Source organism: Hakea prostrata, chromosome 8 (assembly GCF_041222555.1).
Source record: "Hakea prostrata isolate BN-2017 chromosome 8, UWA_Hpros_2, whole genome shotgun sequence".
Taxonomy (NCBI): Eukaryota; Viridiplantae; Streptophyta; class Magnoliopsida; order Proteales; family Proteaceae; genus Hakea; species Hakea prostrata.
This window is the reverse complement of record NC_142607.1, coordinates 39,084,327-39,152,629: the sequence shown is the minus strand read 5'-3', so window position 1 is coordinate 39,152,629 and position 68,303 is coordinate 39,084,327. Positions and strand designations below refer to the sequence as shown.

At 38.6% G+C, this 68,303-nt stretch overlaps 1 protein-coding gene and 5 pseudogenes across 2 annotated transcripts; 2 read left to right on the top strand and 4 right to left on the bottom strand.

Annotated features, from left to right (window-relative positions):
• The window catches only part of LOC149007821 (aldehyde oxidase GLOX pseudogene), a 1,656-nt pseudogene extending 1,147 nt beyond the window's left edge, over positions 1–509 (top strand).
• A 16,336-nt stretch (positions 510–16,845) lies between these two features.
• On the top strand, positions 16,846–24,822 carry LOC149007820 (NAD(P)-binding Rossmann-fold superfamily protein). Of its 2 annotated transcripts, none has more exons than XM_089165916.1 (7): positions 16,846–17,149; positions 17,298–17,461; positions 17,559–17,731; positions 17,809–17,994; positions 19,028–19,190; positions 20,119–20,305; positions 24,348–24,822. In XM_089165916.1, exons 2-7 carry the CDS (start codon positions 17,341–17,343, stop codon positions 24,490–24,492), a joined length of 975 nt encoding a protein of 324 aa, XP_089022042.1. In that variant the 5' UTR covers positions 16,846–17,149; positions 17,298–17,340; the 3' UTR covers positions 24,493–24,822. The 2 variants fall into 2 exon arrangements, with proteins under 2 accessions (XP_089022042.1, XP_089022041.1); XM_089165915.1 differs by having other exon boundaries at positions 16,846–17,228.
• A 5,203-nt stretch (positions 24,823–30,025) lies between these two features.
• On the bottom strand, positions 30,026–31,871 carry LOC149007819 (aldehyde oxidase GLOX pseudogene; annotated as a pseudogene).
• A 7,540-nt stretch (positions 31,872–39,411) lies between these two features.
• On the bottom strand, positions 39,412–41,934 carry LOC149007818 (aldehyde oxidase GLOX1 pseudogene; annotated as a pseudogene).
• Positions 41,935–49,247: 7,313 nt separating this feature from the next.
• On the bottom strand, positions 49,248–51,148 carry LOC149007817 (aldehyde oxidase GLOX pseudogene; annotated as a pseudogene).
• A 9,581-nt stretch (positions 51,149–60,729) lies between these two features.
• LOC149007816 (aldehyde oxidase GLOX pseudogene) lies at positions 60,730–62,614 on the bottom strand (annotated as a pseudogene).
• Positions 62,615–68,303: the final 5,689 nt, after the last annotated feature.

Here is a 68,303-nt window from a genome sequence, read left to right as displayed (position 1 = left end):
ACCCAACTACCATTCCACGTATGTACCATTCCACTGCATTATTACTACGTGATGGTAGAGTTCTAGTAGGAGGAAGCAATCCTCACCAGTACGACCAGTTCACCCGCATTCTTTATCCGACGGAATTGAGCTTGGAGGCATTCTCACCTCCTTATTTGGATTTGGAATATGCCAAAATTAGGCCGACAATCACTGCACCGGTATCATATACCAATCTAAGGTATGGGCAACATTTGGTGATACGGTTCTCGGTATCAAGTGAAGGCAAGGTGGATTGGAAGAGGGTACAGGTGACGATGGTGTCTCCATCTTTCACAACACACTCCTTCTCCATGAACCAGAGGGTGTTGATCTTGAATATTGGGCATGTGTTGCCCGTGTCGAAAACCTCATACGCCATGGCCGTTTGGGCTCCAAATTCAGCTTTCTTGGCTCCTCCTGGTTATTATCTTCTCTACGTGGTCCATCAAGACATACCCAGTGAAGGGGTATGGGTTCACATCCAGTGATTTACCCACCATGTATCAGGTTCAATTTGACAGCTACTAGGAGAATGTACTTTAAGTTTGTGAATTGTTTTCGCTTCTCTGCTTCCTAGTTAGTAATGTCAACTCAGATATTTTTCCTTCCTTTATACATAGTTTCAGTTGCTGATGAACCCAGATGTCCTTAAGAGTGTAACCACTCTTTCTCATGCTTACCAATTCAATATACTTCCAGCCTCTTAGTATACGTTTGGTAACGGTCTTTCCTAAGAACATTCTTTCCCAGAACTGTATGTATCCTACGTTTTCTTCAAAGTATGGTGCTCTTGAGTACTGTTTTGGCTGTTTGATAAAATCTCTGCCCAGAATGTTTGAAAGCAACTATAGAACAAGTTGGCGTTTGATAATTTATATATGTTCTTAACAACTATTTTTTATGACAAAAGATGCCATTAATACATATATGAAATAAGGAAAAAATATATATTTAAAGTCGATACACTAAATCATACTTTAATATTTAAAATACAAAAAACTGAAAAAAAGATAATTATTATTGCCCCTTATACTGTAGCTTAATTACTGATAGAATTAGAACCTTACTTTTTATGACATTCTTATTGCCCCCTCACTTCTAATGGTGTTAAGAGGGTGTTTAGGTTGGATATGTAATGCCTATTTTGCCTTCATTAGAACTAAAAGCCAAAAGATGAAATTAACTTCATTTAGAAAAATGGTATGAAACATCATTTCTTTGCCATCATATTCTTGTCATTTTGAATTTCAAAGAAACAAATCTGATGAGATGAATAAATAGTAATAGACCTTAAGGGTTATTTTGGGATTTTCGAAAATGCAAAGACGCCATGTCATTGGTTAACTGACGGAAATTAATAGTAAGGGCATCATAATTCCATACAAAGTTATAAGAGACATGATTTTGCTTCCTAATGGCAAGGTCTTAATGATCAATGGTGTTGCAAGGGAGGTTGCTAGTTGGGAAGCGGGTCAAGATCCAGTTTTGTACCTAACACATTACCAACTTGACAACTAGAATGATTCCACGCAATTCCAAGTACTAAATCCAACTTCCATTCGGTGTATGTACCATGCCACTACAATATTACCATGTGATGGTAGAGTTCTAGGTAGGAAGAACCTGTAAAATCTTGATCCGATAACCCATCATTGCAGGTACAAGGACCTAGAGTGCTAGTAGAAGACAACTTCGGATCAATTGAATAGAGACCGAGAGTTCAAAAATTGAACCTATGAACATTGATGAGGTAGGAGATGACCTAAACACTATAATTGATTTTGGGAGGAGACAGAAAGCCAACCCAAAAAAGCTTAAAAATACAATTTTGGCATGCACGGAAATTGATGCAAGAACACCCTAATGCCAAGGTAAAGTATGCCATTAAATCAAGCATGTTTAGAGGAGTCTACCCTCCAAAGCCCAATAGAAACTGCCATGGGATGAAGAAGTTCTAGGGGTAGTCATCAATGATTTGGTTCGCTTCTCTTACCTAAAAAAAAAAATTAGTTTACATTTCCTACCAAAGAAAATTTTTGTTTGCGTCAAACTTTTTTGGGTTAAAGTCATGTGTATATTTTTTTTTTTGTATTGTTTATTTAATTTACCTATATTTTGTCTTTAATTTACCTAAATTTTGTTGGGAAAAAAAATCATTATCAATAATTTACATTTTTTTCAAATATTGGGTCCCACAAAATATATGTGGGATTTATTTCTTAATATAATAAAATAATTTAGAGGTGGGACCAATGGGTCTTACCATGTGATGGTAGAGTTTTAGGTTGGATATGTAATTCTTTTATTTTTTCTATTTCTTCAAACCCATAAACCCAAAGCAGATTACCTTTTTTCTCCAAAACCCTTCGCAAGTTTTTCTTGTTCTTCTATAACCTAATTCTGCAACCATCGTTTGGCAGAATTTTTTTCCTTTTCAAACCCATCGCACCGCTGCACTATTGTTTCAATTCCACCTCGAAGATCGCAACGAAGAAAAAAAAGGGAAAGAAGAAGAGAAGAAGAACTACAACCCAACCTAGGGTTTGCTTCTTACGATTTAGAATCATGAAAAAAAGGGAAAGAAGAAGAGAAGAACCGAACCACAACTCCAACTTGCTGGTCACAATGTAAACCAATAATTCGAGTTCCAGAATCACATGGGCTAGATTCTTCATCACAAACATCTGCGAAAATAATAGACAATCACTGTGATCGGGTTACCTCAACTTGTGTAAGTGCATGTAACATCTTCTTCTCCAACTCTTTTTCTCTTCAATCTTTCTCTCTTACCTCAATCATGTCTCTCGCTTATCCCGGTCACCAAGGTGTTTTAACGTACAAATCGGACCCGCTAGAGTTTGCATCGATCGCAAACCCTCACAAATCCATCGCAACCAATTTCTTTCTCTGCACTACAATGGGCTCGACCAAGAAGAAAAGGAAAGAAGAAGAGAAGAAAGAGAAGCCAACATTGCCTTCACCTTTGCTTCCGATTCTGATCACAACCTCTACCATCGAACCAGGTAACCCTTTCTATATCCCGTCTCCCTTGTTAAGCTGGCCCTTCAAAAAACCCATTGAGCCATAATTTGTTCCCTAATTCTCTTTGGCCAAACCAGATTTGGTTTTTTTCCAAATTCCCAAACCAAATTTACCAAACCAAACCAAACCATTACATATTTGGCTGAACCATATTATTATTATTATTTCTTCTAATCTACTATTTTGATAGAGAGAGAGAGAGAGAGAGAGAGAGAGAGAGAGAGAGGGGGAGGGGGAAAGAGGGAAAAAAAGGGAAAAAGGAGATTTGATCATATCATTGTTTGGCTATTGCATTCTGTGACGTTTTAGTTTTTTTTCAAAAGGTGAAGACTAAAGAATTGCAGACAATTTTTTCAACATGGCCACTATCGATGGTACTATTGCTCCCACTGGATCAGAATATTTTCCCACTCTTCATTCTCTTTCGGTAAAATTTGACGGCACAAATTACTTGATCTGGTCTCGATCTGCTTACCTGACTATTGCTGGAAAAGGACTAGTTGGATACATTACGGGCACCACTATCAAACCCACTACCGCAGGTGTTTTACATGATAAATGGATATCAAATGACTCTCTTATTATGTCATTCCTTTTGAATTCCATGCATCCAAATATTGCCCGGAGTTACCTATTACTTAATGCTGCAGCCCAAATCTGGAAGGCTACTACTGAAACATATGGACAGTTGGGGAATGATGCACAGGTTTATGAGCTACGAAAGAAGCTTCATGAGACTACCCAAAAGGAACTAACAATGGCCCACTATTATGCTGAGTTGCGATCTCTTTGGCAAGAGTTGGATCATTATGGGGATTATCACCACACTAATCCAGATGATATGGCGACATATAAGAAATACATTGATAAGATTCAAGTATATGACTTCTTGGCAGGTTTGAACATGGAGTACGATCAGATCAGAGTGCAAGTCTTAAGTTGTTCTCCCTTTCCTACACTAGAACAATCTTATGCTCTTGTTCAGTGTGAGGAAAGTCGTCGATTAGTCATGCTTCATACTTCTATTATGGAGAAATTAGCTTTACAGTCTGTTCGCACTAAATCTAATCCGGCTAAGGAGATTGTCAAGTGTGAGCACTGTCACAAACCATATCATACCAAGGAAAATTGTTGGAAACTGCATGGGAAGCCTGCTGATTTTGAGCAAAAACGAGCACAAAGACAGGGAAAACCAAAGGCTAATCTTTCTGAGACAGTTTCCACCACACCCTTTGCAGAAGTTGGTTTTTCACAGGAGGAGTTCGCTACTCTGCGACGTATTTTGCAGTCTTCTACTACCGGTACAGCCTCGACCACTGCTTCCTCTACTACCCCTACCAACTCCTACCTTGCTACTTCCGGATCTGGTCACGGGGAAGGAGATTGATCGTGGTAAATGGATTTTATTTGCTTGAGCCGATTGGAGGATCTACTTTTGCTTTGACTACATCTTCTAATCCGGTCCATTCGATAGTATCAAACATTCATCAATGGCACCATAGGCTCGGTCATCCACCTTTCAAATTTTGTCATTTTCTCTAGATTTGTTTTTCATGATACTTTCATCTTCCCATTACAATTTCTTCCTTTCCAAGTTTCCCCATTGGCTTGAATTTTGTCTTAAGCCATTATCTTACCTTGGTGGACCATGGACCATATCATTTAGGGATTTCCTTTATTCTTGTTTTCCCACGTGTAAAGCTACACGTGAGGGGGAGATTGAATCTCTATTACAATTCAATGCCTTTCATGTAGACTTCCTTATGTAGAATTTGATCTTTGTTACCTTTGAAAGTTTGCCCCTTACTTTAGCAATGTTAGACCAATCTTCTACTTTGGAGATCTAACATTGCTATAGAGCTATCTTTTTGACTGTGTAGAACTTGATCTCTGTTAACCCTGGAGATTTGCCCCTTAACTTGACATTTTCCCTTCGGAGATCTAACCTTGCAAAAGATTTGTCGTTTGACCTTTGCAGAACTTGATCTCTATTACCTTTGGAGATTGTCACTTATTTTGACAAATTTTCCCCTACCTTTGGAGATTGTCCCCTTGGCAAACTTTCCCTTTAAAGATCTAACATTGCTACAAATCAAAAGTTTCACTTTGGCTATTTTACCCTAGCAATTGTTACCCCAAAAATATATTTTCCCTCAGATTTGCGCAGAAATTTAGTCTTCTCAACATTTGAAGATTCTACCTTTTTTCTTGGGCGTTCTTCCTTGGAGACATAAAGTTGCAGTAAAGATGAGGACAAAGCAAATGGAAGTCTATAAGGCAGACGTAATCTATAAGTTTGAAGATCAAATTGCAAATGTTTACTTGGACAGATGTTTTATACTTTTTTGGTCAAGTTGGGCATGTGTGATATACATGCCTCAACTTGAGGGGGAGTGTTGGATTCTATTAGGAGTCTAATAAGAGTTTGTATAGGAATTAAATTAGAGTTTGCATTCATGTAAACTTCTATTCCTTGTAATAGTCTACTTTCCACTTAATTATAAATAGAGGGGTTGAGATCATGGATCTATAAGCCATTCGGCCAAACATTGTATTTCTACAACTATAATTGTCGTCTTCCACCACCCTTATGAAGAGACATTAACACAACAACAATCATCTATTCAGTCTCTCAAGCACCAGAAGAGAATTTGAATACTTCTTCTTGACCATTAGGAGAGTGTGATTTACGATCAGCCAAGGTGAAAGGATTTATTTGAAAAGCCTCACATTGGCAAAGGGAGGGAGGGAGATAAATACAATGAGAACAAAGGGATATTAAGGGATTTGAAATGAAATACAAGATAATAATGGAAAATTTTAATCTATTGGAGGTCTTATAACATGTCAACTAATACCAAAGGCCAAAGACAATATTCTGAGAGAAGATGCCCAACTTTGGGTGAAATTATTTATTTCACAAGATATAATGAGATGACAACAGAACACTTCAAGTCAAGATCTTGGAGTATAGTAGTTCAGAGGGGTTCTATTGTAATGCCAAAAACAACTAAAATGTTTAGTATGCATTTGATAATGTTTCTATTCTAGGAGATTAGTTCTCTTGCAAAATTGTTTTCACATGTTTCAGTGCAGAGAAACCATTCATTGTTCAAAAATGGGCATTTAATATCATTCTTAAAATTATTTTCTTGGTTGGACCAATAATTCGAAGAATCTTGTATTTGTGTAATGGCACTGTGAAAGACAACAAATTGATGGGGGGTTTAAGAGTAAGGTTGGGGTGGTGGGGGAGGGGTATGGAGAGACTTTTGCTATCTGGAGGATTTTATCGAGTTTGGTTATGTTTCCTAATAGAACATTCTTACATATTCTACACAATCTTTTCTTGAAACAATTATTCTCACTTATTCATCCTTCAAGGAAAAATAAATAAAACTATTTTAGCAAATAAATATCGCCTATTCTATTGTTCTCTCAATTTAAATTCACTAGTGTAAAGTACAAATCAAACTAGGTCCATGTGTATCTGGGGATTTTGCTTCAGTGGTGTGTCTTCCATGGTGCCTATGGTGCCCACCATTAGATCCACTCCACGTGTATTAATTTTATTAAATCTCAATTACTCAAAACATAGTTTGGTTCATTTTAAAGAATAATGGGCTTTGGATAATTTAAGTTGGTTAAATGTGCACATCGTGTTTTAAGCAATTGAGATTTAACAAATACACATAGTACGCATTTGACCGATGGGCACCACAAACATCGCCATGTCAGACGCACCACTTAAACATAAGGGTGTCAATCCGTACGATTTTGGTAATTCAGTACGGTACCAACTTTGAATACCGAAAACCAGAATTGTACCATATCGAATTTACACAATATGGTACAGTTTTGGTATTTGCAAAAATGGTTCGGTATTAAATCAGTGCAGAAAAATGGTTTAAACACAATTTTGGTATTAATGAACCTTGTGTCTAGGGTTCCCTTTCGATAGGGTTTTACCTCCAGAGTGAGGGTTTTTTCCAACGGAGCTGGACAGACGTTCTTCCCATCAGTTGATCGGAGGTCACTGGATTGCTCGCAGTTATGTGCGGCTATGGTTCCTTCCCCCGTAATGGCTCTGTCCTCCCATCTATTTCGGGGTATACCCTCCCGTGAGGGGTTTTTTTTCTCTCTTGTTTTCTCTCTCCCATCCCCATGGTTTCCGCCTCGGTACATTATCTACAATCTCTTCACCTTTTAGTCTTCTCCGGTGTTTTTCTTATCTGACGGCATATGATTTCATCTCTTCATTGCTTTGATTTTCTCTAATCTTCTATTTCTCCCTCCCCCATAATCTCACCTCTATCTAATATGCTTTCTTTTTGTTAAAATCCCATCCTCTGTTGCTGGCGGTTACACCGTTGCAAGCTTCTCTTTTTTTTTTTCTTTTTCTTCTCTCCCCACCCCCAAATCATGAATCTGTATGTGAATCATGAATCTCCTGCTTATTTTATTCTACAAGTCGTTGAAATGTTATCTGATTTCAGTTTCAAAAAATAAAAAATCAAATTAAAAATTAAAATTAAAAAAAAAAACAAAAAAAACATTTGCCTTTATCAATTGCGGGGCTTAACCGAAAGGCTCTTTTAATTTCTTATTTCATATTAGAATTCTATATGCAAATCACGATCGTTGCATTGATTGCACTTGTATATTCTTTTGACCATTGTTCTTCCTTCTTATTCTATTTGTGCTTGAACCATCATCTATTGATGTTTCTCCCTCCCCGCCCTGCAGAGCCACACATAGTTTCAATATGGTTTGTAGATTTTTCTATGCATAGTTCGCCAGTTTCCCTTGGTTTGTCAATATTTGCCACATCACCGATAGATAGTTTAATTTTGTCTTTGGATGGTGAACCTCTTGTACAATATATATATATATATATATATATATATATATATATATATATATATATATATATATATATATATATATATATATATATATATATATATATATATATATATATATATATATATAAGTTTAATCTCTCATTACCAACGATGTCGTTTTCCGTAAACCTATTTCTCTTCTCCCCCCCATCTTCCCCTCCGGTTAAAAACAAAACCCCTAGCCGGCTCCGGTTTCTCCCCTTGGGTAGTAGGACTACATTGTAGAAACGCAATTGTTTGATCCGTTGTTGCCCCAGTGTTTCTTCAAACCTCTATGCAAGCTAGTTCAATCGGAGAAGCCTTCATTCCTTAGTGAAGGCTTGTTGTCTCCCGGCGGCACTAAGACTCCAGCCTCGACCGCTTGGCACTCGACCAACCAGCAAAGTGCGGGCAATCCCGAGTAAAACCCGGAGTCTGGTAGTGAGTCGGTGAATAAAGCGTTTAGTTACTGCTCATCCAAATCCTATCTCCACGTTACTATTGAATCTTCGGATATTCCGATTGATTCGCTCTTTCCTGTCCGATGGTAAACAAGGTCCGCTCTTGATTTGGATTCCACTATGGAATTGCCCTATGAATGCGTGCCAACTCACGAAGACGATCCTTCCAGATGGGATGTTCGAAACCACTTGTGCCGCCCGGTAAAGATGAACCAAAACCCCCGAGAATCAAGAAACCCGCAACGCCATGGTTTGTTGATAATAGCCGAATGGGCCGAGGATCTCCGGAGCCACGAATGTAGAAAGGAGGCAAACGGAAGTGTGGGGAAACGAATCCCGCAAGGCCGGAAAGGGGCTCCGAAAACCGAATAAATACCCGATACCTCCCAGCCAACGCCCTAGTTTATTGATGTTGGCCAACCCGAACAATATGAGTGAGTGATCCCGCAAGGACACGACCGAACAACACGACTTCACGAGCTACCGACATCACGAACGGCCCGCGCACGAACATCGCCAAGCCGACACACGAACGGTTCGCAACAACGGAGGAGTCCCACGGAACCAACCGTATTTGAATTGGCGACTCCGTGGCCGCGAACCAATGTCCCGCCAGGTTGACGCAACTCCAGGCCCTGGCGCCCACGGAAGTTCCGACCGAAACGACTCGCAACTGATCACGTGGCAAACACGCCCCAAACGCGATGACGGGTCTGTGGAAACCACCATCAGTTAGCACACGAGGCGACCACCTCCAAGAGTTGAACTTACTGATCAGTGATCTTGGAATGTCCGGAGGACAGCCCCGACCACAACACCCAAGAGGGGAGACCCGGGGAAATCCGGGTTACTCCCGGGAATTTGAACACCGGACAGCGGCGGCGCGCCGACTAGCACCATGGCTTACAAGTCGTTCCGACGGCGCCAAATGATGCGCCAAAACGCCAGCCAGATCTCCTTGGATGACCGCAAACGAAGCGCGGATGGGCCCGACCGGGGCGGGAGCCACCCCGAAGGCAAGCGGTGATGAACTAACACAAACGGCCGAGCACGAGCAAGGAAAAATGGGGAAAGTGACTAGACGAAGCCTCGATAGTACGCACCGGGAGTGGATCCGAGTCCTCCTACCTCGAGGCAAGAGGAATAGAGTGACCCGAACTCCCGTGGATGCACCGGCCCCGGAGCATTGGATCTACGTAGATCCATGAGCGATAGACTCACAGTTGAACAGTAGAGAACTCCGAGAAACCTCAGGATCGATGATTATCCCTAATGATGATAAGTGACAGCCGCCAAGTAGCGCCGTCATAGGGTAAAACCAACCAAAGTAGGATTAGGGCGGGAGCGACGCCCCAAAAGCTATCTCCGGACCGGCCACGGAGCGAGCTACCCCGCTCAACCGGGCGAGGATCAAACGAGATGAACCAGGTCGATCAACCCGACGGAGGTAAACCTAAACCCTGGCTCAAATGGATAGATTTAGAAATGCTATTGAGTCTGTAACCTTGAGGTTAAATGCAAGACGCCAAAGTCCTTAGTCCAATAAAAGACAAGGGACGATGACAAAGAAGCCTAGATAGGGCCATGATATGGACCTGATTTATTTGGAAGACCCAAGGTCAAGACAGATATGGTGGGACGGATCAACCCCAGGGGTCCCCACACCCAGCAAGAAACGCCATGAGATTTCATTATGAAACCAAAGGGAAAACACCGACCACTCTCAAATCTCTATGGTGGAACCACCCAACTTAGGGTTTACCTCCGGAGTGAGGGTTTCCAGCGGAGCTAGACAGACGTCCCCACAATGATCGGAGGTCACCGGATTGGCGCAGGTATGTGCGGCATGGTCCTTCCCCGAATGGCTCGTCCTCCCATCTATTTCGGGGATACCCCCCGTGAGGGTTTTTCCCCTCTTGTTTTCTCTCTCCCATCCCCATGGTTTCGCCTTGGTACATTATCTCGATCTCTTCACCTTTTGTCTTCTCCGGTGTTTTTCTTATCTGACGGCATATGATTCATCTCTTCATTGCTTTGATTTTCTTTAATCTTCTATTTCTCCCTCCCCCATAATCTCACCTCTATTTTATATGCTTTCTTTTTGTTAAAATCCCATCCTCTATTGCTGGCGGTTACTCCTTTGCAAGCTTCTCTTATTTTTTATTTTTTTATTTTTTCTTCTCTCCCCACCCCCAAATCATGAATCTCTAGGTGAATCATGAATCTTCCTGCTTATTTTATTCTGCAAGTCATTGAAAAGTTATTTGATATCAGTTTCAAAAAGAAAAAAAAAAAAAAAAAATCAAATTAAAAATTAAAAAAAATCAAAATAAAAATTTAAAAAAAAAAAAAAAAAACATTCGCCTTTATCAGTTGTAGGTGACTTAACCGGAGAAGGCTTCTTTTAATTTCTTATTTCATATTAGAATTCTATATGCGAATCATCTGTATCGTTTGCATTGATTGCACTTGTATATTCTTTTGATCATTGTTCTTCCTTTCTTATTCTATTTGTGCTTGAACTCATCATCGATTGATGTTTCTCCCTCCCCTGCTTTCCTTTGCATGAGCCATCATCATAGTTTCATATATGGTTTGTAGATTTTTCTGTGCATAGTTCAGTTCTAGTTTTCCCTTTGGTTTGTCAATATTTGCCATCATCACCGTATAGATAGTTTAATTTTTGTCTTTGGATGGTGAACCTTCTTGTACATATATATGTTTAATTCTCTTTCATTACCAATTCGGATGCTGTTTTTCCATAAACCTGTTTCTCTTTCTCCCCTCCCCATCTTCCCCTCTTTGGTTTAAAAAAAAAAAACTCCATAGCTTCTGTGCTTTTCTGGTTTCTCCCCTTTGTGGCAGTAGGTACTTTTTACATCGTAGAAATCTGCAATTGTTTGATTTGTTTGCTATCTGCAGTTGTTTCTTTCAAACCTTTCTTTATTGCAAGCTAGTTCAATCGTCGTAGTAATTTTCTACTTTTTCTTCCCTTCCCCAAACCTATGGCTAATTTTGTTAATCCATTGATTTGTGTTTGGGGTTTCTTATGATCCTATAACTTTTATGTTTTTTTTTTTTTTGCTGTTTTTCCCTCCCCAAATCTCTCAGTGTTAGTTGTCACCATCGTTTCAGGTAGTTTATATTTTTCTCTCCGGTTGGGAATTATCATGTGTATATAGATGGTCTACAGGTGTGTTCCAAATTCTCTTCCTAAATGAGGATATTAGCTTGGAACTGTCAAGGACTTGACCCTCCCTTGACTCAACAATACTTATAGAAGCTATGTAGGAAGATTGGGCCTAGCATGGTTTTTCTACTTGAAACCAAACATCAACATGTTGGAATTTTTAAAGTATCAAGGAAACTTTGGTTTGATAACTATTTTTGTGTGGATGCAATTGGCAATTCAAGTGGAATTGGTATAATGTGGAATGGTAATATTTTTGTCATAGTTCTTTCATCTTCTTCTAATATTGTTGATTTGCTAGTTGTGGTGGTTTCTTCTGGTGTAGAGTTTTGCCTGAGACTTGTTTATGGACACCCCTTGGTGGAGCAGCGAGCAAGAATTTGGGAGGAATTTACACAATTGGGTCGATTTGTAAGTTCTCCTTGGTTAGTTCTAGGTGATTTTAATAAGATTTTTGATAATGATGAGAAGTTAGGAGGGAAACCTAAACCCTTGGCTCAAATGGATAGATTTAGAAATGTTATTGAGTCTTGTAATCTTCTTGAGGTTAAATGCACGGGGCCAAAGTTCTCCTGGTCCAATAAAAGACAAGGGACTGATTTGATTAAAGAATGCCTAGATAGGGCTTTCATCAATATGGATTTTCTTGATTTATTTGGAAGTACCTAAGGTCATAGACATGATATGGTGGGATCGGATCATATTCCTTTAGAGGTCTCCCTACACCCAGCAAGTAAATGTCCTATGAGATTTTATTATGAGACCAAATGGAAAGATCACCTTGACCTTACATCTCAAATCTCCATTGGTTGGAACTCACCCAACTTTGGCTTCCTTGCATATAGATTGCATCAAAAGATCAAGAATTGCACAAATTCCTTAAGGTTATGGAGTAAAGATACTTTCCATAATGCCTCAAAGGAAATTTTTAGGTTATCCCAATTGTTGGAAGAGTATCAGACCAAATTTGTTTCTAAGAATTCTGCTAAGGAAGAAATTGAGCTGAAAAGATAAATTGAGAAACACCTACTAGCAAAAGAAAAATTTTGGTGCTAGAGATCTAGAGTCCAATGGTTACAAGAAGGCGATAGAAATACAAAGTGTTTCTATGCTCCACTGCACAAAGGAGGTAGGAAAATTCTATCACAAAAATCAAAGACAATCTAGGTAACTGGTTGTCTGAAGACTCTCAAATCAATTCTGCAATAATGTCTCATTTCAATTCACTTTTCACCACTTCTCACCTTATCCCTCCCCAGGAGTTTCTCACTAGCACTCCTGCATGCATTACAGCTTCAGATAACTCTCTTCTTTGCTCACATTTTTCTTCCGATGAGATTAAAAGAATTTTGTTTCAAATGAAGGGCACCAAGGCTCCTGGATATGATGGGCTCCTTGCTAGATTCTTTCAGAGACACTAGGATATCATTGGCAATGATCTCACCCTCGCTGTGCAACATTTCTTTAATGGGGGATATATGCTGCACAGTCTTAATAAAACCATTATTTTCCTAATTCCCAAAAGAACTCACCCTCAGGATGTCTCTCACTTTAGACCCATCAGTCTATGCACGACTCCATATAAAGTCATAGCAAAATGTTTGGTTAATCGATTAAAACCCATTTTGAGGTCCATTATTAGTCAAACTCAAAGTGCCTTTGTCTCAGGTCATGCCATTTCAGATAATATATATCTTGCTAATGAGTATTTACACTTTATGCACAAATCCAAATCCAAATATGGATATATGGCTCTAAAGCTTGATCTTTGCAAGGCATATGACAAATTAGAGTGGTCATACATTGAACATACTTTGAGACATCTAGGGTTTGATTCTAAATGGGTTCAATGGGTTATGCAGTGCATCACCACTGTTGAATATCAAATCAAAATCAATGGTGCCATGTCCAAACCTATTGTGCCACAAAAAGGGATTAGACAAGGATGTCCATTAAGCCCTTACATTTTTATCCTCTGCCAGGAGACTTTTTCACAAAGGCTTAGTTCCAATTTAGGTATCCCTCGACTACCGGGTTTTAGACTCTCCCAGTTTGCTCCAGAAATTAACGATCTCTTTTTTGCTGATGATAGCATGATCTTTTCCCCTGCATCTATTTCTAATGCATCACAGATAAATGTTTTATTGCAAGATTATGAATAAGTTTCTAGTCTTCACATCAATCCTAAAAAGTTTGTTGTTCTATTTAGTACCATAACCCCTCATGACCTCCGGACTAATATAGTCTCTGCTATTGATATTAAAGAGGTCAATTCTCATGGAACCTATCTGGGTCTCCCTTCCTCTATTGGAAAATCTAAAGTGCAGACTTTCTCTTTTATTTTGAAGCGTCTAGATTCTAAATTATCTGGATGGAGGGGGAAATTGCTTTCTCCTACAGGGAAGGAGATATTAATCAAAGCATTTGCATTTGTTCTCCCGGTCTATGCTATGTCATGTTTTCTCATACCCAATGAAATTTGCAGACAAATGAATCAAAGAATCCGACAATTTTGGTGGAAAAATGATCAAGGAAGGGGCATTCATTGGGTAAAATGGGAAACCCTTTGCAAGGGCAAAAGAGATGGAGGCTTGGGGTTTAGGGATGTACACTATTTCAACAAAGCTCTCTTTGCCAAACAAAGTTGGAAACTCTTAACCAACCCAAACTCATTATGGGCCTAGGTGATGTATGCAAAACACATTAAGGACACTCCATTTTTTGAATGTCGTGTCCCAAATAATTGTTCATGGGGTTGGAGAAGTATACTGTCTGGGAGGGATATTCTCAGATATGGCATTATTAGACAAGTGGGAAATGGTGCTAATGTGCATATTTTTAAGGACCCATGGCTTCCTCTCTTTGCCTATCCATGGTGTTAGTAGTGCTCCTTTGGGACATAGTCCAACTTGGGTGCAAGAGCTTATTGATTGGGACACTTGCCATTAGAACTTACCGTTACTTCAGTCTTTATTTTCTCCAAGTGAGGTTCAAGCTATTTTAACAATTCCTATATTGTCTCCTGATACTCTAGACTCTTGGATATGGGATAAAACAAAGGATGGTAAGTTCACTATGAAGTCGGCTTATTATCAATGTTTAGCTATGTTGATGACCAAGGTAATGTTGCTTCTTCTTCTTCCTCTTCTTCAATGTATTGGAAAATCATTTGGCAGATTCATACTCTTCCAAAGATTAAACAATTTTTGTGGTGATCCTCATATGAGGCTATTGCAATTGGAAGCTCTCTCTTCTTGAGGAATGTTTCATTCACCCCACTTTGTCTAATTTGTGGTCATGGTTCGGAGAATATATGTCATGCCTTTTTTTTTGTCATCATGTAAAGGAGTGTTGGAGACTATCTCCCCTCCGTATTAATACATCTGATTTCTTAGGGACAACTTTATTTGATTGGATGGATTTTATCAAAATAAAGTTCAATAGTTATGACAATTTAACCCTAGTGAATCAGATGTGGAGTGCTTTAGCGTGGTGTATATGGAATACTAGGAATGCAACACTTTTTCGAGGGATTGATGCCTCCATTATGCTTATAATGACTACTTTCTCTTTTCTATTTGCAGATATACAATCTCATATTATGGAATTCCAAAGGGCTCATGGGGAAGCTTATCCAAGGCCTAGTCATATCATTTCTGAAGAACTTGCTCTCTTTCAAATTTTTGTTGATAGATCTTGGGATAATACTTCAAACAAATGAGGTAGAGGGTGCATCATGTGGGAATATAATGGTGGTTTTTATTGGATTTCGCGAAACGTAAAAATGATTATGCCCAAAGAGGACAAGAATAGAACGAACAAGAGGATCTGGGTAGACCCAAACAAATGAGGTAGATGGTGCATCTTGTGGGACTATAATGGTGGTTTTGTAGCAGCTCAAAGCAGATGTGGACATAGTGCTTCAGCAACCTTAGTTGAACTTGAAGCCATTAGAGATGGCATCATTATGGGCTCCTCTTTAGGAGCGGTTGATTTGCATATTCATTTGGACTGTTTACCTGTTGTTAGTGCTCTCCAAGGTCTCCAATCATCTTTAGATTGGATGTGTCTTAGTTTAGTTGTAGATATTTTGAAGCTCTGTTCTTTCTTTCCTAGGGTTTCTTTTAGTTATATTTCTAGAAGTGGCAATGGCTTTGTTGATTTTCTTGCCAAGGGTGTTTGCAGATTATTTCTAGATAGATCTTGGTGGGGTATACCACCTTTGTTTATGGTGGATTCTTCACGTTTGTATCGGTCCCATGACCTAATTTCTTTTGCTTAATATTATCACTACTATTTTGTTTTGGCAAAAAAAAAAAAAAAGGTATGAATGAACACATGCTACTTTTGTTATTAGCTCATTAAAATCCTAAGGAAATTGTGATCAAACAATTGATAGAATCTGATATTAACAGAGACAAAACAAGTAAATCTAATTAATAGATACAAAGCAAGTAAATTTAAGATGAGGTGTGAAGGATGAAACGGAAAATTAAAACATGGAATTATGGATATGAGGGTAAAGGTAAAGGTAAAGTATTTTAATTGTAAAATTACATTTATATCCCTTAATTTGGTATGGTTCCAATTTATTATTTCAATACATATAAACGGCATGACTATTTGAGTACTAGAAATCGGAATCGTTTATTGAAGAAATTCGATTTTGGTATGTATCGTACTGAATTTTGAACAATACGATACAATACAATTTTAGATGATGTGATTTAATACGGTTAAATAATTTTGATACGCAATTGATACATTAAAGAAGATCCTAAGGTATAACACCACTAGCACATACTTATCATGCCATATGGAAAAAGGCAAAATCCTCTGACCACCTGGTTTTAAGCGAAGGCTCCCATGACTTTGATTTTACAGTAGCTAGAGTCGAAAAAGCTTGAGTCATGCATATTTACCATCAAGCCGGAATTTTGACCGTAAGATTTAAAATTTCGGTCGATATTTTGATCTCAACTGTTGAATTTCGATGGTCGAGACCAAAATTTCAATCAATTGTCGAATTTGTATGGCTTGATGGTTCTGTAGGTTAAATGCGTAAGACCCAAGCACCCGTCAAGAGGACAATGTCTCCAAAGATTTTTAACCACAAGAATAGGAGCGGTTCCACGCTGAAATTATTATTATTATTTTTTTAATTTAATATTCACAGGTAAATCCCATTCCATTTATATGGTTAAAATCTGTGACGAGTACACTGTTCGTACACTGTTCTCCCCTCACGGGGAAGAGATTCGAACTCGTCGCAGAGCATCTCACAGAGTAATGTTGAAATTGACGAACCAGGTGTCCTGGTTTTGGTTTGAAGGGTTATTAAAAAAATTCTGTCTTGATTACGAGAAGCAATACCCTATAAAAAAATGGTGACAGATGAGACAGGTATCGATTTATAAAAGGAAGAGAACAAAAATAATCACTTTGTGCGGCGTAAAGAACGATCAGGGTATCGAGATTTGAGAATGGAAAGACCGAGAAGAAAGGGCGATTCAATTGTGACTTCGATGCGTTCACGTGTCTCCCATTTAATGGTGAACGAGAGTAAATATCTTGGTTAACGAATAGATTCTCTAGTAACAAGGAGATGATCTGGCTTATATGACAGTGATGGTAAGATTTGATTTTGATTTTGTTATGATTTGCGGTAATAAAATCTGGATTTTGGGCTGGTTGTCTCAGTGAGAGTGAGAACCGAGAAGTAGTGAAAAGCAAGAGTGAAGTAATGGCGACCAGCAAAGACGAGGTGGTCTGTGTTACAGGGGGAAGCGGTTTCATTGGGTCTTGGCTGGTTAGTCTTCTCCTCGAACGTGGCTACACCGTCCACGCCACCGTCAAAGATCTAAGTACTTTCTTTTCTCTTCTGAAATTTCTTCTCTCTAATTAATTTCGCTTCTACGTTCTATTTCTATTTCAACTGATTCACTTTGATCAATCTGTCAGATGACGATAAAGAAACCAAGCATTTAAAAGCCCTGGAAGGAGCGGAAACGCGTCTTCGTCTTTTCCAGATTGATCTCCTCAACTATGATTCTCTCGTCGCCGCTATCAATGGCACTGTTGGTCTGTTCCACCTTGCTTCACCCTGTATCGTGGATGAAGTTCGTGATCCTCAGGTATGTCTTCTCGATCCAACTGCTGTCAAATTTATTGTTTTTTCATTTTTAAAATTTTAATTTCTAAAAAGTAACAGAAAGAGCTTTTGGAGCCGGCCGTGGAAGGGACGATAAATGCACTCAAAGCGGCCAAGGCATGTGGGGTGAAACGAGTGGTTGTTACTTCGTCGATTTCTGCCATCATACCCAGCCCCAAATGGCCGGCTGATGTCATCAAGAATGAGGAATGCTGGGCGGATCTCGATTACTGCAAGCAGAATGGGGTGAGGGTTGTTCTTAGATAGATATCCTTATTTAATACCTATTTGTCTGCAAGTTACATGTTTGAAGTTTTTACCCTGAAAAGAGAGATGCTCGGAACCCATCCATTCTAGTTATGAACTGGGTTGAGCTTGAGCTGGTTGGGCCTATACTCATCCATTCTAGTTCAGACCACAATCTCTCAATCAAGCCAAATGTATGTATACAACCTGGACTGTAGGATACCCTTGATCCGTCTAGCCAACATTCAAAATAGGAAAATCAGAAGATCGCACTCTTGTGGTGAGTGCTAACCTCAATGAAACGGTAGGGTGGGAAATAATACTTGGTGGGTCATACTTTGCAGTGCATCAGAGTGCATCCACTGGTTGGTGCACCTAGCAGAGTTACGTCCAGCCATCGGATGCACACGAGAGAGGTTCTAGTTCCTGTAATTTGATATGTGAGAATCCGAAGGATCAGTTACCCATAAGATAGTTGGTGTTGCAAAATCAACACTCTGTCCTGACCTCCCCTTTGTGTTTCTACATCCTTCTCGTATCTAAAAGGCTGGAACTGTAAGTCAAAACCTTAATAATTACCATATATTTGCCATCTTATTCTATATCATTTGTAATTTCTACTCTTCAGAGGAGCCCTGGTTGAAAATGCAGCAATAATTACCATTTGGACCCTCAGAAGTTGAAAATGTCTTCCATGTAACCCAAAATAGGAATCCAACATTGCGTCAAATTGGTATGAGAATCAAAGAGATGGCTCCATTTGCAAACCTTTCTACTGTATTGACGGAATTATTTTCTTACTCATAGACAAAAGGGTGAATGGGAGGGCCTATTGAACATTTGGCTAAATTGAAGCTCTTGCAGTTCGCATTTTAATTGAACGTCCTGTTAAATGCCAATGTGCTAGTTGTTCTGCTACTGCTCCTATGAGAATTGGTGAATTTACATGCATGGGTTATGTTTTTTTTCCCCTTCTGATTTTCTGTTGATTTCTACTCTTACGTCTTTTTTTAATTATCTAATGGTGGCATAGATCTGGTATCCTGCTTCTAAAACAATGGCAGAAAAAGCTGCTTGGGATTTTGCTGAGAAAGAAGGCTTGGATGTTGTTGCTGTCAATCCTGGCACTGTGATGGGCCCTGTTCTTCCTCCAACTCTTAATGCAAGCATGTTGATGTTTCTTCGCCTTCTTCAAGGTATCATATCAATCTCCGCAGTACTTCAGGTGCTTATCAAATTTTCTAATGCAGTGGAAACTTATATGCGGTCAATGGAGGAGTTTTGGTTATTGAAACACTTCAGTAATTTGTGGAGAAACATAAGTTGAAGTTTTGAAGAACTACAGTATTCATTACAGAAATATGAAAGCTTAAGTATGCAATTATATTTCATCTCTTGGTGATCACTGTGTACTTGCCGTTCTTAAATTACATTCATGAGTATCCATATGAATTTTCAAAGAACTTGTATCTTAATCTGTTTTTGAATAGTGCATTTCACATGAGTTTACAAAGCAATCTGAAAGGTGATAGTTTGCATTTTGATTGCTCCATTGTAAAAAATTTAATGTCTTCAGCGAGTATTTCCCTGGTATCTTTCTTTCAGGTCAATCATCACTCTTTCATTCCTGTCTTCCTTATGTTATGCCATGTGTTGAAGTTGACTATGATGAGAGTTAAGTTGTGAAGGTTTGGGTACTTTGTGCTGGTAATAATTTTTTTTAATAAGACAACTGTTCATATTACTTGTAAAAGTTGGGTCCTCACCAGTTGCATTGGGAAATCAAATCACTTGCACTTCATCCTACTGAAGTTGATTTAGACATGATGGGCTTTTTTTTTATTGAATTGGGACATTGGCGCTTTGTTAGGTCGTGTAACTTAATACATTCAATTTTCATACTTCCTCAGATAACTTCATTGCAATATACTGGCTACACCTTTGACTTTCTGTTTCTTCTTGTTGGATGTGTAACATGAATTTGCATTTTCTCCCCCTCCCTCAAATGGAGGTACCCTTGAATTTGTTTCTCCAGTTTTCTGTCAATACTTTGGTGAATCTATTGATTTGTGATCCAGTGAATTTTTTCAATAGTCTAATTTTTGGCATGGTATTATGGTGCAGGCTCTACTGAAGTGTATGAAAATTATTTTATGGGACCTGTTCATGTGAGAGATGTAGGCCTAGCTCACATCTTAGTGTATGAGAATAAATCAACTAAAGGAAGACACCTGTGTGTTGAGTCCATATCTCATTTTAGTGACTTTGCAGCTAAAGTTTCTGAACTTTACCCCGAATACAAGTTGCCCAGGTATGAGTTACTCATAATTTTAACCTAGAACATTTCAATGATGAACACCGAATATTTTCACAGTTGGGAGAAAATGAATTTGATGATTTGTAACCCTTTTCTGTTTGGGGAACCATGGAAGTTCGTCACTTGGAACCATTGCGTAGATAATGTTTTTTACTTGGATAACCTAATTGGCAATACGAAACTGCTGTCTAGTTACTCATGATTCTCCAAATCAAAGAAATCCTCTTTCCAACATTATAATGAACTGAAGGCAACGCTAAACATTCTGGGTACCATTTTGCTCAGCTGAGAACTTCCAAGGGGTTTAGGAAAGGAACAAGCTTTTTATGTTCTGCCATTATCTTGTCTGGAGTTACTGAGTAGCATGAATTCTGTATTCACATTGATATCTCTTCCCCTGTGCTTGATTTATGCATATATCTTTTCTAGATAATTAATAGTTTGGCTTTTAGAGTGGTGAAATTTTGAATCTGTAGTTTGATTTATATTTGGTGTGATAGACTTCTATTCTTTTTATTCATATACACAGGAAAATCGTGAAAGCAAAAGGGGGGGGGTTGTTTATGTGGTAGCAGGTGCTAGATTTAATTGACCATTTTAGACCACTATAGCAACAATGCATGACACTTGTACTCAGGCAATGAAGCAATAGAAACTTGGCTGTGACCTCTGTTAAAGTATGTATGCTTAGTACAGTGGGGTTAAACCAATTATTATAGACATTTGAGAAGTACCATGTTCATCACGAGAAATACTAGGTCAACTAGAATTCCCACCTGAACTGGATGGGAAATTAGTTGTAGTATTGGATGTATAGTCACCTGGAGTCCTGGTAATACTGGTATTGGCCAAATCAAGTCCCAAATTGGGTTTGCCAGGTTTCGCCCCACATATGTCCACTGTATGATTAGGTTTTCCACAAAAGGTATACTGACAGAAGGCTTCATCCAGCTGATTTCCACCTGAACCTCAACCCAGTAGAGCAGCCACAGCCACAGCCACAACCTCTATAACAAGTAATGAGAGATGGCACTATCTCTCCAGTAAGCAATTGTCCTTTAACTGCCTGATAATCAGGGTGGAGACCAGCTAAAAATTTAGCTACATGGAATTCAGCCCCTTGTTGTTTTTTGCTCAAGGTCAGCAGTAATGGGCTGATACACCTTTAGCTCCTCCAGATACCCCTTATAAATGCTGACGTAGTCATACGGGGTCTTATCTCCTAGGGAAAGTTGGAGTAGTCTCTCATATTACTCATAAGTACGTGTATTATTTTTAACTTAAGAGTAACATTTAGCAATACCATCCCATACTCCTTTGGCCTATGTATGAAACATCACATTTGCAGCAATTTGCGGTTTAACGCCATTTTGCTTAAACCATATTTTCACAACAGAGTTCTCTTGCATCCACTCATCATGGGCCGAGGCAAAAGTAGAATTCTTCAAACCAACTTTTAGTTTTTTTTTTTTTTGGGAGGGGTGGGGTGGGGTGGGGGGTTTGGTGTTCCTTAACGTATTTAATTTTTACTTTACCAGGAATGTGAGCCTCCACTGCCTGAGCCCATAACAAGTAGTTTGATACACCACTTTATTTGATTGTGGTGATCTATACTTCAAAAGTATCAGTGTTGGATTTGGAGTCAGACATTTGAGACTCCCGAAACTGGGGGGGACTGAAATAGTCTTAATCACAGATCAGTTTCAGAAGCAGGCATGCAAAATAATAGCAAATAACCTTGTAGAAGATGGAATAGAAGAACCTGGAAAGTGGCAAACAAATCAACAAAGACAATCTGAAATAAAGGGAATCCACCATCTTTGGAGAGAGAACTTATGAAAATTAATCAGAATACTGAGTTGACATCAACCGTGGATCGAAATCTTCCTTTAGGGTGACTAATAGGTACATCATCAGGTGGCAGCAACAGCAGGTCTTAGAAGCATGAAATTCTGAGAGCACTCTTTCCTCTAACCATCATGGGAGCAACAAGTATGTACTTAGACTTGAAGATCTACTTCTTTATCTAAAACTCTGATTTGTTGTAACTAGGAAGCAGCAACTGCTGCGATAGCTAGAAGATGAGCAACATAACTTAGAAGATTCTCAAAACAGAAAAGTTTCAACTACGAACCAGGATCTAGGTTCACAGCTCTGGTACCATATTTCAGTAATCAAATCTGTGAACCCAAAACAGAGAAACATAGAAGGCAAAGAAGATTGGAGAAGAGGAGAGGAGAATTGGGAAGATGGAGAGTTGCGCAAGACGCTGCAGCTCTCCCTAATTCACTTTATTTATAAACCTGGAAAAATCTTCCAGAAATATTACAATATAAGGCACGATATATTCTAATATAATCTCAGATATTACATAATCTGGAAATAAGGAAGGAAGGATATCCTGAGAATATATTCCACAAACTTACTTCTTCATCTAACTTTACTTGCAGCCTAAGTAAAAGATAAAAGATAAAAGTAAAAAAACCTAGTAAAGTCATAGAAAGACTGGTTTACTCCCATGGTACCAAGCATACATACTTTAACAACCTCCATTCTGGGTCTGTCCTATATTTAGTAATTTACAATTGAAGGATGTTTGATCATGGCAGCAACCCAAGGGAAAGAGAAAAAGAGGAGGAGGAGGGGTTGGAGGGAGGGGTTGAATTGGACAATTGGTTATTGTTACCCAATGGAAATATGTATACCTGAAAACTACTTTGAAGGAAAGAAGTGTAAAGCAAAGAGACGCCGATAAGGTGCTGTTGCACCCCAAAAATATTATGAGTGGTCTTTTGTGAACTGCATCCTTGCATGGGTGAGACAGTAGAGACAAGGAGTGTTGATATGGACCCAGCAGAGGAATATTGGATGCCTAACTAAGGTTTCTCTATGTCAACTAGATGATTGTGCAAAGAGTATTGCTAATAGAGATGATTTTTCATGTACTGTCTTCAGAATTCATGGAGAGTTTTTATGTAAAACCTTTTCTGCTGAGTGAGGCAATCTGGGGAATCCTGCGCCCCAAGCTAGATAGGATGCTGATGAAGAGGCCAACATTAACGATGATGAGCCTTGCTGTTAGGGGGTAAGCATTTACGGATGCATGGTTTGGATCTTAATGGCGATGGATTCAATCATAGGAATCTGTAGCTGGAGTTCTCATGGGAGGTTGGAGGCTTTGTTTTGCTATTAGGTGCCTATATATTGAGCTCTTTGTTGCCACTTGCGCTACCACCTAACAGGTTCATGTGAGCCTCTTGGGGTAAATTAGCTGGTTTCCAATTGGTGTGCCACTTGCTAATCAGGTTGCATTCTAGTATGATTCATTAAAAATGGAAAAGAGAATGCAACCTGGGCACATGCAGTGCATTCCTTGCATCATGATATAGGGCATGTGGAATGACATGCTGCACCCTTGATATTTGCTGTCTCTCCATGAGGGCGTGGTGTGCATCTTGGTGCATGAGGGCAATACATCATATGTAGAGGTGCTCGACACCCTTAACTGAAGAAATCATGAGTGTAAGTTGCTTTTCACAGATTAGGATTATTAGCATGGATTTTAGGGGCTTGGGTCTTCAAGCATGGTTGTATTGGTGGCGACGAAGCAGCCACCTATTGGGGGCCAGTAGCACCTGGGCACACATCCTCCACACGGGGTGTCCTGGTTGTTCAATGAGTTGCCGCTCTGCTGCTGCACCACTGAGGAGCCCAATGCAGCTTTTAATTTATATGAGTGCATAAAAATACAAACAATACAAGTGGTCTTGATCATTAAGTTTTTCTCACCTCAAAAGATCCATAGAGCTCCAACCCCCATTCCAGTTTTGTTCTTGTACCTTTGATGGTAACATTGGGGTAAATCAGATGGGTATCATTATCGAAGTTACCATTGTCTAAATAGTAGGTGGCATTGATAGAACCAGATGATATAATTACCAATCCAACCATGGGTACATTCTAGTGTATGAATACCATATATTTTTATTACTCATATGATTTTTAGTGCTGAACAGGTAATGTTTGTGTTGCTCAGGTTCCCAAAGGATACCCAGCCTGGGTTATTGAGGTCGAAGGATGGATCTAAGAAGCTAATGGATCTAGGTCTCAAGTTTGCTCCGGTGGAGGAAATCATCAAGGATTCTGTAGAGAGTTTAAAGAGCAAAGGGTTCATCTCTTGAACGACTTCCTGCTTTTCAGTGAATATGCTCTCCCAACCTATATTACAGGTGTTTATTATTACTCAGTAACTTGTTTTTGGGGGCTTTCTTATTCCTTTCTTTAGTTTCTTTTGGTTGAAAGGGGGACAAGAAGGGGGAAAGGGGCCTCTATCCTCGAGGGTAGAGGACCTGGACTTGAGGGCATGTGTCTATGTTCAATATATAGGCTTTGGCATAGTTTGTACTTACAAAAGTTATGACCTATTTATGAGTATCAATTATGATGATAGATTATGAGATGTAAAGAATGATCTTTTTGTTACTAATAGATGTGTTAGATTATAGAACAAAGCACATATGCATATCATTAAGTATGTGGAATGCCTGTTTTAGCCCTCCCTTATGGTGTTACCTTTCCAAAGGATATTCTAGAAGCCCGAAAGTACCTCTGTTAGGAAAGCTGTTAAGCTGCAAGTGCTGTACTTTGTCTTCTTCTCCTCCACTAGCCTACCACTTGTGATCATAGAACTTAGAATCCCAGATCCATTGATAGTGGGAATCCGCCCGGCGACACCACCGCCCCGGCACCGGATTAATAACACGGAATCTGACTAACGCACAAAAATAACCCCCCAAAACCACTACCCCACAAACCAGCGCCGGCCCGCAACACCCGAACCCAGAGCAGAGACACGGAGGAGCTGTGCGATACGCGAACCCACGCAGAGCGGACGGGAGCGGAGAAAGTTGGCTAGCCGAAGAAAGCAAAGGGCACAGCAGCAAGGACGGGTTGGTGTTGAGATAGCGAGCGACCACGAAGGCGAAGACAGATCCAAGCACAACAGTGAACAGTAACACAACGGGGGAGCTGCACGCTGAGCATTGAAACACAGAAAACCCAACCCTCGTTTGAACACCGACACAGCCGAACTCGCAAAGACCCACCGATGTGGGCCCCTCTTGAATTCGAGCACTCAAACCGAGAAGGGAACCCCAAACCGAAGCCGAGAAGAAGCCGGAGGAGCGAGCCCGCGAGAAGAAGCCGAGGAGCGGGGCGGAGAAGAAATAGAGACCAGCGCTCCCCACCCGCCGCATCCGGAACCCCGAACCAGATTCCCAACCGGAACCAGTGAATCGACACCCGATAACCCACGGAAAAAGAAACCACCCGACGGGAACAAGGGCAAGAGTCAAGACGACGGGTTGATCAGGGAGAGGGACAAAGCCACGGACCACGGAACGCCGTAGGGGCGGGCCATTTCTCTTGGGATTCGGCGGCGAAGAGGCGAAACTAGGTTTTAGAGAAGGAGATGGTTAAACGAGAGACAAAAAGATTTAAGGGATTAAAATTATTGGCGTTGGATCGTATCACGTGTTATTATCCAAGGGTGACCGGAGGAAACAGGGGGTGTCGCCGGGCGGTAAAATCCATTGATAGTGGCATCAGCAAAGCATACATTTCAAGATTAAAGACATTGAAATTTCTCTATTATGTTTTTGTTGAAATTATTTTAGTTTGTTGGTTCTGTGTTTGCGGTTTAGGAACTATGAACAGATTGATTTAGGTTGTTTTTGGTATCAATGCTCATTCTCATTTTCTGGTACTTTTCCGCTTTTGTTTGTGTTGGGTATCTATTATGTTACTTAATTTTACTTAAAAAGAATAAAAATAAGTCCAATAGACTTTTAGTTTATAGAAGATTATGGGTAGAGGTGTAAATGGATAACCGAAATTTGTTTTTGAATTCGCATCTACATCCATTCTGGGATGTCCGAATTTGTCCGATTCCTAATAGGATGCGGATATGGTATACCCCTTTTTTACCGATTATTACCGTTCGATAAAATTATCCGATTAAGTTAATTATTAGATTTATTTTTCTTATTTTTATAAAATATTTACTTATGATATGTGACTATTTTTTAGATTTTCTATTAAAATAGCTTACAAACTTGCTAAATTCTTAAATTTCAAACCTAGTCCTCACAAATAAAACGGAAGATGTAAACAGGTATTCGAAAATTTGTATTCATGTCCATTTAGAAGAATCTACTTAATATAAAATAATTATCTGATTATCATTTGAATACGACTAAATCATGTTCGAAAACTGATAGGATATTATCTGAATCCGTCCGAATATAATAGGATGTGGATATAGTATTACTAATATCCAATCCGAATTTGGTCCGTTTACACCCTAAACTATGGGTCATTAATTCATTCTAATTGTTTTTGTAGGAAAACTTTAAATTCAAGTGATTCAAATGAAGGAATAGTAATAAAATCACGTGTTTTATTAGAAAAACAAAAAAAAACAATGCTCGTTCCTCTCTATCTCACTCCCAAACTCTCCGAATATTTCTCACGACTGTGTTAGCTGCTCTCTTGTTGGGGCTTCTTCTGTGCTCGATCCCTTGAAATACACCGTGGCAGTTGGGGATGGAGTAGGGGTGTAAAAGGACTGGATTCAGATCGGATAATGGTAATATCATATCCGCATCCTATTATATTCGGACGGATTTAGATAATATCCTATCGGTTTTCGGACGGATTCAATCGAATTCAGATGATAATCAAATAGTTATTTTCTTGAGTAGATTCTTCTAAATGGGCATGAATACATATATTTGAACGGATTCAGATAATATTCTATCAGTTTTCGGACGGATTCAATCGAATTTAGATGATAATCAAATAGTTATTTTCTTGAATAGATTTTTCTAAATGGGCATGAATACAGATCAAATGCAAATTTTTGACTACCTGTTTACATCTTTACCATTTGATTTGAGAGGGCTTAACAATTTTGGTAGTTATTTTAATAGAAAATTCAGAAAAATAGTCACATATTACATGTAAAAAGTTTATAAAAATAAGAAAAATAAATCTAGATCATAAGTAAGTTAATCGGATAATTTTATGGGACGGATAATAATCAGTAAGAAAGGGTAATACCATATCCCACATCCTATTTGTAATCGGATGGATTCGGATACCCCTAAACGGAAGGGGATTACACCCCTAGGACGGAGGTTCTATTCTCCATTTCTTTCTCATTTATTGCGGCAGCGCCTAGCGATTGTCCTCTGTATGTGTGTCCCTCTCTCAGAAAATTACCCGAGTTATAGTAACCTTCCAGAGCAGCAACTCTCCCTGGATTTCTTGAAGCTGTCCATGTAAGATGCTTTTCCCGATAATGCTGAGCAACTTAAAGGCCAAGCAGTGCAAATGCACAAGTTTCAGAATAGGGTAGCCTGGCTATGATCAGCTTGTTTGGTATGCTCTTGAAATGCTTCTGTGCCTTATAATTTTTCAGGCTGATCATAGCCTGTTAGGGATGCCCGTGGATGCTCCCAGAATTGCTTAGAAACAGAGGAAAATTATAATGCCCAGAAACATTTCTGTGCAATTTCTTGGTATTTTGTTTTTTTAGAATCTGGAACAGAAAAATTAACTAACTAGGAGATGTAGGATTCAACCCTTCTGAGTTATCCTTTTTGGTGTTCTGTAGTTGTTTTGGTCCAAGTTCTTTGGTGGCGTTCTTCTCTGATATGCTTTATCTTATTTCTGCCAAATTTCATGTAAATTTTATCATTTTTTTTTCAGTTTCTTCTACTAGTTTTCTGTTTTGGGTTTTGGGTAGTTTTGCTTCATTTTAGTTAGAGGTTGTGTTTCACTTTCCATTTCATGGATGTTACTATCTGTTGTAACTATATATAGCAACCTACACTAGTTTAGAAGCACTTATATTTATTCGCTGAAAATTATATATAAAATATAATAAATCACTATGACGAAGTCAAATGTTTAGTTACCATTAGGTATTGTTTGTTTGTTGAATTTGAAGTGGTTTGGGAGAAAAGCAATGGAAAAAATTTTGGGAAAGTAAATTTTCTCATAAAATTCTATAGTATGGCTTATTTGGTTCAATGGGATAGAGAAGTAAGCAGCTTGTTTGCTGATGTGGCATGTTACTTTTTAAAATTATTTATTTATTTTTGTAAGAAGTTAGAAATCCTCATTCAAGAACTCCAAAGGAAATACAGATACATCCAAGAAAAACAAGAAATATAAAAGATAGATGTATGAAAACACACGGTTCGATCCAAACCATATAGTGGAAAGTGACCAAATGTCATACATGCAATAGACAAGGTCATCCAGATTAAGGAATGGGTCAAGCCCAATAAATCGTTAGAATTAAAACAGCAACAACCACAATTACGCACAAGGGATATGACAATCGTATCCACCATCACAAATCCCACTTTGGGCGACACGCCACAATCGCAGAAATGGACACACCACAAGGACGGAAAAACATGCTACACGGGTGGAAAGACCAATACCAAGAGACACTCGCAGCAACACATCTTCCAGATCCATGAGAGGCACTTCCAATTCCAGCGTAAAACTTTTAAGATCTACAGGATGCACGACTGGATCTTGAATCTACCTTTTTTTTTTTTTTTGCCGATAACCAGAAGCTTTCACCGGTAAAGAAAAATAGAGAATAGAGAGAAGCAGAGAGAAATAGAGCCTTAGAAACAAATGAACAGAGAGAAATGTGTGAAGAAGTGGAGAGAAAACTAAGAGGGGACAATTTAATTTGTTATAATAACATGCAACAAATTTTAGATTTTCTTATACTTTTATTCCATATTGCATTTTTTGTTGTTGGTGAAAATTTCATCTTGCGCTGTAATTCAGTTTAATTTGTTATAATAACATGCAGCAAATTTTAGGTTCTCTTATAATTTTATTCCATGTTATGTCTTTTGTATTTGGTGAAAATTCCATGTTGCATCGTGTGCTCTTTTACTTAATTAGTTATAACTAAAGTCAAAAAACTAGAGAATGATTTTGGACATTATTTAATACAATTTATACCTTTTTCTTGGTAAAAAAGAAACCACTTTTCTTTTGTCATTATAGGCCAATCATAAGACTGGTTGGTTAATTATCCATACGCGTAGGGACCATTTAATAAAATTAAATTTTTTTGCAGCACTAATGAAATAGTGCTGCTTAGTTAATGTGATTTAATACATGCATGCACTATATTCTTAATTGTTAGAATCTTGTTTTTCCCTTGCTTGGAAGATCATGTTTAACTAATTAGATAGAAAGAGAACCGACGGGATTGGTCCAAATGGTATAGGTTCGCTACAAGGTTTCGGATTGATCCTGGGAGCTCCCGAGAGACCTCCACCACAGCCGGGGCCGGCGAAGGTTTATAACCGCGGTTGGCAAACAAAAAAAAAAAAAAAAAAAGAGAAAAGAGAATTATTGAGTTGTATAAGGTTGGTTTAGAGTTGGGGCTTTCTTCGCCCTGACTTGAATCTGTTAGGGATGCATAGAGGTGTTGTAGTCGTTACCAGGTAGGAGTGACTTACACTTCTCTAAGGTGGGACGTTATCTAAAATATCCCTAAATTATTCCTTAAATGTCCATTAATGAGATGAAAGTGAAACTAATCAGTTAATGTGATGTTTAAGACATGCATGCGTTGATGCATTACTGTCAGTTTTGCCCATTGTTGGAAGATCATCATGTTTATATATAAAAAAGGGGATTACAGGTTACATATCAGCCTAAAAGAAAATGGATGGAAACAAAGAGGGAGGAAGCCAGAGAGAAGCTAGTAGTTCACAAATTTAATAAACACTCTTCTCTTAGAGGAGCTATCTAGTTGCACCTGTTATTTGGTGGGTATCTCACTGGATATGCACCCATACACCTTCACTGGGTATGTCTCGATGAACCACGTAGAGCATATAATACCCTGGAGGTGCTAGAGAAGCTGAATTTGGAGCCCTAGCGGCCATACCATATGAAGTATTCGACACAGGCAACACATGTCCCACATTCAAGACCAACACCCTTTGGTTCATCGAATAGGAGTGTGTGTTGAAGGATGGCGAAACCATGGTCACCTTTACCCTTCTCCTGTCCACCTTAGTAGCACCTGACAACGAGAACCGCATTGCCAATCGTTGCCCATACCTTATCTTAGCATATGACACAGGAGCGGTGACTATTGGCCGAATTCCGGCATATTCTGAATCCAAATAAGGAGGTGAGAATGCCTCTAAGCTTAATTCTGTTGGGTAAAGAACGCCGGTGAAATTGTAATACTCATGGGGATTGCTTCCCCCCACTAGAACTCTCCCATCACGTAGTAATATTGCAGTCGAATGGTACATGCGTGGAATGGTCGTTGGGTTGAGAACCTGAAACCTGGCCGACACGTTCTGGTTATCGGGTTGGTAGAGCACCGGGTACAAAACTGGATCTCTACCCACTTCCCAACCGGCAACCCCTCTTGCAGCACCGTTGATGATCAAGACTTGGCCATTAGGGAGTAAAATCATGTCTCCCATTCACTCTTGCGAGAGGCATTGTCTCTAGGGTCCATGTTGGATTCGCGTCGGAAATCTTCATCCTTCCACATGTCTGAAGGGCTCCAACGTACTTCCCGGAGTTGGCCTGCTTGATTGCTCCTTGTGGAGCTCCACCACAGATGAGGACTTCGACATCCATTGTTGAGCTGGTAAGCTTCAGTGGAAGAAGAACTGAGGAACCAGTGCTTGGATAATTTCGAGCATTTCCATCTGGAAGTTGTGGAAAAGTCTTGACGATGGAATTACTTGTGTAGTTGAACAAGATTGATTGGTTGTTGGCGAAGATGAATAAGTTACCATCAATGTTGAGATGAACAAAAGGGTAGAGGTTGTCTTCGTATGTATCACTGGTTTGTGATAGAAATGGCAAGGAGAAGACCTGATTAGTAGTTTTAGATTTTGGGTAGAACTCATAATTGAATTCTTGGCGACCGCCGATCACGATGATCCGTCCATCAGGAAGAATGTTATTTGTGGCATACCAGCGTTTAACGTTGAGTCCATCAGAAATCTCTTCCCAATCACAAGTATCACAAGGCTGGAACTTCCTGACCACACGTTCACCGTCATTGGATCCACCAGTCTGGATGAGGATACCGTCGGCGGTGACGGCGCCGGAAGAGCACCAAGTATCAGTTTGGACCATAAGTGCTCGGACAGAATTATTAAGCACGTTGTACTCAACAGAGTGAGCAGTGCAATCATGTTGGAGTGCCTGATCAGATGGGTCATTACGGCATTTGCCATCAGGCAAGGAGATATTGGAACGGCCGAAGTCAGTGCGATCAAAGATGATAACACGATCATTGTTGAGTTGCTGCATGTGCATGGCTGAAATTCCTATACTTTTAAGGAGAAGGTTCCATTGGCCTAGTGGATCTGCTGATGTGAATGGTGTTGAAATGTGAATATTGACAAGGAAGAAGAAGAAGAAGGAAGAGAAAACCTTAGGAGAAAGAAGAGCCATGAAGGTTTCTTGCTTCTGCACTGATGCAGATTAGGCTTTGTGAGTGGAATGTGCGTTGGTTGGTCTCGTTTATATACTATCTTGGTAGAAGAAGTTGGAGTTCTACGTGCATACGAAAAAAAACGATTTTTATTTTTTTAAGTGACAAGGAATTTGGGAGTTGGTAGTTGTTTGTTTATTTGTATGTTCCTTGTCTGACTTTTATGCTAATGATTAGTTCATCATCATCCCTATCTCTTTCTAATTTATTGTTTTCTGTAGTAGTTGGGATGGAAGTATTGGTAGTGTTTTGGGAAGTGATGAATCGTTTTCTTTGTTCTTATTGGTAAGGCACTGCTCTCATCTCAACATTCTAAGGCAGGCCATAGAGATTCTTGCAGAATAAAATGAATTTCATAAGGTAGATGAGACTGATCATTACGTAAGATGTATGATAGAATTGGTCGGTCTTAATGTCTTTAATATTTTTAATTCAACCTCAGCAGGCCGCGGAGATAACTCTTTGAAACTTTGGCATAGCTTCAAAGTTCAAATATGCCATATAGAAATTAAGGGTTCCTCCTGAAGATAGAAGTAATAATTTTACATCATGATGTAATCACGAATACTTTAATTTTGATACTTTTGAGAAAAATGGAGAAATTCAGTCGAAGAAGAACAATAGAGAGGAATCTTGTTTATGGAGAGCAAAAATGTATTGAAGATTTGCACAACTTAGAGACAAAGTTTCTTTTGCAGACTCCTGAGCATCATGCATCAATGAAATTTAGCCAATGAGTAGACTAACTGTATTCATCATCCACCTTGATACTTTTTTATGTGAACTCACCTTAGATACATAAATAGAGAACATGAAAATTTTAAAAATCAAACAAAGAAATTCCAGATAAGAATCACTAAATATATTTTAAGTATATCAGCCAGGCCTGCCTCTTTTAAGTTCAGATGTTCTTAGCATGTCAAACTTTTACTAAATTGTAAAAAATTCTTTGGTGTTTTCATCAAAATCGTCTGGTATTGCCCATGAAATGTTAGCTTGGAAGATCACATATTCCGGATAATATTTTTCTTCTACAAACTTTGAAACAGGACTAATGAATGAAAGTTAGCCAACGAGTATGTTCATTCATAAAGAATGTGAAAAAGCACGACCATTCATGATATATTGGTTCTTTCACATCTTAATAATTTGAAGGAACACTTCTCTGGTAATAGTTAGTATAATGAAAAATTCAAAATTTATTAATACTCTAAAAATTTAATTCACTGTTTAAAAGGGAAAGAACGTACTTCTTGATCTATCTAATCTTTTTATGGATAATGTAGGTAGATTAGTAAAGCCAGGGCATGATTTTCGTTACCTAGGAGATATATCCAAGCTAAAAATGTTGCATTAAAAAAACAATTCAGTTTTTTTATTTTTTTTTTATTTTTATTTATGTATTATAATAAGCAACAACTTTCAGATTCCCTTTTATGTTTATTCCATATTGCATCTTTTGATTTTGGTAAATTTCCATTTTGCGTCTTGTGCTCTCTCACCTAATAAGTTATAATTACACGATTAAAAGTTTGTAAAGAATTACTAAACAAATGAGTTTGAAGATATTTGGTAGAACTTAATTTTTTCTTAAAAGAAGAGAAACATTTTTTTTTAATCATCACAGCCAATTGCAAGTAGATGTTTGTGCTCAGGGGAAGGCAATTAAATTTTGAAGCACTGGTCCTAGCAAAATCTTTGAAGATACCACTAAATGTTGTACAAGTTACCCCCCCCCCACAAGAGGTGTTTTGGGGTGTCGTTTCAGTTAGCCATCTACCAAAATTCATCGAAACTTGGCTGAATTTCGCTAAAAAGTTGCACCATGGTTGCCAATTAGTTCAGGTGATTTTGTTTATGTTTGTGATGCTTGTCAAAAGGGAAAAGTCATAAATTCCATTTTCGCTCATCAAAATCAATTTTTGATGGACCTTTGGACTTAATATTTTATGATGTTTGGGGCCCCTCTCCTTTGGAGTGTCTTGAGGGTTTTGATATTATATGACTTTTGTAGATAATTTCAGCAAATTTATTTGGTTTTATCCTATAGGTTGTTAAATTTATTATCGGTTTCCCAATTCACTAAGGAATAATACTCTATTTGAATTTTATCCTGATATCTATTATGTGAAGGATCGTACAACGAGGAGATATCTTCTTCGGAGCAGCGTTAATGATGGATTGTACCAAATTCAGTTGTGCTCCAATCACTCTCCCAAAGCATTTGTTGGAGAAAATACTTCTTTTTGGAATTGGCATTCGTGTTTGGGGCATCCTACTTCCAAAGTTGTTAAAATTTTAATTTCTAATTTTGAGTTGCCAGTTAGTTCAGATGATTTTGTTTATGTTTGTGATGCTTGTCAGAAAGAAAAAAATCATAAACTCCCTTTTTGCCCATCAAAATCAATTTCTGATAGACCTTTGGACTTAATATTTTATGATGTTTGAGGCCCCTCTCTTATGGAGTCTTTTGAGGGGTTTCGATATTATGTGAGTTTTGTGAATTGCTTATTAAAATCTCTTTTCTTCAAAAATCAAGCGTTTTCATAGTGATTGGGGTGGCGAATATAAAACTGTAGATCTCCACTTTCCTTCAAGAACATGGTATTGAACACAGGCTCTCTTATCCTTGTAGTAATGAGTAGAATGGTGCTGTTGAGCGCCATCATCGGCACATTGTGGAAACTGGATTGATTTTATTAGCTCATGCTTCTTGCCATAAAAGCCTTTGAAATTGCAACTTTTTTAATTAATTGTTTGCCTACTCCAGTAATGAAAAATTCCTCTCTATATTTCAAATTGTTTAAAGTTCAACTTGATTATGACTCTTTAAGGATTTTTTTGTTGTGCATGTTATCCATGTTTGAGACCATATAACAAACATAAGTGGAATTTCGGTCTGAACTACATGTCTTCTTGGGATACAGTTCTTGCCATAGAGAATACAAGTGTTTTGATGCTATTACTAGAAAACTATTTATTTCTCGACATGTTATATTTGATGAAAGAAGATTTCATTTCCTTGCCAATGGGGTAACTCCCTTCCTTACCCCACCACTTCCCTCCATTTTAGGGCCTCCACCTTTAGTGGAAAACCCTAACCCCATTCCCTCAATTTTAGGATCCGCACCTCAGCTGCACTCTCCTAGAGAATCCTTGACCCCAACTTCTCCCATTGGATCCCACACCTCCTCCCCTATGGCCTCCACCTTTAGTGGAAAACCCTAACCCCATTCCCTCAATTTTAGGATCCGCACCTCAGCTGCACTCTCCTAGAGAATCCTTGACCCCAACTTCTCCCATTGGATCCCACACCTCCTCCCCTATGGCCTCTTTTCTTAGTCCCACGTTTCCAGGGTTTCCCCCACCCCCTTGGGTGAATTTTCTCCCTCCTCACCTCCCTTGGCCGAGTCTCTCCCTCCTGTTCATCTAGTTGATGACCTACCCTTTGACTCCCAGACTACTCTACCACCCATCACTTCCCAACTTTCACAAAATATTCATCTCATGATCAGTAGATCAAAAGTAAACCCTAGGGCTCTTCTCACCCATACACACCCACATTGAACCTACTTAATTTACTATTGCCAACAAATACCCTCACTGGCAAAAGGCTATGGATGAATAGTTCATTGCACTTTTGAAGAATGGCACTTGGTCTCTTGTTCCTCCTCCTTCTCATAATGCCATTGGATGTAAATGGGTTTTTTGAGTCAAGCGAAAGGCAGATGGTTCTATTGACAGATACAAAGCCCACTTAGTGGCTAAGGGTTTAAATCAAGAGGAAGGCCTTGACTATCATGAAACCTTTAGCCTGATGGTCAAACCAACTACCATTCGGCTTGTCTTGGCTCTTGCAGTTTCACAGTCTTGGTCTATTCGCCAACTGGATATTCAAAATGCCTTCCTTCATGGGTTTTTGCATGAAACTGTATATATGAAGCAACCACCTGGCTTCATTGACTCCCTCCATCCTAACCATGTTTGCAAATTTCACTAGTCTCTTTATGGTTTAAAACATACTCCTCGTGCTTGGTTCGACCAGCTTAGCTCCTTTTTGTTTGAATATGAGTTTATTGGCTTTAAGATTGAGAATGTGGATCTATTGTCACTATGTTTATTTTGATATATGTTGATAATATTATTCTGACTGGCATTTTTGACGCTTTATTGGCCCAATTCCTTAGTGATCTTGGCTTTGTTTTTGCCCTAAAGGACTTGGTCTCTCTTCACTATTTTTGGGGCATGTCTATCACTCGATCTCACAATGGCCTTCATCTCTCTCAACATCAGTATATTCAAGATCTTCTTAAGAGGGCAAATATGTTTACTTGCAAGCCTGTCTCTACTCCTGCCTCCGTCATTGACAAACTTAGTAAGTTTACAGGTTAATTAATGGAGGATCCTATTCTCTATCAGCGGATCATTGGTGCTCTTCAGTATGCAACTATGACTCGGCCTGATATTCAATTTGTAGTCAATAAAGTTTTTCAATTCATGCACTCTCCCATTGTTGATCGTTGGTCTGCCATCAAGCGCATCTTACACTTCCTAAAAGGCACTTCCTCTAATGGTATTTTTATTCATCATCAGTCTCCGAATTCTTTATCGGCTTTCTTTGATGCTAATTGGGCTGGTTGCCCTGATGATCAAAAATCTACTGGTGGCTACACTATCTTTTTGGGCTGCAATCTTATCTCTTAGAGTTCTAAGAAGCAACAAACTGTAGCTCACTCTAGTACTGAGGCAGAATATCAAGCCCTAGTAAATGTGGCTGGTGAACTCACTTGGTTACAATCTTTGCTAACACAGTTAATGGTTTATCTGCCTTCTACTCCTATTCTTTGGTGTGATAGTGTGGGGGCCACATATCTTATAGTCAATCCTGTATTCCATGCATGTACTAAACATGTGGAGATTGATTTTCATTTTGTTCAAGATAAGGTTGCAAAGGGTGATCTCCAAGTTCGGTATCTATCTACTGAGTCAGCTTGCAAATATCTTCACAAAGCCTCTATCGTATCAATGGTTCAATACTCTTTTGTATAACCTTAAGGTCTCATTTCTGCCCTTGAGTTTGAGGGGGCATGTTAAGGATAATAATGGTCTTTCGCAGTCTAAGGGAAAAATAAAAAAAATCACAGGCAACCCTAGCCGAATCGAGGGTTGCCCTAGCCACCAGTACTCCATGAGTGCAAGGCTTCAAGAACTCCACTCAAACTCAACTACCTCCATGCATGCAAGACTTCAAGAACCAGACTCAAACTCAACTACTCAAGCGACTCCAGCAGATTATATCTTATCCACAAGTGGATCAAACTCAGAGTTGCACTCAAACACACATACATAGTTCATACCAAACACAAATAGATAATTTGAGTAATTCAAACTCTCGAGTTAGAGTCCAAGATTAATGTTGAGCAGCACTCTTGTAACTATAAATATGTAATTTGTACTACAGCGAATCTCAAGGAAATAAATCACATTCCTGTGGACATAGGTTGCAGAGATCAATCAAAACACGTAAAACTAAGTCTCTCTCTCTCCCTCCCATGTTTTTCTCTCTGTCTCTCTATCACTCAAAAACGTGTCTTTCTACCCTAACTCATGGCTTTTAATAGTTTGAGTGTGATATATTCAATTGCTACTATTGTGCAGCTTTAGAAAAGTGTTTCCTTGGTGGATTCAACAATGTTGGAGAGGTACTTGCTCGTATTTTTAGTCAATGGTTTGTAAAATTACCCATTATTATAGAGAGACAAACACTATAGCTGATTTGTTGGCAAAACTGACAGCTAAACATAGATCTTCAATCATGAATGTTTTATGACCAGCTATTGTAAAGGACTAGCTTGGGATGCCTCTAGACGACCAAGATTTCACTTCTGAAACTTGGTCCTTGTCGTCGTTGTGTTTGTTTGGGTTGTGTTTTTCTATATAGGGGATTAGTGAGACTGGGCTTAATGGGGGGGGGGGGGGGGGGAACTACTGTTGAGGGTTGAGTGATGGTGGTTTCCAAACATGCTGATATAAGTGTAATCCTTTCTGCTTATTAATATAATTGACTTTTTAAACCCCCCCCCTTTTTCTTTTTTTTTTTGTGTGGGGGGGGGGGGGGTAATAGAACTTCAATCATAAAAAGACTACAGAGAGGAACAACCTTGGGGTAGGATATCTACAGCCAAGGAGAGGAAACATGCCAAACAGTCAAACTCAACGTTGATCGGCCCTCCTAGCTAAGGTGTCTACTAGAACATAAGACTCTCCTAAAATAAAAAGAAAATCACTAACATCAATAGCTTGACAAAGCCGTAAAATGTCACCTAAAATAATACAAACATCCCAATCTAAATCCAAATTGATGCCTTTATGAAAATGATAATAGGTTGATTATCTGAACATAATTAAATCCACCTATATCCACATTGAATCACATCATGTTTAGCATCACGTAGGCATAAAGCTTCACCCATTAAAATAGAGGAATAATTTTTGGAGCAGAATCAACATGCAACAGAATTCCACTTGGAGAAAGAAAAGCATATCAAATCCCATTCTCTCTTCAGATGTTGTAAAACAAGCATCGCACAACACTGTTAGCATTGTAGATATAGATTGGGAAGAAAATAGAAGGGAAGACACCTAATTTAGATTGCTGCCCACTTGTTGAGACTCCTCCTGCTATTCATCTGCACCTTTTGTTTCCTACAAAATCTTCAAGTATTCATCCGAAGCCCTTTGTGTTGGTTGGGCAACCACAATTGGTGGAGTGTCTTTTTGTCGAAAAATCAACATATTACTGCCATATATGCCATATGAGGAAACTGAACCTTGTATAGATTGCATGAAACTCCTCCTTGCCCAATCACTGGAAACTTATCCATTCACAAATAAAATTAGATAAAGAAGGAAAGGAACCTGCCGGTGGTGTGCCAACCGAACTACCATACCAAACAACCCTCACAACATTGCAAACCAGAAAAATATATCCGACTGTTTCAAGCTCTCCACAGCGATTACATGATGGATCTAAGGGAACTTGTCTCCTTTGCAAGGCATCATCAATTGCTATAGCATCCACATAGCATCTCCACAATAATCTGTTAATTTTCGGTAAGGTTTGGAAAAACCAAATGGTCTTCCAAACAACTTTCGAGATAGGTGACACACCACTCCTGCATGAGGAATTTTTTTTTTTTTTTTGACACTAATCAAATAGTACAGTTAGTTAATGTGATTTAGATACCCATGCATGCATGACATTCTTATTCAAATGTTGTTTTTGCCCTTTCTTGAAAGATCACCTTTCATTAATTTATTGATTCAGAAAGAAGAAGGTAGTACAAGTAATTCCTTCTGGATTCAAACTATAAAAGAAGGGATTACATATTACATACCGACCTAGAAACAAACTGGATTAAGGACCAAGGAGGGAGGAAGATAGACAGAGAAGCTAGTTGTTCACAATTTAATAACACTCTCCTCCTAGTGGAGCTATCCAATTGCACCCAGTAAGTGGTGGATATCACTGAATATGCACCCAGATCCCTTCACTAGGTATATCTCGATGAACCACGTAGAGCATATAATACCCGGGAGGTGCTAGGGAAGGTGAATTTGGAGCCCAAGCGGTCCTACCATACGACGTATTCGACACAGGTAACACATGCCCAATTTTCAAGATCAACAGCCGCTGGTTCATCGAGTAGGAGTGTGTGTTGAAAGAAGGCGAAACCATGGTCACCTTTACCATCCTCCTATCTGCTGTAGTAGCACCTGACAGCGAGAACCGCATTGCCAATCGTTGCCCATACCTTATCTTTGCATATGACACCGGAGCAGTGACTATTGGCCGAATTCCGGCATATTTCGAATCGAGATAAGGGGGTGAGAAAGCCTCTAAGCTTAGTTCCGTTGGGTAAAGAACGCCGCTGAAACGGTCATACTTATGGGGATTGCTTCCTCCCACTAGAATTCTCCCATCACGTAGTAATATTGCAGTCGAATGGTACATACGCGGAATGGTAGATGGGTTCAGTACATGAAACCTCGCTGACACGTTCTGGTTATCGGGTTGGTAGAGCACCGGGAAGAAAACTGGATCTCTACCCAGTTCCCAACCGGCAACCCCTCTTGCAGCACCATTGATGATCAAGACTTGGCCGTTCGGGAGTAAAATCATGTCTCCCATTACTCGAGCGAGAGGCATTCTCTCTATGGTCCATGTCGGATTTGCGTCGGAAATCTTCATCCTTCCACATGTCTGAAGGGCTCCAACGTACTTCCCAGAGTTGGCTTGCTTGTTTGCTCCTTGTGGAGCTCCACCACAGATGAGGACCTCGACTTCCATTCTTGAGCTGGTAAGCTTTAGTGGAAGAAGTACTGAGGAACCTGTGCTTGGATAATTTCGAGCGTTTCCATCTGGAAGTTGTGGAAAAGTCTTGATGACCGAATTACTAGTGTAGTTGAACAAGATTGATTGATTGTTGGCGAAGATGAACAAGTTGCCATCGACATTGAGATGAACAAAAGGGTAGAGGTTGTCTTCATATCTATCACTGGTTTGTGATAGAAATGGCAAGGAGAAGACTTGATTAGTGGTTGTAGATTTCGGGTAGAACTCATAATTGAATTCCTTACGACCACCAATCACGATGATCCTTCCATCAGGTAGAATGGCATCGGTGGCATACCAACGTTTAACGTTGAGTCCATTTGGTATCTCTTGCCAGTCACAAGTATCACAGGGCTGAAACTTCCTGACGACGCGTTCACCGTCGTTGGATCCACCTGTCTGGATAAGTATACCGTCGGCAGTGACAGCACCAGAAGAGCACCAAGTATTAGTTTGAACCATAAGGGCTCGAACGGAATTATTAAGCACGTTGTACTCAACAGAGTGAGCAGTGCAGTCATGCCGGAGGGTCTTATCTGTGGGATCATCACGGCATTTCCCATCGGGCAATGAGATATTGGAGGCGCCAAAGTCAGTGCGATCAAAGATGATAACACGATCGTTGTTGAGTTGCTGCATGTGCATGGCTGAAATTCCGATGCTTTTAAGAAGAAGGTTCCACTGGCCTAGTGGATCTGCTGATGTGAATGATATTGAGCTTTGAATATTAATGAGGAAGAAGAAGAAAAAGGAGGACAGAAGTTGAAGAATAGGAAGAGCCATGAAAGGTTCTTGCTTCTGGACAGATTGAGATTAGGCTTTGTGAGTGGGATGTGCATTGTTTGGTCTCTTTTATATACCATCTTATGGATAGAAGTTGGATTTACGTCTTCTACAATTTTCCTGCATGAAATTCTCTCTAATTCCTTCTACAATTAGATGCTTAATTACAAAGAAACACTTAAAAATCCCTATAATTATTAAAACCCTAAAATCTCTCAGATTCTATTTTTCACCCTCCTCTCTCCTCATGAAATCTGAAAAATCCCTAAAATCTCTAGCGATTTTCTTGTCTCTCCTCTTCTCATGGCGGATAATATCTATTTTCGTCTCCATGGAAACTCCCCTCTCTCTCTGATCACTTTCGTATTTGATGCTAGTGCTTGGTAGCTAAAATCTCATAGAATCAACCTTATCGTCTTATGTGTAATCTCCTAGAGAAGTCAGTCCAGATTTATTTTCTCTTTTCTCATTGCATTGCAATTGCCAACTAGTTAGCGATGATCTGAATCACAGCCAATTTGTCATGAAATACCATTATTCATACCAGACAGGCTCATCTAATACCCAAACAGCAAGCATAACTCAAAAAGAATTTCATAAACCAGTAGAAAGTACAGTTACCAATCACCTGAACACGGACCAACTAAAATAGAGAGAGATTTTAGGGATTTTTCAGATTTGATTTGAATTAGGTAAAAAATAGGATAATTAGATGCTACATGTCACAATTTTAGAGGGGAATTGCAAATAATGTGAATCCGAGTCCTTCATGCATACAAGAAATACATTTTATTTTATGAAGTGAGAAGGAAATTGGAATTAAAAAAAAAAAAAAAAAAAAAAAAAAAAAAAAGGAAGAGAAGGAGAAGAAGAAATGAGAGATGAAATATTACTCAAAACAAGTGTAAATATTATGGTTACATACTTTGAAAGAAGTTTGGGTATGGGAACTACTTCTCGGCTACTCTCAATAATGAAGAGAGAATTGGTTCGGATTTAAAGTTACATATGTCAGCAGTACTACATCTATTACTAATATTGGCTAAGCTATCTACTAGATTAAGAGGCCATGGTTTTCTAGGCTTAGGTAGCATCTCAAGTACTTCTATGTAGCTCCAAATTTGCTGTATTTGTTTGTTGAGTTGATTTACTTGATTGATACCACGGTTTGGTTACTCTACGTATTCTTTTAGCCCATCATTTGAATCCAACGTTGCTGAGTTTGGTAGGCAAAACCTCCCTTCCCAGTGGAGTCGTCCCCACCAGCTTAGGTGCTCTACTTCCTGCTGAAATTGGTCAGATCTTTTGAAGCTCGACGAAAACGAAAATCACTATCCTCCGTTATTTGGTCACTCGCTGCCTCAATGGGTGGAGAAATTTCCAAACATTACTTGTTGGATTGGTGTATCCAATAATTTATATGATTCATTATATGGGTTGGGTTTGGTGGTTTATTAAATATTTTAGGGATAATTACTCTTAGCCGCCATTATAACTTAATTATTAAAAAGACCATACCTTTTATGAAATTAGTATTGTCCCTATCAGTTCTAACGGTATTAAGAGACCATTACAATTGAATATTTAATGCCTATTTTTTCCTTCCAGAATTAAAAAGCAAAAGACGATTACAAAAAAGAAAAGAAAGAGAGCATCTGAAATATGAAGTTTACGCTTGTATTCTAATAATTTTGGATTCTAAAAAAAAAAAAATTTCCTAAATGATGCTTTCTTTTGTAAGACAATGAAAAATGATAATGTCAAGTTAGACAATAAATAAATAAAAATTTATTGGGAATAAGAACTTCTTAGAATTGATAACATCAAATGAAATATTAATAATAAAAACTAAAAAATGACACTAACTTGAAAAGTAACTATATAAAAGCTAAAAAAAAATAATAAGAAGAAGATGTCATTTCCTATTATCTTACATTTTGAATCTTGATTTTGGATTTTATCAACGGAGAGGAAGGAGTTGGATTGAGGGTCATCCAAAGGAAGAGGAAAACTTTTTTTCTTCCTTGGGCCGGGTAAGAGGAGAAGACAATGATTTTTTTCCCTCTTCCTTCTATAATTAGGATTTTTTTTTTCTTCTAATTGTTAAGGGTAATAATAATTAATTTAATATAATCGTAAATAAGAAATATAAAACCTTAGGGTTATTTTTGGATCTTTAAATAAATAACAATGCCACATCATCACTTATCTAATGGAGTTTAAAAGCTCAGAAGGGCAACAATAATTAGAGGAATAGCCCAATTTTGGATACTTGGATTAGTAATTTGAAAAAGTTTAGAGGATAAAATAGTAATTAAGCTATAGTATATTGGGAACAATAGTGATTATGCAAGATTTTACCATTTACTGCATGCCAAATAGAATATTTAACACGTAATTATTATGGTTATTATAGTATGATTGATTGTCGCCTTGTCTAGGTGTTGATTTCTATAGATTGCCATGTAGAAATCACTCTTTGAGGTCTGGTTGACAACTTCAAGCCTCAAGCCTCAATCCTAGAGGTCTTGATGACCAGATTCGTCTAGTTCATTGGCAATTCTTAAAGATATGCCTGATGGATTCCTCTTGGTGTTCACATAGAGAGCAATGTAGTTGGGCTTGCATCCATTTTAATAGAATCGCATTAATGGGTAGATCTGCATTCAAAAGGTCTTAAACTTTGAGAGGATTTGTAAAGCCTAGAGAAACATCCACCATTTCGAAATCTCATGAGGATGCTTCTAGAATACATTATACGTAGAGTTTTTTTTTTTCTTGCAATTTAGTAGAGAAGTCCCCACTTGATGAAATCAGAGATTTCCAAGGCTCTAGTGTTTGAGTGAGGTTTGTCAGAAAAGCTGGGAAAAGTTGAGTAAAGAGAACCACATTTTTCCTCTCAAGAAATCTTCCATTACTTCTGCATCTTTACCTTTGAAGGCCAAAGTTTGGGATTCTTACCAGCCACTCTATGGTCTTTTGTTTGTTGCTCCTATGAATCATGCCAAAAGAAAGTATCTCTGCCCTTCCCTACTTGTCAAAGCACCCTTTGTTCCAGTAGGTATAGAATGCTCTTGACACTGTTCGATGTCCAGGACTCATTTTGTTGTCTGTACATGAAAATCAAATATTGATGTATTTAGAAAATATTTTCCTTTCAGGATTCTGACCCAGAGTGAATCCGGGTTTTGGAGTATTTGCCATCATTGTTTTAGTAGTAAAGATTGGTTATAATCGCTCATTGGAAGTTGGTAGTTGCTTATTTGTATGTTCCTTCTCTGACTTTTATGCTGATGATTAGTTCATCATCTCAATCTCTTTCTGTAGTAGTTGAGAAGGAAGTTTCAGTAGCATTTTGGGACGCGATCGTTTCCTTTTTTCTTGTTGGTAAGGCACTTCTCTCATCGAATATTCTAAGGCAGTCCATGGAGATTGTTGCAAAATATAATGAATTTCGAAGGGGAGATGAGACTGATCATTACATAAGATGTAGAATTGGTCGGTCTTAATGTCGTTAATATCTTAATTCAACCTCGGCAGGCTGCAGAGATTCTTTGAAGTAGGTAGCTTTAAAACCCTGGATTAGCTTAAAATATGCCATATATAAATTAAAGTGGTTCCTCTGAAGATAGAAGTAAAAATTTTGCATCAGATGTATCTAGATCGATATGAAGACTTTTACGTGGTAGGTGTCTTTTCTAAGTTTTCTTAATAGCTAGCTTTTACGAATGAGATTTGTCGGAACTTTTGACTTTATTCGTTGCAATTCTTTAATAAAAAAATGGAGAAATTTGATCAACCAATACAGAGCAGATGTGTCTCAGAAGAGTGGACAACTCCGAGAAGAAGTTTCTTTTACAAACTCTCAAGCAGATTGTATGAATGAAATTCAGTCAATGAGTATGTTCAACCATTCATACGAGTGTATCAATTCCTTTGAGGCGGAATGATCTGAAGGAAAGCTCATAACAGTTAATATAACAAAATTTTCAAATTTTTTTTAGTAATACCTGAGAACTATATTCGTTGTTTCAAAGGAAAAGAAAGAAGTCAGTAGCATCTTTCTTCAAGGGTTATCTATAGTATATCCCCATGTTGCAGATGTTGCAATTAAAGAAATCAATTTAATTTTTTACAATGAAATGGAATAAATTTTAGTGTTCGTTATACTTTTATTCTATGCTTGCATCTCTTATCTTTAATATAGAAAAAATAAAAAAAAAAAAAAAAAAAAAGAAAAAAGAGAGAAAGAAGAAGAAGACGAAAGAAGGAAGAAAGAAAGAAAAACTCGCATGTTGCTCTCTCACTTGTAATATGAGATCCAAGCTCAAAGCTAGAAAAATGAGCTTGGAGATCATTTAACAAAATTTATGTATTTTCTTAGGAAAAGAAGAAAAAAAATTCTTATCGTTTTTACAAAAATGGAATGAAAAATCTAGGTTAAATGAAAAAAAACTAAGCATAAACAAAACTAGAAAGGTTTGTTGAGGATTTCCCGCAACTCTTTGGGAGATCCTGAATGAATATCAAAAAATATTTTAGTCAACAATACCTTCAACATCCAATTAACGACAGGATTGATTTCTTATTTATCCATATAAAAATAAAAGTCCCAGTTAATTCGACAAAAAAAAAAAAAAAAAAATTTTAAAACAAAAGTTCCAACTAATATATATATCTTTTAGTAGGTAGATAGACACAAGTGGTTTTAATTAAAAACAAAATATATACATCAGTGGAATAGGAACACCCGACCAAATAAACACCAAATTTGAACATTTACCAACACCCTGTCCTTATCCAATAATCATGAGATGAAACTAATTAATTAATCTAAAGTTGGACACATGCATGCATGACATTCCTGGAAGATCATGTTTAATCAATTAAATAGGAAAAATTAATGTTTGTCATGTTCATTTTTTTCCCTGTACAAAATGAAGGATAGTCGAATATCAACCTTAGTTCTCCTCTACTACTCGCGAGTCTCCTCAAAGATTGCTATTATCAGGTTCTTCATCATTTAATACCCAAAAGAAATAAATACATGAGACCCTAAATACGAAAAATCATTGGAGATTAGGGAACCCAATCCCCAAATAAATTGTTAGAATGGTACAAAATATTTTCATACAATTTTCCACACACAAAAACAATCTGAAACGAGCTTAAGTGGTTTGCTAACATGTCGTATGGTCTCAAACGGCTAGACTAGCTTTGTGTTCACTAGCTTGTTTCATACTTGGTCATGGCGGCTGCTGCTAATGGCATATTGCCAAATCCGGTAGTTGAAGGTGTCATTTCTTATGCTGGAGTAGTGAGGTGGAGTTCGGAGATGTCCCAAGAAGATCTACTTGAACTGATTCAGGCAGGAAAGTTTATTCATGTGACTATTCCATAGGTGATTATGAGCATCAGCGTAATTTGTTCAGATTCTCCTTGATCAAATGATTTGATTTTAGGAAAGCTACCTGAAAGCTGTGAGGAAGGAAATGAGAAATTGGAAAATAGATACTCAGGTGAGTTTGCACTCCATTGGTAGAGGTTTGGTATTTTTCAGTTTGGTTCTGAGAAGGACATGTCTGAAGTATGGAGATGCAATCCTTGTCGGATTGCTTTGTAAGTGGTCTGATTTCAATGTTGGAGGCTAGATTTTAACGTAAATACAGCTCAGCCATTGATTAAATTAGTTAATTTTAATTCGTTTCCTAGATCTTCCTTGGGAGTATTGATATATCCAAGTACTTTTTTCAATAGCTAAAGCAATGGGGTGTCCCATCACTCTTGAAATAGAACTAAGCAACAAGGTTTTTTTGGTAGTTATGTCCGTATCTTGGTTGAGGTGGAAAAGGGGGTGGAGCTTGTGCTTGAAGTCCAAGTCGAACGAACAAAACCTGATATAGGGAAGGTTTTTAGTTTTACGCTATCTATTGTGTATGAAGATGGGGAAAATATGTGTGCCTCTTACAAATGCTTTGGGAATGTAGCATTGCTATGTTCGTTCAAAAAATCTAGAAACCTTGTGGTGGATGAGAGGTTGCCAGTGTCAGAAAAGCCAACACAGGACAAGGTTCAGGAGGTCTCATGATAGGAAGGTGTCCTCTTTGTATAAAACTCTGTATTTTCTAAGGAGAATTTGGTGGAAACTCATTTTGAAATCTTTTGATGCATTGAAGCCATCCGATCTGTTTGTATCCCACAAAGAAGAGTTTGAGGAAGAAGCAAATTCAGGTGAGTTAAATTTTAAAAAATTAAATAATGTGAAAAGTGCACAAGTGAGTGAGTCATTGCCTACTATGGGGGCTCACACTCCTTAGGATAAAGGAAGTTAGAATCATCCTCTGCAGAGACTCTGATTCTCGTATTGCCTAATATAAGGGAGGAGGTTAATTAAGTTGTCATGGACTCTCATAATTCACAACAAGAGATGGGGAGGAGGTGAAGTGGATTCCAGAATTTTAAATTTAAAAAATGCAGAAAATTTTGAAAATGATAGAGCAGCAGACATAATGCCAAGAGAGGGGGTCCACTCAAAGCAATTTGCAAGAGATGGGGATTCTCAAATTTCGGTGTATGGATAAAATTTGGAGTCTATCACGCATTCAATTGAGGAGGCCCACGTGGAGGGTGAGTGGGCCATTAAAATGTCTCATGATTTAGGGTTAATCCAACAGTTTGGTCGGACGTTATAGCTAGGCCAAGACATTCTAATACAAATTATGGGATTAATCGGTTGGGGTGGGGGGGTGGGGTGTGGGGAAATCAATGGACTTGGTGGGCGAGAAGGAAAGAAGCTGCCTCACTCGGTGCTTGAACATCTTAAGGACAACAAAAAGTAGGTGAAGGGAGATTATGTTTGAAGAAATTGCAAGAATTGATCCACTCTTGGTGGAGAAAGAGAACAGTAAGATCAAGAATCAAACTTAGGTAATCAGCTCTTTTGATAGGAAAGGGGTTTTTCTATTATAAATTTTATGAAGACATTCTTTTAAAAATATCAGGGATGTGAAGAAGAAGGCAAAGATCAATCCTTTGCAAATGTACCTTTTCTTTTTTCCTTTTTCTTTTTTATTTTATTAATATAAATGACCTTTTACCGAAAAGAAAATGTGGTATGGTCTCAAAACTACTCCAACTTGAACTTAAACTATTAGCCCGAACCAAACCCAATTCACACCAACCCAAAACTGTACCGAACATTCCCTAATGGTGCATGTTTGAGTTGGGTACTTTCAGCCGCCAAAAACTGAAATGCCTAAACCGATGAAATTGATTTGGACCGACCTATTGACACCCCTACATAGAGTTAAGAGTGTGTCCTCACACAAGTGTGAACTGTTAGGGTAGGGTAAGCTAGCCTTCTATATCCATATCTTTTTCTTTTTTTCCTTTAATCAATGACATCAATGCATGCCAAAAGAAGATAGGGAAATTTGTAGTGTCACCCCTTGAATTACCCCTTAAAATTAAGAGGCAATTGCACGGGCACCCCAAAATGGAGGCAGTAAAGCACTGACACCCCACTTTATGTTTGAAAAACACGCAGGTCCTATTTTGTAGGAATGGTTAGTTGTCAATTGTAAAGACCATTATGCCCTTATGTATAATGGAGCGAAAAGACTTCATCTACCCTTCTCTATCAGAGGCAGGAAGGAGACAACTTACAAGAGGGATTCTGATAAGTTTTGCCTCTTTTTCTTCTCATGTTGTATCATCTTCCTTAAGTTCCAAAGAATTTTGAAATCATTCTTTTACTACAACTCAATTGTTCCATCTCTTGAATTCGTTCAAGGTTTTATCTTATTTAAACATCTAGAACCATTGAGTTACCCAATTTATTACTCAGGGGTAGGACTGAAAATTTTCCAACAAGATATCACTTTCTTCCAAATTATTAGCATTAAGTACTGCTCCATCTCTTCTATCTTCTTTCTAAATATGGCATCAACGGTTAGCAAACTAAATGGAATGTTCTTAGACAGAAACTGTTCCGTTGTTTTTCAATCACTCTTTTGCCTAAACCTTATTTATCCTTAAACTAATAGGACCTTTCTTAATAAACCTCCTCAGATGATGCGCATCTACATAATTGGCCACCTAATTGGTAAGGTTCTTGCGAAGAATTTCACTGAAAATGATATACATTAATTCAAAATGAGAAAGAGAAATACTTTACACTTGCTTTTGTTGATTCAACAAGAAGAAGTTACAAGTAATTCCCTCCCTATCAGAACTATAAAAGTAGGGAATTACGGATTACATTCCTAGCTAGAAACAAATTGTACTGAGAACCAATGAGGGAGGAAGATAGAGACAAACTAGTGGTTCACAAATTTAATTATACACTCTCCTCGCTCTTAGAGGAGCCATCGCATTACACCCGGTACGTGGTGAGCATCTCACTGGATATGCACCCAGATCCCTTCACTGGGTATATCTCGATGAACCACGTAGAGCATATAATACCCGGGAGGTGCTAGGGTGGCTGAATTGGGAGCCCAAGCTGCCATGCCATACGAAGTATTCGTCGACGCAGGCAACACATGCCCCATATTCAGGACCAACACCCTCTGGTTCATCGAGTAGGAGTGTGTGTTGAAAGATGGCGAAACCATGGTCACCTGTACCCTCCTCCTATCTGCTGTAGTAGCACCTGACAACGAGAACTGCATTGCCAATCGTTGCCCATACTTTATCTTAGCATATGACACCGGAGCAGTGACTATTGGCCGGAGTCCGGCATATCCCGAATCCAAATAAGGAGGTGAGAAAGCCTCTAAGCTTAACTCCGTCGGGTAAAGAACGCCGGTGAAATTGTAATACTGATGGGGATTGCTTCCTCCCACTAGAATTCTCCCATCACGTAGTAATATTGCAGTCGAATGGTACATGCGTGGAATGGTCGTTGGGTTGAGAACTTGAAACCTGGCCGACACGTTCTGGTTATCGGGTTGGTAGAGGACCGGGTAGAGAACTGGATCTCTACCCACTTCCCAACCGGCAACCCCTCTTGCAGCACCATTGATGATCAAGACTTGGCCATTAGGGAGCAAAATCATGTCTCCCATTACTCTAGCGAGAGGCATTGTCTCTATGGTCCATCTGGGATTCGTGTTGGAAATCTTCATCCTTCCACATGTCTGAAGGGCTCCAACGTACTTCCCAGAGTTGGCCTGCTTGATTGCTCCTTGTGGAGCTCCACCACAGATGAGGACCTCGACATCCATTGTTGAGCTGGTAAGCTTCAGTGGAAGAAGAACTGAGGAACCAGTGCTTGGATAATTTCGAGCATTTCCATCTGGAAGTTGTGGAAAGGTCTTGAGGATGGAATTACTTGTGTAGTTGAACAAGATTGATTGATTGTTGGCGAAGATGAACAAGTTGCCATCAACATTGAGATGAACAAATGGGTAGAGGTTGTCTTCATATGTATCACTGGTTTGTGATAGAAATGGCAAGGAGAAGACCTGATTAGTGGTTGTAGACTTTGGGTAGAACTCATAATTGAATTCTTGGCGACCGCCGATCACGATGATCCGTCCATCAGGTAGAATGTTATTTGTGGCATACCAGCGTTTAACGTTGAGTCCATCAGAAATCTCTTCCCAGTCACAAGTATCACAAGGCTGGAACTTCCTGATGACACGTTCACCGTCATTGGATCCACCAGTCTGGATGAGGATACCGTCGGCGGTGACTGCACCAGAAGAGCACCAAGTATCAGTTTGGACCGTAAGTGCTCGAACGGAATTATTAAGGACGTTGTACTCAACAGAGTGAGCAGTGCAGTCATGCTGGAGGGCCTGATCTGTGGGATCATCACGGCATTTCCCATCGGGCAATGAGATATTGGAACGGCCAAACTCAGTGCGATCAAAGACGATAACACGATCGTTGTTGAGTTGCTGCATGTGCATGGCTGAAATTCCTATACTTTTAAGGAGAAGGTTCCATTGGCCTAGTGGATCTGCTGATGTGAATGGTTTTGAATTGTGAATATTGACAAGGAAGAAGAAGAAGAAGGAAGACAAAAGCTTAGGAGAAAGAAGAGCCATGAAGGGTTCTTGGTTCTGTGCTGATCGAGATTAGGCTTTGGGTGGGATGTGCCTTGGTTGGTCTCGTTTATATACTATCTTGACAGAAGAAGTAGGAGTTCTACACGCATACAAGAAATCAAACTTTATTTTTCTTTTAGGTGAGAAGGAATTTAGGAGTCGGTAGTTGTTTATTTGTATGTTCCTTGTCTGACTTTTATGCTAATGATTAGTTCATCATCTCTATCATGTTGTTTAATTTAGCTTCTCTCTTCTTAAATTATGGTTTTCTGTAATAGTTGGGATGGAAGTATTGGTAGCATTTTGGGAAGTGATCATGGATCGTTCTCTTTGTTCTTGTTGGTAAGGCTCTTCTCTCATCTCAACATTCTAAGACAGAAGATGATATTGATCGTTACATGAGATGTATGATAGAATTAATCTTTTAATTCAACTCAGCAGGCCGCAGAGGATATAATTCTTTGAAGTCGGTAGCTTTAGAACTTTGGCTTAGCTTCAAAAGGCACATAAGTTAAAAGGGTTACTCTCCCCTGAAGGTAGAAGCAATAATTGTACGTCAGATGTAACTACACCGTATGAAGATTTTCATATAGTAGGTGATTTTCTTAATAGCTAGTTTTTTACGAGTGAAATTTGTCGAAACCTTTGACTTTAATCATTGCAAATTTTTTATTGCAGAATGGAGAAACTTGGTCAAGAGAACAATAATAATCGTGAAGATTATTGTTTAAGGAGAGGGAATATATTGGAAGATTGCACAATCGAGAGAAGTATCGAAGTTTCTTCTACTAGCTCCAACGCAGCTCGTTGAAATGAAAGTTAGTCTTCCTCTTCTTCTTGTCTTCTTTTTTTTTTTTTTCTTCTTTTCCCCTCGCAATTTGCAAAGACATTTACTCACAATGGATGGGAGTGACGCAACTTTGCAGCATGGTTCGGAATGTGTGGTGAGCACACTTATGTAAGGGTGTCAATACGGTACGGTATCGGTAATTCGGTGCGGTATGGAATCGTACCACATTTCAAACCGTCCAACCATAACCGTACCATACCATATAAATTCGGTACGGTTGGAAAACGGTATTTTAAAAACGGTTCGATACGGTTTTGGTATGAAATCGGTATGACCAAAATGGAACGGTTCGGTATATGGTACGGTATGAATTCGGTATAAAATCATATCACTTTGTTAATGAACCTTAATTTAGAAGGGCACTCCAATAGATGAGAAAGAGAAGAGATTAATTAAACCAAATAACAGCCAGGGGAAACATACCCTTAACATAGCCTGAAGGACATGGATGAGACAAAAAAATGGAGACAACATTAGCTATTCTGGAATTCAAACTTGCCTACATGTTTGTCTGTTCTCTCATATACAAGACAACATTTTTTATGCTTTCAATATAACGAAACACCAATGTAAATTTTTGAGTTGAAATGCTTGGAAAATTGCAAGTACAAATGAAACGCTATGCTTTCTTGGTTCTTGCTACTAGGAGGTTAATGATTATTAGGCAATTAGGCAACTTGTTTGGTGGGAAAACAAATAATAGAAATATAATCCAAAATTAGCACAAGTTGTTTAGAGACTAACTGATTAAAATCTACAGAAATGGAAAAACCATCTATTACAACTATAGTCCTTTAGCACCTTGGTTATTCACCTATTAGGGTTTAAAGGTTAAACTAAAATTACAAAACTAATAGTAAAAACGGTATTCGGTACGATTCGGTATTCGGTAATTCGGTACGGTATACAGTATGTACCAACGGTATACCGTCTAAAATCAAAACCATACCGTACCAAATTCCAGAAAACGGTTTCGATACATACCGTACATAATTTGAATTGGTATGGTACGGTGCGGTTTTAAACGGTATGGTACAATATGGTTAAATGGTTTCAATACCGTATTGACACCCATACTTATGAGATTAGGGTTTAGAATGTGTGGTGAGTGGTCAATGTCTGGCAATCTCCCTATTTCAAATTGTTCAAAGTGATGTCTGTTTATGATTCTTTGAGGATTTTGGTTGTGTTTGCAATCCTTGCTTGAGACCATATAATAACACACAAGTTGAAATTTCATTATGCATTACATGTTTTCTTGGCATATATATAGTTCCCGTCATTGTCAATATAAGTGTTTTGACCCTAGTACTGGGAAAAATATTATTTTTTTCCATGTTGTGTTTGATAGAAAATGTTTTCCTTTTTCTTGCCAGTGAGGAAACTCCAACACCAACCCAACTACTTCACTCAATTTTAGGACCCCCACCTCTATTGAGAACCCCACCTAGGCCAAACTTCCCTCGTAGGGTTTCTTCTGCTAACTCTAACTCCCCTTCGCCACCTACTGGTTCCCACACCTCCACACCTAGGGCTCCTAGCCCCCACGATTCTAGGGTATCCTCCACCCCATTGGCCGAATCACCCTCACCCATTCAGCTAGTTGTTGATCTCCCCTCTGAACCTATAGAAACCCTACCCTCCACCACTACCCAACAATTACTTAACAACCATCCCATGATCACTCAATCCAAGGCCAATCCTAGGGCTCTCCTTGACTCTCATACCAATTTCCTCCCTACCCAAGTTGAGCCACCTCCTTTACTATAGCATATAAATTTCATCACTGGTGGAAGGCTATGGATGACGAATTCATTGCTCTCTTGAAAAATGGTACTTGGTCTCTTGGTCCTCCTCCATACCATAATCTTATTGGGTGTAAATGAGCTTTTCGGATCAAGTGAAAGGTTGATGGCTCTATTGAAAGATACAAGGCCAAATTAGTTGCTAAAGGTTTTAATTAGCAAGAAGGCTTGGATTACAATGAAACTTTCAGGCCTGTTGTGAAACCCACTACCCTTTGACTAGTTATGGCACTTGCAATGTCTCGCTCTTGGCCCATCAGACAATTGGACATTCAAATTGTCTTTCTTCATGGTTTCCTGAATGAGATTGTTTATTTGAAATAACCTCTTGGGATCATTGATTCTCATCATCTTCATTATATTTGCAGACTTCATCGCTCTCTTTATGGTCTTAAACAGGCTCCCTTGGTTTGATAGACCTTGTTCTTTTCTTCTTGATTATGGATTTATTGGCTCCAAGACTTACACATCATTGTTTATATGTCATGGATCTACTGAGGGTATGTATATTATGGTTAATGTTGATGATATTACATTGACTGACAATTTTGACTCTATATTGGCCCAATTTCTATTCAAGCTTGGTTATGTTATTGCTATCAAGGATTTAGCTCCTGTACATTATTTTCTTTGCATATCTGTCTCAAGAACACATGATGGACTTCATCTTTCTCAACATTAGTATATCAAGATTTAATTAAAATGGCCGGTGATAATGGGTATCCTTGACGGATCCCTCTATTGGGCTTAACTTCCCCTTGTTCGGATTCATTGATAAGAATGACATATGAAACTGATTTAATGCAAATCATACAAGATTGATCCAAGCTGTAGAGAAGCCCAGCTTCAAAAGGAGTTTCTCAAGGAAGATCCAATTAACTCGATCATAAGCCTTTTTCATGTCGAGTTTAATTGCCATAAATCTACTGTTATTTTTCCCCTTCTTCTTAATATAATGAAAGATTTCATGTGCAACTAAAATATTGTCAGAAATGTACCTGCCAGTGTGGACGAAAGCCAACTGAGATTGGTCTATGATGTATCAAGCACTCCCTTTAATCTTTTTGCCATGATCTTGGTTACTATCTTGATCAGGACTGTGCAAAGGCTAATAGGTCAAAAGTGCTTTGGGAATTTGCTTCTTCAACTTTAGGAATTAAACACAAGAGAGTCTTGTTTAGGAAAGCTGGGAGATTCCCCTTTTTGAAGAAATCCACCACAAACTCCTCAATATCTTGCTTACAACCCAGAATTTATGGAAAAATTTTGCTAGAAAGCCATCAATCCCTGGCGCAATTTAAGAGAAGCAATAGAGAAAAGTGTTGATTTAATCTCCTCTTTGCTTGGAATCTTGCATAATTCTGAGTTCATGTCTTCATTAACAACTGACTGCACATGATCAAGAGCCTGAGTTACAGCCATCTCATTCACCGGATCCTCCTTGAATACCTCCTTAAAGTGTGAGCAAATCAGGTTATGTACTTCAATTTCTGACTGAGTCCATCTCCCATCAGGCAACTTTAACTTAGAAATGTGATTTTGTTGTCTTCTTCTGAGAGTTTTAATATGAAAAAGCTTTGTATTTTGATCTCCTTCCATCAACCAGTCCACTCTAGATTTTTGTCTCAAAAAAATTCTTCTTTCTTGAGCTCATGTTTAAGCTCCTTTTTAATGCACATTTCCCTCTCTATAGTATAAATTCCCTTTGGCTGCATCTGAATCTGCTCCAACTCTTCTTTTAATTTTCTAATTTTTTCATGGAAGTTCCCAAAGTTTTCTTTGTTCCAATTTTGGAACAGGTGTTTGGAAACATCAAGTTTATGGCTGAGTTGTTGAGCAGGGGTTCCCACTATCAGTTCTGTCCAACCTTGATTTGCAATCTGTCCACAATCAAGGTGAGTGAACCAAATGTCTTCAAATCTGAAAAGTGGGCATCTCTTATTCTTTCCAACAGTGTCAATCACAATTGCTGCATGATCAGAACCAACAACAGATTTGACCATAACCATACCTTCAGGAAAGTCTTCTATCCAATTCGGGTTTGCCATCCCTCTGTCGGGTCGAGTTCTTATATTCTCATTTCCTTTTCTGCCATTACTCCATGTATACAATGGTCCTTTGTAGCCCAAATCAATCATGCTACAGTCATTCATAAAATTTCTAAATGCATCACAGTCTCTAGACTTTGATATAGAGCCACCTTCTTTTTCCTTCCAACTAAGGTGTGAATTAAAATCTCCTGCCATTAACCAGCTTTCACTTCTTGTTTCACCAATCAGTAATTAAATCCCACACTTCCTTTTTGTGTTGTTTTCTTGGATTCCCATGAACTCCTATAAAGAAGAAAGATGGGAAGCCATGGCATTAAATCTTTGCATCAACAAAGTATTGCACGATCTAATTATCTCAATCTTTGCCCCATTCCACTAGAGTAATGCGAGACCTCCTTTCAAACTTTCTGCTTCAACAACAAAACATGAGTATTGGGGAAATTTTCTTCTTAACTTGTCAAGAACCTTCACGTTGCATTTAGTTTCCATCAAGAATAGTACACTAGGTTTTTCATCTTTGAGAAGATTCTTAAGCATTTGAATTGTCAAGGCTCTTCTCAAACCTTGACAATCCCAACATAAGAGTTTCATGATGACACGTGAGGCTGTTTCTCCCCAGCCTCTACAGGGTCAATTGATAAAAAATGTTGGATTCCTTTACTGTTATTTCCTCTAACAATTTCCATGTCAACAAATCCATATTTGTCATCCTCTCCCTCAGTCCTTGCTTATTTAACCATGTGGTTATTAATACAACCTTTTTTTTTTTTTTTTTTTTTTGGCCAAACACAGAAAATGTATTTAAAGAAACAAGTCTGGGGAAATTCTCCCCAGCAGAACACATCACAAAGGATAAAGACCTCTAGCCAAGATATTCTCTCTGTTCTAGAAATATATAAGACAACATAGTTGTCAAACCTCAACAAAGAGGTCTTAATAAGCTGAAGTAAGTTGAGACAGTACCAATCTAAAGCACTAGACTGATCATGTAGACTAGAGACCACGGCCAGACAATCAGAAAAGAGCTTAATTTTCGTGATCCCTATTGCTGATGCCACTTGAATGATGTCATATATCGCTTCCAACTCCACTTGCTTTGCAGATAAAGCCCAACCTGCTTTCATGCGAGCAACTATAAAAGATCCAGAAGAAGTCTTTATAATCCCTCCACGACCACTACGAGAAGTTGCTGGATCCCATGAACCATCTGAAAAAATATGAAAGAAATTTGTGTCATCAATATCTATCAGTTGTGTATTCAAAGTATTAAATAGAAAAGTTGAAGCAATCAACATATGAGATTCAATCACTCCTGTCGTGGCCGATGAAGATAAAGTATCAAAAAAGTGACCATGAATATCCTGCAATAGACCATTTAGGGTCCATGAAAACATACTTAAACTAGGTGCAATCCCTTCAAACCAGTAAACGTTTCTTGCCTTCCAAATTAACCAAGCTACTGCACTCCAAATAGCATGCACCCAATCTAAATTACCATTAGGCCGATAGAAGGATTCAACGAAGTTCCACCAATCCACAATGTCATGGCCGCGAAATATATCTGTATCCAAACGAGGGGCGGACTCACGGCCAGGCCCCCCCCGGATTTTTAAATATTTTTAATAATTCCCTTTTTATTTCACTTTTATTATTAATTTTCTTCATTTTTTCCGTGTTTTTCTCTTCTCACATGTGAAATATCATTATTTGGCCCCCCCTCAATTTTGAGAATAATTTTGAAAGGTAAAATAATGGGTATAATTGTCATCCCTAGTTAAAAACAACTCCTCAATCCCTATTTATTCCCCTCTCTCTCTCTCACATCTTTTCCATTTATTCTCTCTCTTTCTATAATCGTGGGTTAAAGAAATTTTTGAAAAAAATCTTACTAGAAATTCAAAATGCCATTCCTAATTAGAAACTAACCCTCCTCAATCCCTATTTATATCTCCATCTCCTCTTTTATCTCTTCGTTATTCCTATTTATCTCTCAACCATAGCGTGGTGGGTAAGGAAAAGGGGTCTCACAAAGGTATTTTAATTTATATATTGTTTATATTTTTTTTTTTTGTTTTTCTTTATTAGATTTTGTATTTTTGTTTCTTTATTTCTTTTGTTATTTTTGCTATTTGATTATATATGTATCTCTTACCAAAAAAAATAGTTTGCATTTGACTTTATGGTGAAAGCTGATACTTAATTACCTATATCTTGTTGAAAAAAATAATTATCAATAATTACGTATTTGCAATAGGTGGGCCCCACAAAATATGTGGGCATATTTTAATATAATAAAATAATCATAGGTGGAAGCCCAATGGGTCTTATAAAGGCCACACAATATGTGGGAAAGCATTTGTTCTCCCAATCTGACTTTGTTCTTGGCCCAATATTCAACCCGGGCCGGAAGTAGAGAGACTTTCCAACAAAGTTTTGCAAAAGGACATTGAAATAAAAGATGAACAATCGATTCATGGGCACGTTTGCAATAAAAACACAAAGGAGTGTAGCAACCACCTCTTAAAAACAAATTTAAATTTGTAGGAAGAGCATTATGTCCTAATTTCTAGATAAATAGCTTAATTTTAGGCAACGTATGAACTTTCCACATGGAAGTCCAAAAATATAAAGAGGCTGAGCTAGTTCCCCTGGATGATAAGCCTAAAAAATCATGTAACTCAACAAAATAAGCAGATCTAACAAGAAATTCCTTGTTCGAGTATGCTTCCATATCCATCTATCTGGCACTGTCTCAGATATAATCGGAATTTTAAGAATTGCATTAATCTCATGAAATGAAAACCATTGCTACAATTTAGAATAGTCCCAGGATCTTGATGGCCAATGAATTAATTCAGCTACCCATAAAGGACTGCCAGGAGATGGATCTCTCCAAATACGGTGTAAAGGAAAATCAGGAATCCAAGGGTCAAAGAATACCTTTGTTTGATGACCATTACCTATGTTTCGAATCAAACCCTTTTTAAGATACTGTCTTCCCCTCATGTAAGCTCCGCCATCCCCAGGAACATCCCCGCGAACATCTAGCATCAAGAAAATCATCATTAGGAAAATATTTGGATTTAATAACTAGTGCCCACAAAGAATTGGGATGCTGCAGCATTTGCCAAGCTTGTTTAGCTAAAAAGGCTTTGTTGAAAAGGTAAAGATCATGAAACCCTAAACCCCCATGCTTTTTTGATATACATAACTTCTCCCATGAAACCCAGGAAATACCTGGCTGAGAACCTCTTCCCCACCAAAATTTTCGAATTTGTTGAGACAATCCATCTGTTACCTGTTTCGGTAGTAAAAAGATAGACATCGCATAGGTTGGGAGAGCTTGAGCAACTGCCTTTATTAATATTTCCTTGCCCGCACTTGACAATAATTTACTCTTCCAATAAGCCAATTTGTTAGCCATTCTATCATGAAAATAAGCAAACAGTTGACTTTTAGATTTACCAAAAGTAGAAGGTAAACCCAGATAAGTACCATGGGAATTTACCTCAGCAATCTGCAAAATAGAAGTGATAGCTCTTCGAACAGTCGGAACTATACCTCTACTAAACACCACAGAAGATTTAGCAGAATTAATATGTTGTCCGGAAACATGCATATATTCTTGAAGAAGAAAATTGATATGATGAGCATTTGATTCACTTGCCGAGACAAAAAATCATACAATCATCAGCAAAGAAAAGAAAAAAATCATACAATCATACAACCTTATTTCACATCTCTGAAGACATGATTGATTTGTCCATATAAGAAAAATCAATTGTTATATATTAATATGTCCCCAATTGATTATACTTTTCTTCATAAAAAAACACCTACCTTCTAGAATATAGACATCTGTGATTTTAATTAAAATAAAATAAAATAAAAAAGAGCGCGTTAGTGAATAGGAACACCCAACCAAATAAACTCCAAATTTCGAACATGTACCGACACCTTGTTTTCCAAATTATTCCTTAAATGTCCACTAAATCATGAGATGAAACTAATGAATGAATGTGACATTGTATACATGTATGCATGACATTCTTGGAAGATCATGTTTAATTAATTAATAGGAAAACTATGTTAGAGTCGAATGTCAACCTTACCTCTCTCCTGTGAACCTACTTCTCTAGAATCTCCTCTAACATTTCTAATTCCCCATCTTTTAATATCCCAGAGAAGTAGACAGATGAGGCATTAGCATACACAAAAATCATTGAAGATCGACGAGGGAAACCAATCCCCAAATAATTTGTTAAAATGGTGTAAAATATTTTCATAGTATGTTTCGTACACGAAACAATCTACAGCAATCTTAGTTATTACTTCCTGTCATAGAGTTAATTGTGTCAACTCTGGGATTGAATGGCTGAAATCAAATCGAATCGTCCTGTTAACACCAGAACCAGCCTGATCTAAGGCCATGTTTATACATGTATTGAGCCTAACATTTGAGACCCAGTATAACTTTCAGTTGGGAACGAGTTAAAATGGTTTAATACTGTGGGATAATGGTCTCAAAATCGATCCAACCCTAACTTAAACTGTTAGTCCAAACCAAGCGCAACCAGTACCAACCCAAAACTGAACCGGACTCATAGTTTCACAAATGGTGTATACTTGAGTTGGGTATTTTCAGCCTGGAACCAAAATGCCCAGACCGATGAAACCGGTCCAGACCTACTCATTAACACCCCCACGTTGAAATAAGCTGATCAAGTGTGTCCCCACGCAATTGTGAACTGTTAGGGCAGGGTGAGCTAGTCTCTAGCTATGTGATCTCTTTCTTTATTTTCTTACAATAATCGTTCTCGATACCCACCACTTAATGCAACGTGCTTGTTCTTCCTTAAACAAATGGTACACATTCAAAATGACAAACAAAAATACGTACACTTGTTTGTTTATTCATTTAGCAAGAAAAAGAAGAAGTCACAAGTAATTAGGGATTACATTTTCCTAGCTAGAAACAAATTGGATACAGAACCAACGAGGAAGGAAGATACAGAGAAGCTAGTGGTTCACAAATTTAATAATACACTCTCCTCTTTGAGGAGCTATCAGATTAAATTAACCCGGTACGTGGTGAGCATCTCATCACTGGATATGCACCCAGATCCCTTCACTGGGTATATCTCGATGAACCACGTAGAGCATATAATACCCTGGAGGTGCTAGGGTGGCTGAACTGGGAGCCCAAGCTGCCATGCCATACGAAGTATTCGTCGACGCAGGCAACACATGCCCCATATTCAAGACCAACACCCTCTGGTTCATCGAGTAGGAGTGTGTGTTGAAAGACGGCGAAACCATGGTCACCTTTACCCCCTTTCTATCTGCTGCATTAGCACCTGACAGAGAGAACCGCATTGCCAATCGTTGCCCATACTTTATCTTTGCATATGACACCGGAGCAGTGATTACTGGCCGAATTCCGGCGTATTCTGAATCAAGATAAGGAGGTGAGAAAGCCTCTAAGCTTAATTCTGTTGGGTAAAGAACGCCGGTGAAATTGTAATACTTATGGGGATTGCTTCCTCCCACTAGAACTCTCCCATCACGTAGTAATATTGCAGTCGAATGGTACATGCGTGGAATGGTCGTTGGGTTGAGAACCTGAAACCTGGCCGACACGTTCTGGTTATCGGGTTGGTAGAGCACCGGGTACAAAACTGGATCTCTACCCGTTTCCCAACCGGCAACCCCTCTTGCAGCTCCATTGATGATCAAGACTTGGCCATTAGGGAGCAAAATCATGTCTCCCATTACTCTTGCGAGAGGCATTGTCTCTATGGTCCATGTTGGATTCGCGTCGGAAATATTCATCCTTCCACATGTCTGAAGGGCTCCAACGTACTTCCCGGAGCTGGCTTGCTTGATTGCTCCTTGTGGAGCTCCACCACAGATGAGGACCTCGACATCAATTGTTGAGCTACCAAGGTTTAGTGGAAGAAGAACTGACGAACCTGTGCTTGGGTAATTTCGAGCATTTCCATCTGGAAATTGTGGAAAGGTCTGCACGACGGAATTGCTTGTGTAGTTGAACAAGATTGATTGATTGTTGGCGAAGATGAACAGGTTACCATCGACATTGAGATAAACAAAAGGGTAGAGGTTGTCTTCATATGTATCTTTGGTTTGTGATAGAAATGGCATGGAGAAGACTTGATTAGTGGTGTTAGATTTCGGGTAGAACTCATAATTGAATTCCTGGTGCCCACCAATCACGATGATCCTTCCATCAGGTAAAATGTGATTGGTGGCGTACCAACGTTTGACGTTGAGTCCATTAGATATCTCTTCCCAGTCACAAGTATCACAGGGCTGGAACTTCCTGACGACGCGTTCACCGTCGTTGGATCCACCGGTCTGAATAAGTATACCGTCGGCATTGACAGCACCAGAAGAGCACCAAGTATCAGTTTGGAGCGTAAGGGCTCGAACGGAGTTATTAAGCACGTTGTACTCTACAGAGTGAGCAGTGCAATCATACTTGAGTGCCTGATCAGATGAGTCATTACGGCATTTTCCATCAGGTAAGGAGATATTGGAAGCTCCAGTGTCAGTGCGATCGAAGGTGATAACACGGTCGTTGTAGAGTTGCTGCATGTGCATGGCTGAAATTCCTATGCTTTTTTGGAGAAGGTTCCATTCGCCTAATGGATCTGCTGCTGATGTGAATGGTATTGGACTCTGAATACTGACAAGGAAGAAGAAGAAGACGAAGGAACACAGAAGTTTAGGAGATTGAGAAGCCATGAAGGGTTCTTGGTTCTGCGCTGATCGAGATTAGGCTTTGGGTGGGATGTGCCTTGGATGGTCTCGTTTATATACTAACTTAGTAGAAGAAGTTGGAGTTCTACATGCATTAAAGAAATCAAAATTTATTTTTCTTTTAGGTGATAAGGAATTTAGGAGTTGGTAGTTGTTTATTTGTATGCTCATTGTCTGACTTTTATGCTAATGATTAGTTCATCATCTCTAGCATGTTGTTTAATCTAGCTTCCCTCTTCTTAAATTATGGTTTTCTGTAGTAGTTGGGATTGAAGTATTGGTAGCATTTTGGGAAGTGACGGATCGTTTTGGTTGGTAAGGCTCTTCTCTCATCTCAACATTCTAAGACAGAAGATGATATTGATCGTTACATGAGATGTATGATAGAATTAATCTTTTAATACAACTTAGCAGGCCGCAGAGGATATAATTCTTTGAAGTTGGTAGCTTTAGAACTTTGGCTTAGCTTCAAAAGGCACATAAATTAAAAGTGTTACTCTCTCCTGAAAATAGAAGCAATAATTACACCATATGAAGACTTTTACATGGTAGGTGCCTTTTCCTAATAGCTAGCTTTTACGAATGAAATTTGTCGAAACCTTTGACTTTAATCATTGCAATTTTTTATTGCAGAATGGTGAAACTTGGTCAAGAGAACAATAATAATCGAGAGGATTATTGTTTAAGGAGAGGGAATATATTGGAAGATTGCACAATCGAGGGAAGAATTGAAGTTTCTTTTACAAGCTCTAACGCAGCTCGTATGAATGAAAGTAAGCCTTTTTTTTTTTTTTCGCAATTTGCAAAGAGACTCAGCTGTGCATACTGAGCAGTCAGTGTCTTGATATCTTTTATGATGTTATGAACTTTCCAGCATGGTTCAATTTTGAATGTGTGGTGAGCACAGAGTCTCATGAATGGTTTTGAATGAGAGAAAGAAGTGAGGAGTCCTCTTTTCGACTCTGACTCTCCCACTCCAGTTGTTGCTTTTCTTTCTATTACTTCGAAAGTAGTTGCTTCAGCTTTAGCCACTCGAATTTTCGATATTCCTTTTTATTTCTCATCAAACGAATGGCATCTTCTTTTGGAAATCCTAGCTATTCTTAGCATGATATTGGGGAATCTCATTGCTATTACTCAAACAAGCATGAAACGTATGCTTGCATATTCGTCCATAGGTCAAACCGGATATGTAATTATTCAGTGTCTTGATACCTAGGGTTTCTTCTACTGGCTCTTACTCCCCTATGCCACCTACTGGGTCCCACACCTAGGGCTCCTAGCCCCCTCGATTCTAGGGTTTCCTCCACCCCGTTGGCCGAATCACCCTCACCCATTCAACTAGTTGTTGATCTCCCCTATGAATCTTTGGTAACCCTATGCTCCACCACCATCCAACAATCACTTAACCACCACCCATGATCACTCAATCCAAGGCCAATCCTAGGGCTCTCCTTGCCTCTCATACCAATCTTAACCCTACCCATGTTGATCCCACCTCCTTTACTATTGCATATAAATTTCCTCACTGGTGGAAGGCTATGGATGATGAATTCATTGCTCTCTTGAAAAATGGTATTTGGTCTCTTGTTCCTCCTCCATCCCATAATATTATTGTGTGTAAATGGTTGTCCGGATCAAGCAATAGGTTGATGGCTCTATTGAAAGATACAAGGCCAGATTACTTGCTTTTAACTAGCAAGAGCAAGAAGGCTTGGATTACAATGAAACTTTCAGTCCTATTGTGAAACCCACTACCATTCGACTAGTTATGGCACTCGCAATGTCTCACTCTTGGCCCGTCAGAAAATTGGACATTCAAAATGCCTTTCTTCATGGTTTCCATAATGAGACTATTTATATGAAATAACCTCATGGGATCATTGATTCTCATCATCCTGATTATGTCTGCAGACTTCATCGCTCTCTTTATGATCATAAACAAGCTCCCTGTGATTGGTTTGATAGACCTTGCTCTTTTCTTCTTAAGTATGGATTTATTGGCTCCAAGACTGACAAATCATTGTTTATATGTCATGGATCTATTGAGGGTATGTATATTCTTGTTTATGTTGATGAGATTAGGTTGACTGACAGTTTGAGTCTATATTGACCCAATTTCTATTCAAGCTTGGTTATGTTATTGCTATCAAGGATTTAGCTCCTCTACATTATTTTTTTTGGCATAACTGTCTCAAGAATGCATGATGGACTTCATCTTTCTCAACATTCGTATATCAAGATTTAGTTAAAAGAGTCATATATGTCAAACTATAAGCCTATCTCTACTCATGTGTCTACTATTGTCAAATTGAGTAAGTTCACAGGAGAATTAATGACCAATCCTACAATTCGTAGCATTGTTAATTGGGGCTCTTCAGTATGCTACTATGACTCGACCAAATATTCAGTTTACTATTAAGAAGGTCTACCAGCTCACGCATTCTCCTACTCTTGATGGTATTTTGAGCTATTTGAAAGGGTCTTCTTCTCATGGTATTTTTATTCATCATTAATCTCTAATAAATTTATAAGCTTTTTTGGATGCTGATTGGGCTATGATGATCATAAATTTACCGGTGGATATGCCATATTTCTAGGTTGTCATCTTGTCTCTTGGAGTTCCAAAAAACGAAACACTTGGACTTGATCTAGTACTGAAGCTGAATATCGAGCACCGAAAAAATGCAGTAGCTGAATTCACTTGGCTTCAATCTCTACTCAAGGAGTTATATATTTGTCTACCTATTGCCCCTATTCTTTGGTGTGATAATGTTGGTGTCATTTATTTCACTACCAATCTTGTATTCCATGCACACACAAAACATATTGAGATTGATTCACTTTGTTCATAATAAAGTTGCAAAAGGAGATCTTTAGTTTTGGTATTTATCTACTAAAGACCAGCTTGTTGATAGTTTCCCAAAACTCTCTCACATCAATGGTTCAACAATTTATTGTTCAACCTTAAGGTCTAATTTCCACCCTTGAGTTTTAGGGTGTAAAATCCCCTAAAATCCTAACTCGATAAACTGTCGTTTTAGGTTTATGAACTCGGAGTTCTAGTAGAAGGCAACTTTCGGCTATTGGAGTTGAGTCCGGGAGTTTAGAATTCGAACCTATGGACTTGGATGAACTAGGAGATGACCCGGTCACTTAAAAAGGATATTTTGGCATGCATGAAAATCAATGCAAAAGAACCCCAATGCCAAGGTAAAATATACCATTGAGTTAAGCAAGTTAAGAGACTCCTACCCTCTGAAACCCTTCAAAAACCGCATTCGCATGTGAAAGTGTAGGGAGGGTTGGTAGGGGCGGCTGGTCAATTTGACTGACTGCCCCCTACCCAAAAAAGGGGCAATTCCGGGTTTTTAGGTTCAATGCTTTCTAAACTCATAAATGAATTGTTTACATTCCTTGGAGGCTAAGAGATTGGGAGAGAAGAAGATCTTGGAGTTTGGAGAAATCCTTGCACATGAGATGGTGCCGAATCGTGGATTACGAAGATAATCTCATGTGAAGGTAAGAAGACCTAGAACCCATCTTTCCAACTACTTTTTATGGTATTAGAATTGATTGACTGCAATAATGATGGTAGCTATAGAAGTTGGGTTGAGATGAATGATCATTTATGTTCCCCATCATTTTGTTAACCCCTTTGAGCAATGAATCATGCTACCTTTTTCATTCGAAACACATTCATTCTCTTAGAGAAGCCCGCGAGCAACACTTTGAGAACCAAATTGGGGAGTTTTTATTTGAAACTAGTTAGGATGTTTGAAAGGCATTTTTGGGACAATACTACTATTCCATTGAAGTCCCAAAAAACCCCCCCAAATCAATTGATTTTGAAATGAGCTTGAAATTTGAGTTTTTGGTCGCAGCTAAGGAAGGGCGGTTGATCGGCCCTGGTGAGCTTGACTTGCCACCCCCTGTCCGGGTGTGCAAGTTAGCTCCGATTGATGCTTAGTCTTATTCCCGACTTAAACCTAACTTAGTCTATATGTTTTGAGGGTTTTTGTAGCATGTTGGCACTCTTGAATTGTGGATTTCTTTGACTCTTAGAGATCATTAGTGTTCTTGACAGATGAGGAATACGTAATCATGTATTGTGTATTTGATTTAAATTATAAGTCTTGTTATTACGAATGTCGAATACCTTCTTATGAATTGTGTGTGAGACTTTGCGCGATAAACGTAATATGATGTTTATGCTTATGTTACTATTCAATTCATTCAAATGATGATTGTGAATGTGATCCCAGGGGTTGTGGGTTTACCCATTGCCCCTGGTGCCTATGCACTCACTTAGATTACTATATACATAGTTAGTAGGTGACTAGACACATGGTTAGGTTACCCCACATGCTCCGACCATTTCGGCAGGAGTATTGAAATCGAGTGACCCATGATTTCAGTGGTTGGGTCCTATGGGCATTCAAAAGATGACTTGAGTGTCGTGAGGAGACACTAACCCATTGTTTTCATGCAGTGGTAGGGTTGCATATGTCAAGGTTGGGCTCATTGACATCTAAAAGACAACTTGAGTTTTGTGTGGAGACTTGAGAGGCATCTGCCCCAGCATATGTGGATGACCATAGGGCTAAGGAATGATAGTCCAAAAGACGGTTTGAGTGCCGAGAGGAATAACATTCCTAAGTGGAGAATGATACTAGACCAAAAAGGCATTAAGCATGAGGAAAGGTATTTGGACCACATGTAGTATGTTATCTTATTACTTTACATTGGGATAGATTTAATCATGACATGCGTCAGTTATCAGACCAAATGGTGTTGGTGAGAGAGCGACAACTTAATCCCTAGCCACAGTGTGATGTGATCTAATCCCATTGTCGTTGCGGGTTCCCAAAAGAGGTAACCAGTTCGTGAGGGACAGTGACAAGACTGCTCAGAGGAGGCTAGAGTTGTAATTTTAATGTAGGTTTACCAAAGAGACTACATTTGTTAGAGTCTAGGAACATAACTGTATATTCATTTATTATCTCATTATATTTATATTGCATATTGATGTGTGTGATAGATGCGTGATGTATGACTATGTTGACCTCACAGAGTTCTATGGAACTCATTCCTTAAAATATATTATTCTTAGATTATGTTGCAGGTTATGAGAACACCCTTTACTTGGAGAGTTAGCCGCCAGCAAAGTCCTATGAGGGATCGGTGGGAGAGGACACAGAGAGTAGTGCCCTTGCTCGGACTGCTCCTATGGAGTCCAACCTTTTCGAAGCCATGGGGATATCATATTAGAAAGTAATTGCCATAATGTGATTATAACATTGTCTATATAATTGTTAAGCGAGGGTGCTACTTATACTCTTAAACTTTGATAACAATACTTAGACTTCCACTATAATAACTATAACCTTCCTTCAATTTGATTATGATTTTGATTAACTTTGATTAATAAGATGAGGATGATTGTAATAACTTTGATATTTGTTATATTTTATTCTCTTACTCTTGGATTATGCTATATTGTGTTATATAGTTTGGCCGTGAACCTAGATTTTGTAGTGTATCACCCCCAGGTATTTGGATAAGTTTGAATCCGGTTGAGTGGTGTGTGACAAAGGGAGCATGTTAAGGATGTTTCTAGCAATTCCCCTACAACCTTAGCCGAACCTAGGGCTACCCTAGCTACTACTACATCTCCACTCATCAAGGGTATTTTTGG

Bases quoted from the DNA above. Each gene is read 5' to 3' on its own strand.
- LOC149007820 (XM_089165916.1), top strand. From the start codon at position 17,341: ATGGCGACCAGCAAAGACGAGGTGGTCTGTGTTACAGGGGGAAGCGGT. The intron at 17,462-17,558 runs GTACTTTCTTTT...TCAATCTGTCAG, and splicing joins CGCCACCGTCAAAGATCTAA to ATGACGATAAAGAAACCAAG. The intron at 20,306-24,347 runs GTATGAGTTACT...TGTGTTGCTCAG, and splicing joins CCCGAATACAAGTTGCCCAG to GTTCCCAAAGGATACCCAGC.